Raw genomic sequence first — 72,089 nt, 5'->3', positions numbered from 1 at the left:
TGAGAACATCAGCAGTGGATGACAGGTGTGAGGAATATTAGGAGTTGTAAAAAACCTATTCTTGATTTTTGGTATAACTCACTCCCAACTGTCTCTCAGTTACTAAAGGATCAGGCAGTATTCATTAATCTAATCCTTCATTTTCTGTACTCAATATTTTTTTCTGTTTTAATAATTTTGTCTTCATGCATCTTTTGATACATTTTAACTGCATGCCACCTTAAACTTTTACTGAAATGTTCTATTTTAAGCATCCGTCATCTGTAATAATAGTAGATCTAAATGGGATAAGTGCTTCCATTGAAATTCGGAGTCAATATGAAGAACTCATTCAGTGCACTAAAATATAATGGTTAAAATTACTGAAGGATCATTTCCAGACTCTTTCATCAGAAACCCAATGTGCTCTGCTCAAATATGTCATTTAAAATCAAAAACCACTTCCAATTGCAAAAATTATTCTGACAAGAATAGAACATGCAAGACACTAATGCAAGAGGATAGCAGATCATCACAGCAAACTTTAAGGTGCACTCATTATTTTTACTCCCAAAGAAATTAACAGTATGAAATTACCACTAACATGAGGGGATGACTTCATTTATTCCAGTAACCTTCTAAAAGCAGTTTTATTCTGCATGGAGAGGGTCCCCTCTTGGGGGCTGCCATGTTAAGGTCACATGATCATCCAAATACTATTCAATTCATCTCAGTAAGCACACTGTTGTTGGACAATTTTACTCAGATTAATCATGGCTGTAAAAAATGCATTTCTACAATGGTATCTGTAACTGAAAACTACAATGTTTGATAGGCCTGGGTATAAATGCAGATTTCCCAACTGCCTTTGAAATTAAATTGAGAGCTTGTGAACTGGAATCTATATAGATTCATAGGGGTACAACTCTTTTACAATGTTCATTTTGCTTGCATATAAAATACATTTAAAATAATAAATAAATTAAATAATGATTTTTACAAATTATATTTTATCACTAGTTTTTCAGCAAATTGGTCAAATTTTAGCTTTTGAAAAAATTTCAAATGTCTATTCTAGTAATTAATGTCTTAAAATTGCATCTATGCTGCATATATATTTTTGTAAAAATAATACCATTTACAATGATATGTAAAACACAAGCTTAATTGGTACTGTCTCTTTAAGAAAAGCGGCAGCAGTCAGTTTGCACATATAACGAGAGATGTGTGTATGTTTTTTTTTTTTAATCAACAATTGACTGTAATAAACAGAAAGGGTATTAAGAGACATTATTCAATGAAATATGGATCCATGGATCTCTTTGGACACAGAACGAATTAAACCAAAATTGTACTCTCAACACACTCTGTGCTAATAAATTCTCCACTATACTCAACATTTACTAGCCAGTAACCAGTGGCTAATCATAGACATTTTTAGTGACATAGCACAAGATTTGGTCACACATGCATGATATTTACTTGCATTACAGAGGGTTGCCACATAGAAAGATAGATCTTGGTATTCAATATAGAGATCATGAAGCATAGGAAATCCATATTTTTGCCCAGCACTAGTTTAAATAATTCATGCCCCTATGTGTCAGTGTAAGTACAAAACAAGTCATTTTTGAAATTAAGTACATCTTTAAGACAGAGACATAACTTGATATATTCTACTTATACTGATAGTTTGAGAAATCCAAAAAAAAAAAAGTGTCCATCATGGCAGAATGGCACAAAGACATTGTTTTAAACACTATGATATCTGCAAATATCTGAAACTGCCACTTATGCTTTCTTGTAAACTCAAAGAATAGCTTATCGTTCAGTCCAAATGCACAATGGGATTCATGGCTTGGCTGGTGTAATTATTTAAATAAAACATTTTAAGAACCATTTTTTGCCCTAGCAAAGGGTCATCTGCATTGTTACAGTCTGCTACGGTTTATTTAGTGTACCAAACCATGGTCATAATAAGATTCTACTGGAATTGAATGTGTTTGCCTTAATACTTGACATATCTCATCCATAATAATAAGTGTAAACTTACAGATTTTTAACTTTAGGTTTCCCATTTCCAAGCAGCATTTCCAACTGTGAATACTGCCATAACACGATCATGTATAATTTAATCTGCACACGACTATCAGTGTTGGTTAGTTTTCAAGCCAAACTCAGGTTCACAAAGGTTACAGAAGAAAATTATCAAGAGACTGCAGCATCTCTCCAGCAGAACCATTTTACAGGTGTATGTATGTGTAATATATATAAACACTATCAGCCTGAGCTAGTTGTTTCAGGACAGTCACAAATCATTTAGTGATTTCTTGTTCTTTTATTACATTTGAGGGTTATGTACATGCCTCTGTAGGTTTCATTACAGTACTGTGTGCAAAAAAAAAAAAATCAACACTTTTAAATTAGGCAGAGTTAATGTTTAAAATTCAAGCCATGAAAAAACATCTTCTCCCAACCTAAAATAAAAGAGGGAGAAATACTGAGTCATAAAGTCAACAGGCAGTTCAAAAGGCCTTGAGAAAAAGCCAATGTTGATTACTTTAAATCATGACCATCTTACCTGGTACTTCCCCAATCACCAGCCATGTCATAAGCAACACTACGTAATAGCCAGAATGTTCTCAGCACTTTTGTTCCATTAGGTAAAATAAAGCACTGACCAACCCAAGCAGAACATGAGCCTGCAGACAAATAAAAAAAATATATACGCATGTCAGATTACCCTAATAGTGCTTTCTCAAGCATGACTTTTTTTTTTTTTTGTGGTCCCATGTTAAATCACGGTTTCTGCCAAAATACCACACTAACTATTTAATCGAAATACCATAATATCTACAACAAGTGAATGGTGACCAGTAATCCTTAAGACTCCTGTGGTTAAATCCATATCTTAAGAATTGATATGATGAGTGTGTGAGAATCAGGTCAACATTAAGTCCTTTAATATAAATTCTCCCCCTGAAGGTGGTGGCGAAATGCACATAGAATGTGAATCGGCAAAATCGAAAGAAAAAATGTGTAAGTGAAATGGTAAAAAAGGACTAATTTATCCATTTCTCACCCACGCCTATTAGATCACTTCACAAACACCACTGGTGTTTTATGGATTACATTTATGCTGCCTCCATGTGATTTTTTAAGCTTAAAATGTCTGGTCACCATTCACTTGCAATGCAAGGACCTAAAGAGCTGAAATATTCTCCTAAATCTTGGTGTTCAGCAGAACAAACAGTCATACACATCTGGGATGGCATGAGGGTGAGTAAATGGTCAGAATTACTGGGTGAACTAACCCTTTAAAAAGGTAATAGACCTTATTCACTGCAGTGGTAACGACAATGAGGATGTGAGGGATAGACGTACACGGTCTTCAATGGGCTGTACTGTTGTATAAAGGGTTTTTTGATCATTCTGCTGATGAAACATTGAAAAAATATCTTACCAAGAAATTTCAATTGAATAAAAGTAATCCAGTGGAAAATTAGATGTAGTCTAGAAGCTTTTTGAAAGCTAAATACAGTACTTGTCATTGAAGAGACAGTAAGCCTATTCCTCAAATAATATACATTTATAAAATGTATTTATTGGAGGAATTGCATATCACTTAGCAATTTTATTTAAGACAATTTGATTAACATAAAAAAAAATCTTATTTAAAATGATATTTTTAAAAGTTTAACATTTAAAAAATATATGTGGCTTTCTATGGGTTTCGTTTACATTCAAGTTAATTCAGCCATTTAGTGAGTGAGAGCATCTGCAAAATAAAGAATAACCTATATTGTTCGGTGTAGCTCTAGATCCCTAGCTTAACGGGATATGTAACCAACACCTTGTGAAGCAGAAATTGTCCTCATTCTGTGAATGAATTAATACTTCTATGGTAAATTCAGAAAATGCTTATGAATGTTTGATAAAATGACAGATTGACATAATGAATTTCACATGGTCTTTCACATTCGCCGTTCTTGACGAATTTACCTTTCTCCCACATCACGACGAATGATATTGTAGGCTGAGGCCCTCCACCAACTATCCCGAGTATTTTTGCTTTGCGTTCAGCACCCGCGGAGCCACGTGCGCTCTCCACTGACGTATGATAAACACCTCTGACCTCTGAACCATCCGCCTTCATCCGCAACGTGGAGCCCAGCTCGTTGCGCCATACACCAGTAATGTTACATGAATTTACCTGCAGTGGTTAAACAATACACTGTTTTTTATATAGAGTTGACAGAGACTAACTTCTCACGATGTGTACAATTTAAACGTAAATACCTTCGTGTTGGATTTAGAGGGTATTTCACTCCCAGAAACTACTTGGAAGGTTAACAAAACCGCAAAAAGTGCGCACCGCATCATAAACAGCATCTTGGTACGAATTATGAAATGCGTTGGAGCACGTGATATATTTCAAAGCTCACCCAAACCACGTCCATCTGGAGTAAATTAATTAGCATATGCAGGCAATAATATCGTTGGCTGCAATCGTGTTTTGAAATTACCAACTAAAATGACCAGAGAGAGGCAATGTTGTCTAAAAATAATAATGTTGGGTGCAAGGGTGATTAACCCATGTGTTGTGATGAGGCATACTGATTTCGAAAAAAATATTTCCAGTATAATCCATATATCTCCATGTGTTGCACATAAGGATTATTAAGTATTATATAATATAAACATTCACACATTTCCTGGGGAAATATGAATTACATATATATTAGCGGTCCTACACATCTGCAAAATTGCAAGTCATCGTACTGTGATTAGGCCTATCCACCCTATTGTATTAGTAAACGTGAGCATGTGTTCACAAAAATTGTGCATGCTCAAAAATTCAGTTTGCTCCCATACTCCCATAGTAATTATCAGATGATGCCACTGACCTTTTCAAATCCCGGTTTATCTGGTAGTTTAATGTGAGCATGCTTTAGTACATTTTAAAGTATGTGGTTCAGCTGCAGTGAGTCATAAGGCCCCTTATAACTCACTCAGAATGTAAACATGTGAGTAATGACAGGTTACTTTCGGCTGTTCCATGTCCCTGTGTGACATTAATGATTTCTTCACTTAACAGCTACAGAGATGAAATAGAAGGCTACTTATATGGCATCACACAGTTGTATGCTTGAGACACTAATGCTGTTTCTTATGTTTTCCATTTTCCCTTTCCATAATGTGTAGATGTTCTATGGTATAAAGTTTAAATAGCACTGAACCTGGATTCATAAAGGGAAATATGCATATATGAAAAGGGTCCCTGTTTGTTAAGCACCATATGAGTAACAGTCAGTGGTCCTCTGGGTTTTATCTTAAAGGGAAAATTCACCCAAAAGTTAAAATTCTCTCCTCATTTACACACCCTCATGACATCCCACATGTGTATGACTTTATTTCTTCTGCAGAACACACACACACACACACACAAAAAAAGAATCTCAGCTCTGTAGGTCCATAAAATATAAGTGAATAGTGGCAAGAACCTTGAATCTTCACAAATCATGTAAAGGCAGCATAAAAGTAATCAACACAAGTCCAGTGGTTAAATCCATGTCTTCAGAAGCGATATGATAGGTGTGTGTGAGAAACTGATCAATATTTAAGTCCTATTTTTGTATCAATCTCCACTTTCGTACAGCCCCAACCAGTAGGTTGTGATATGCATACACATCTGCGATGTCATGAGGGTGAGTAAATGATATGAATCTTTTAATTTTTGGGTGAACTATCCATCCACTATCCATATCTGACTGAGGTTCTGTTCTATTCTGGTGATATTACTGCCTACAGTATACATATGTATTTATACACAATATATAAATAATTATTTCTGTATTTAAATATTTACAAATGCATTAAATTACAAATGAGTCATTTTTAGGAATCTACTTTGTTGCAACATTTGTGCTTGATCTATGTAAATATACATATTCTTCATAAGATCATTTTTTATGTATAATTCCATAAGGATCGAAGAAGAAAATAAACATATTAATGGATATGACATTGCAGCTTGTGCACTGAGTGATCTGAATTGTTCCCTCCAAATCCTTTTGGAAGAACAGGTGTGTTTTAATCTGTAACTCTGCTTTCTCTCTTTCTTCTCTGAAAGGATGATCATGTCACTTGGGTGATGGCTGCATCAGTAAGCCCTGTCCCTTTGGACAACATTGTTAGCCAACATTGTTGGACGACCTGTCATGTTAACCATAGAACTTCAAATTAGCTTTACAAAGTAATTAAAATTTTAAATACTGTTTTTCATTCAGGAGAGACTTTACACAAAACAAAAAGAAACATTGATAGACAACTTAATAGACATTAATCAGCAGTGACGGTTCTGGCTTACTTGGTGCCCTAGGCAAGATCCAAAATGGCGCCCCCCTTAATAGCAACAACAGCAACATGAGAAACAGATCAATATTTAAGTCCTTTTTATACTCTAAATCTCCACTTTCACATCTGAAGGTCACATTTGATGCCTGTTTAGTTTCACTTTCACGTCTGAAATTGTAAGTGTAATATTAGAGTAAAAAGGGACTTAAATATTTATCTGTTTCTCACCCACATCTATCATGTCATTTCTGAAGAAATGGATTCAACCACTGGAGTCTTATGGATTACTTTTATGCTGCCTTTATGTGTTTTTTGGAGTTTCAAAGTTCTGGCCAACATTCACTTGCATTTTATGGACCTACAGAGCTGAAATATTCTTCTAAAAATATTCATTAGTATTCTGCAAAAGAAAGAAAGCCATGTTTCTGAAATGGCATGAGGGTGAGTAAATGATGAGAGAATTTTCATTTTTGAATATAGAAATGAAGTAACTATAAATATATATATATATATATATATATATATATATATATATATATATATATATATATATATATATATTGTGTGTGTGTGTGTGTGTGTACTGTATATACACATATACATGTATAATATAATATATAAATCATACATACAATAAATAAATAATATACACTGGTATCCAAAAGTTTGAAATAATGTACAGCTTTTGCTGTTTTGGAAGGAAATTGGTACTTTAATTCACCAAAGTGGCATTCAACTGATCACAAAGTACAGTCAGGTCATTACTGATGTAAAGAATAGACCCATCACTATTTGAAAAAAGTATTTTTTGATCAAATCTAGACAAATCTTATCCTTGAGTAATCATGCTAAAATCCCTTGCCATTATATCAAACACAGTTGAAAGCTATTTGGTTTGTTAAATGAAGCTTAACATTGTGTCTGTTTTTAAGTTGCCAGAGTATGCAATAGACTGGCATGTCTTAAGGTTAATATTAGGTAAAAAATGGCCATCAAGAAAAAGCTTTCTCTAGAAACTCATCAGTCAATCATTGTTTTGAGGAATTAAGGCTATACAATGCTTGAAATTACCAAAAAACTGAAGATTTCATACACAGGTGTACACTACAGTCTTCAAATACAAAGGACAACTGACTCTAATAAGGACAGAAACAGATGTGGCCTAGATGTACACCTAAACAAGAGGATAAGTACATCAGAGTCTCTAGTTTGAGAAATAGACACCTCACATGTCCTCAGCTGACAGCTTCATTGAATTCTAACCGCTCAACACCAGTTTAATGTACAACAATAAAGAGAAGACTCAGGGGTGCAGCCTTATGGGAACAATTGCAAAGAAAAAGCAAATTTTGAAACAGAAAAACAAAAAGAAAAGGTTTAGAGTGGTCAAAGAAACACAGATATTGGACAACAGATAATTGGAAAAGAGTGTTATGGATCTTAACACCATTGAGCTTTTGTGGGATAAGCTAGACTGTAAGGTGTGAGAGAAGTTCCTGACAAGACAGCCACATCTACGGCAAGTGTTACAGGAAGTGTGGGGTGAAATGTCACCTGAGTATCTGGACAAACTGACAGCTAGAATGCCAAGGATCTGTAAAGCGAGAACTCTTTGAAGTAGTTTAAGTAGTAGTAAAAATATTTTTTTTTCAAATTGTAATTGTAATTTTTCATGTTATTAATGTCCTAACAATACATTGTGATCAGCTGAATGCCACGTTGGTGAATAAAAGTACTAATTTCTCTCTCTCTCTCTCTCTCTCTCTCTCTCTCTCTCTCTCTCTCTCCCTCTCCTCTCTCTCTCTCTCTCTCTCTCTCTCTATATATATATATATTATGATTATATTATGTTTGTTCAGAATGTAATAATACATTATGAACATTCACAATCTTAACCATATAGTGCCTTTAAGGCTGAGTAGCCTGTCAGGAACATCTCGGGGCATCTTTCCCCGATCTTCCGGGGACAAGGTGGCATGATTTGTGGTACCTTTCTTACATGCAATCTTCTGGGGCATGATTTGAGGCACCTTTCTCCGATCGCGAGCCGGGGGCGAGGCGGCACAGTTCGGGGCACCATTTCCCCATCGTGATCTTGCAAGCTCCGTGGGTGGGCGACCGATCAGGTACCCTGTGCCTCCCCAGAGACCGTTGCCACCCTAGGTGGCTGCCTATATCGCTTATGCCACCATCCGCTACTGTTAATGAGAGTGGAGTGTGCAATGTTTTCATTTGTGCAGCTGTGTCTCTTTTAATTAAAAGTCACTCCTGCTCACTGGTTGCTATGAAAAAATCTGCTAAAACAATTATGGCCCAAAGGATTTATGGATTCTGTATGGCTGCTAATATCATCTGGATGTATAGTAACCATTTATTTCAGACCTAAAAACATGTGTAATCTCTTTCAGTTATGCCCTTACTGTTTGTGAATGTGAGTGATCAATTGATTCAAATCTGTGTTTACACCAGTCTGTGTAAATCCAGTCATGTGCATAAGATGTAGATAGCGTTAAATCTATCAGCAACATGATTACAGCTGCATCACCTTCTTTTCCTGAGAGACATAATGGTAGTTCCATTATGGACGCATGCCAGAATAACCTTGATTCACCTCGTCTTACCGATTTTTTTCGTTGCAAATTCTCTTGCCTGATTGACACCTCTATTTCCCCAATGGCAGGGACATCTCTTAGAGATACTGTCTTAGTACTGCACAAAATACCTGTGGTATAGTCATTAGCAAACTCATCCACTCAAAACAGGCTATTGCCTGCATTCTGAGATTATATGATGTTAACACATGATTTGACAGTGTGATATAGTATTTATTTTAAAATACCATCCTTAAGACATTGTATTTTACTGTACTAATTACCATTGTTTTATTTGTTTTAGCTTATTTTGTTTTTGTCCTTTTTGAGAATAAGGGAATATACATATAGCAGACAGGAGAATTATTAGAATCATTACAACTTTACCTTTGAATTCTGAGCACATAAAATTACTGTAAGTTTCCGACTGAGTCATATGAGATGACATGGGCCAGACCTCAGAGAAAGACCTCTGGGCATAAGCCTTTGATCAGCATCAAAGCACCTTAACAGGTGATCTACTGCAGTCAATACAGAAGCTGCTCTGCATGTATGGAAGGGTTTCAAATCTGAAATAACCTGTCTGCAGATTGGAGTTGACATTCAAATGTAATAGCCTTGACCTTACCAATATTAAAACAAATATGAAACTGAAATGTATTCAGATTTTGAGACTGCATTGTAATAGCTAGATTAGTAGTGAATATTTCTCAGGGTGGGATTGTTTTTGAAAGTCAGTTTCTGTATAGATACACACAAGCTATTGAATAACATCTTTATTGCCCTTGCAAAAAAAAAAAAAAAAAAGTTAAGATTCATTGAACACATGTTCAGATCACTATGAAAATCTTCTGTTTATTAATGCTGATTATATATTTATATTTATGCATTTGGCAGACACTTTTATTCAATTTACAGTGCACTTAATACAGGGACAATCCCCCAGAGCAATGTGCCTTGCTCAAGGACACAATGGTGGTGGCTGTGGGGATTAAACTGGCAACTTTCTGCTTACCAGTTCTGTGCTTTAGCCCACTACACCACTACCACTCTTGATAAAGCAGAAAGACGTATTCCACAGCATATCTGTATTTAAACTATAAATCTATAAATAAAATGTAAATAATCAATTTAATTCGTTTCTGCATAATGTAAACAGTACAAAAAACTAATAAATTAATGAAACAGCAAAAAAAAATACAAACAATAATTCTAATTAAAGAATTTGTATAGAAAGCATAAGTGACAGCTTGCCCCAACCTGATATTTAGGAAAAATACCCTTATCCAAAGAGGACACAGTTTAACATTTTTAGGGGCAAAAAAGAAAGAAAAACTAACTTCACAAAACACCTTCCAGCGTGCTTGTATTGCTTTGCTTATTCAAGAGATATATTACAAAGAATTTTAGTTTGAAAGATAGAATTTACAATAAATAAATATATAAATAAAAATATTTATTGAAATATTTTTTTTATAATACAAATATATATAATTTATGTATTATATGTAATACTTTATAATACTAGTATTACATATTATCAATTGATATTTATTTATCAATAAAATAATAAATCAAAAATATGAATTGATACAAAAAAACAGTGCTAAAACCCCAATTCCAAAATCAGATGATTGCAACACGCTCCAAAAATGTTGGGACTGTTGAGTGTTTACCACTTTGAAACATCACCATTTCTTCTAATAACACTTAGTAAGGATTTGGGCATTGAAGACACAAGTTTGTTAATGCTTTGCATAGTAAAGTCTTAACTTGCATCTGTGGATGCAGCGGTGAGTGGTGTAGACTAACAAAGCTTTACTCATGTTATCCCAAGCCCATGTTCATGATATCCATTACAGATGAAGTTTTTAAGACAGTGATGTCTGAGGGATCAGAGATCACGCACATAACAGAGATTTGACCAGATTCCTTGAATCTTTTGAATCTTTTTATTGTGCCTTGTAGAGGGTGAAATGCCCAAAATCCTTCCAATTTGTCTTTGTGGAACAATGTGCTGGATTATTTCCTGAAGCATCTATTGGCAAATTGACAAGTCTAGAACGGTCCTTGTTCTTTAAGGACTAGGCTGTTTTTTGGAGGCCCTTTATACAGTATACAGTACTCTGACACAATTGCCTCACCTGTTTAACATCTCCTTTTTCACGTCGCCTTGTTATTTCAAATCGTCAAATTGTTATTAGTCTTAAATTGCCCCTGTCTCAACTTTTTTGGAGCATGTTGCAATCATCTGATTTAAAATGACTGTATATAAAATAAAAAATAAAAACATTCACAAGGTAGAATTTTCAGGATTTTAGCCTTGTCCAATGGTGTTTTCTGTCTGTGTCTCCCCCTGTGTGTTTGTGAGTTGGTCTGTTCCAGTGGCGTGGCAGCTCATCCCTGCCGATTACATCTCACCTGCCTCTCATTATCTCATCACCAGTCTGCTATATTTAAATTCTGGGTTTTAGTCATTCTTCACCAGATTGTCAGTCTTTTTGAGAGGTACTAACGCCAAGGTTGTCTAGTTGCTCTGCAAGTCTCTCAGTATTTGTTCTTGTAGTCATTTGTTTTCTCTGGTGCTTCAGGTCTACTATTCATCCAGCCAAACTGTACTCTACCGGTCACCTCATCGGTTATCCACTGCTCCCAATCTAGCCTGCCGCTCAGCTCTGCCATTAACCTCTTCAGCCATAATCCTTGCACTTTGTCACTTACCTCCTGCTTGCCCAGCCTTCAGCCACCAGCAGCAGTGCACCCATTCATCTTTTATCCATTAATTATATTACCGTTCTTTTTTTAATCATTTCATTTAACTCCCTCTCCCAGAGTCATTGTTCAGCTTTTGGGTTCTAACAAGAGTTTGGTAGTAACGTGTTACATTTACTCTGTTACATTTACTTGAGTAATGTTTAAAAGTGGGTACTTTTTACTCTTACTCAAGGAAATTGCAAATTATTTTTTTTTACTTTTATTTCTTTACAATGTGTGCCGTTACATTACTGGGTTTAATTTGAATGAATGTGTAATTAATTGAGAGATTACTGAATGGGACATTTACAAGAGCGGAAGTTCACAGCTGTGCAGCAGCATCAAACTCTTCAAAGTGAAACATTTCCTTTGCTCCACACAGTGAAAAAAATAATAGTTTTGTCATGCAATACCTTCATTTAACACCAAGACAAGCTGATATTTCAAGATTAAAATCTCAGCTCCAACTTCAGGCAGCACGCTGAGGTAATTTTGGCTCTAATTGTAACGCAGGATTTTCTGTGTAATGAGAGGGTCATTTTCAGGGTGATATTGTATCTGAGCTCTTATGATATCAGTTTTTAAGTGTACATTTTTAAATTAGTTCAGCAATATATCAGTGTGCTTTGTCCCGCATATCATAAGCAGTATTTATGCGTTTACTTGGTGCCCACGCGGGGGTACTGGAAACTATCGCAGCTACTTCAGGCGGATTAACTGTATAAATCCATGTAAACATCCAAGTTAATCGCTGCCATTCGCGTGATGGACAACTGGGGCATGAACAAACAGCATTTCTCTCCATGCACAGCGAGGTGCACGGGGCGCGCATGTGAGATGTGCGGGCGTGAGGCAATCATGGCGAAGAGTGTGGCTTTGTCCACAATCATTCACTCATTCACTATTTCCTATATAGTGAATGGCAGTTAGTGCACTATATGTCAGCAGTAAGTGAACGAAATTAGTGAATTTGGACATGAGTGTCGGAGCTCTGGGGCTGGTGCAGAAACGTAACATATTCATTTTTAAAATACTTGGGCCTTACATGTTATTCTTATTAAATAATATATTAACACAATAAATCTTCATTCTGTTTGTCATTTTTAATACTGTGTGTTAATATTAAGAGTAAACACATTTGATCAAATAAAGAGTACATTTTAAAATGTATCTGTATGTTTTGTCTCTCTATATGTTATTTAAATCAAGAAAGTATTTGTCAAAAAGTAATTTACTACATTTAGAATAAAATAAAACATTTCATGAGTGAAGGAAGCAGTAAACTCCTAGCTCGGACGTCTTCCCCATGGTGGATTGGGGGAAATTAACTGTCATTGAGTGTACTTGAAATGTACACTTGAAATATGAGTGCATTGTGGGTAAGAATGAGTGAACAAAAGTAGGGAATGAGTGGCTCACTCAGAATTCAGACACTCCTACAAAATAGCGAAAACTCGAAATAGTGCACTATATAGTGGATAGGGGCGGTTTCAGACACACCGAGTGTTGCACGACCGGAGTTGGTGCCCTACCTAGGTTGTGTACTCTGCATTTAGAGAGCGGCAGTACTGCTGTACAGAACTAATGATCTAAGTACTTACGACAATAAAAACTATAACTACACAGAAATAAGAATCCACACAGAACTTTAAAAGCTATGAGTTTGCCATTCTATCATATAGTTTAACAAATGTACTTTCCTCCTGATCAGAAATCTGTAGGTCCTCCAATAAATATTTAATCAGAAAAGTCCTCCTCAAATCTTCTGATCCAACTCTTCAGAAGTTTTAAAAGACCTTTTAATCTCACACACCTTAAAAACAAATGTTCTAAATCTTCTTCTTCCTTACAAAATCGACATCCCCCACTCACTGCTGTGTTCAGGTGTGCCACATGTCTATCTGTAGCTATGACCCCATGAATAATTCTCTACTGCATATCAGCTGTTCACTTCTCTACAGGAAGTTTACACAGGGTCCTCCACCTGTCCCTCACAAGGAAGTCTGGGTTAAATAACCTTGGCCACCTCATGGCTTTTATTGTTCTGAGTGAGTCCTGATGCAACACTTTTATTGTGGTAATACATATTGCCTTTTTGATGTTGAATAAAAATAAATTTAGTTGAGGGACTTCAAAAGACAGGATTCAAAAAGACACCACATTCTCCTGATCCTCATCTATATCAGGGACATTCTTGATCTTAGGAAAATCTTGCTGGTCCAGGATCTGTCCTCTTGCAATGAACTCCCTGTAACTACTTTGTATAACAATAAAAAAAACTCCTCCACCAGCTTTGAAGTATTACATGATGACTTTAAGCCTGTCTCCTCTTTAAGAACATTCACCATACCTGTCCAAGATGTGCCCCAGCTTTACAACACCATTCTTCTGTAAACATGTATGCACACTCACAGAGGATAGAAATCTCGTCTGAATCATGGGGTTCAAAAATAGTGGTTCTTCAGGAGCCCAGTGTCCAATTCCATCAAGATCTCACTCCACTCTAAAGACAGTCTTCCATGTTTGCAACACAGACCTGTAAACAGGTGTGGTCACTGAAAAATGCACCTCAACCAGATTTATTACAAATAAATGTCAGGGATTTGCGTGGCACCATGCAAGGTTCGGACGTGTGAACGGTGATACTTTTTGAGTCATAAATCAGTGAGATTCGATACACCCTGTTCCATAATAGTTGTATGAAGACAATATGTTAAAGAATTCTAAACACTTACATGCTCAAGCAGAAGCCCCTGATTAACAGGCCTCGGACCAGGGACTCAATTTGGATGGTGCGGTGAAAGAGATTCTGGTTCTGCCATATAAGGAGAAAAATAAATCATATAGTGGGTGCTTTAATGTATCCCTTTTGCAAAATCCTGAATTCCAACAAATGTTAAAGGCTGAAATCAATGTTTATATGGAGACCAACTGGTCCTTGGTATACTCTGTGGGCGTGGCTTGGGAGGCATTTAAGGCGGTTCTTATGGGTTGGATCGTACATTATGCCTCTTTCATCAAAAAATCCAAAGCACAAGAAGGAGAACCAGATGGCTTTGCCTCTGAGTTTTTAAATCTTATGCTACAGAATTGGCTCCATTTATGCTAGATGTTTATATGGAATCATTAAAGAATGGAAAGCTTCTGCCAACCATGATGCAAGCCTGGATCAGACTGATTCTTAAGAAGGGCAAAGATCCAAGCGAGTGAAAGAGTAGAGTTTATTGGATGGATTAAGTTACTTTATAGAAACCCAGTAGCGGTGGTACAAACAAATGGATTCATTTCACATTATTTTACTCTGGATAGGGGCATCCGGTAGGCATAGGCGGAAATGGCTGGGTGCCTAAAACTAATTTTAGAAGTTAAGTTACACCCCGTTATCTCACATTTGCACTTGGTATGGACAAAAGTGTCCAGTGTGTTTAATTCAGACATTTATTTAAATGTTGCCTCGAGTATATGGCAGAACCTAAAATAATGTATTTATTAATAAGTCCCCTTTCTGCTGGTCAGAGTGGATTGAGAGGGAGGTTATTACGCTTGGTGATCTATATGAGAGTGGAGTGTTGAGATAATTTATCAAATTGGTTCAACATTTTGGGATTCCCAGATATTAGTTTTATAAGTATTTACAGCTGCGCCACCTGCTCTGTACTATATTTTGGAGTAGCATACACCCCCCTAAAGCAGCAGATACTCTGGGAATGGTGATTACTGCTTTTGGAAATGGTATTGAGGCATCAGTGTATTACTCCCTGCTAATTCAGAGTCTGGGGGACGGAGCTTTAATTTTTATCAAGAGATTATGGGAGAAAGATTTCAACTTGGTATTGGAGCAGGGAGTGTGGGCTAGGATTCTAAAAAGCATCTAGAGATGTTGTACTGGCTTGGTCTTAAAGACACTTCCACTTGCTGGCAATGCCAATCGAAGGATGGAAAAACAGCCCATGTTTTTTGGTGGTGTGTTGAGATACAGGAATTCTGGCTGAAGGTTCAGAGTTTTGTGTTGTGACGTGTTGGGTTCTCAGGTTTAATTTTGCCCCAGACTCTTTGTTTTGGGTTATGAGGCGGTCATAGATGTGGGGAATAGACACATGGAGAGTTGGGTTCTGACCATTGTGATGATCGCTAGGCAGATTCTTTTGAGGGGTTGGAGGTCAGCTGAAGTGCCTTCATTTCGGGAGTGATGCATGGAGATGGGGAGGGTGGTGGCTTTTGAGAAGGTGTCAATTGGAAGATGGGTTAACTTGGATAATTTTGTTGTGAAATAGGGCGACTATTTGGAATTTTTGGAGGGCTCTCGGTGCGGGGCGGTGGAGAGAGTAGTATAGTTTTAAATGTGTATGATTAATACATACAGTATATATTCAATGTGTTTTGTTTGTTTGGGGTCAGGGCAGGGTTGGGGATTGGGAGGCGTGGTTGTGGAGTTTAAATGTTGATTCTATGTATATATGTTTTGCTTTTCTTTATTTATTGTGAGAATCAAAAACAAAACGTTGATTACAAAAAAAATGTCTGTCCAAACCAAGTCCACCTGCTCTCTGTAAAATCATTCTTGCAGTTTGGGCCCACAGTCTTGATGATATTTTTTGATGACTCTTGAAGAGTCTTTGTGCAGCTTGTATCCTAAAAGCACATACATGACTCTGCACATCCACCAGGCCTGCACATCCACACCTTCTCCAGAATTCCTTCCCAGTTTTTCATTTGAAACAGTTTGTTCCCTAGATAAATACCTAAAACTTTCAGCCTCTCCCTTCCCCATTTCATTCCACCTGGGAGTTGTGGGGGTCCCATTCCCTACCACTGGCCAACAATAAAACCCTAAATTTTACCCCTGTTAACACTAGCTGAGAATGCCCTTTCATACTGTTCAATGTTTTTTGTTGAAGCTATAACATCATCCTGCCCTGAAATGCCATTGCGGATGACCCTCTAGCCATTGGGAGAACCGAGCTGTCGGTGGGTCATCCGCAAAACTTGCCTAGTGGGCCACGATAAGCTCAAATATGCCCCGCTCAACAACTTTCTGATCAAATACCACCCACGCCCAACCCACGAACAACAAGTTTTGGGCCAGTTGCCATGTAAAATCCTGGGCCAATTTCTCTTCCCAGTCCAGCCCTGGGTGCACTTAATCTATCTCCAGCTTTAACAAAGACAAAAACATTGGAATAGAGCAGCCTTATGTAAGATATAAAAATATCACCAAATCCAAAACTTTAAAACATTAAACTCATTATATGCATGTTCAACTTTGTCAAATGCTTTCTCTTGGTCTAATGAGAGAATTCCAAGTTCAAGATTACTAAATAAATTAACATCAATAACATCCCAAAAGATTGTCCATGACTGAACTGTCAGGAATGCAATATGTCTGGCCATTCTTAACCAGAATCTTTAAATAACACTTGAGTCTGTTCGCCAGGCACTTTTTTATAGTCAAGACACAATAATGACACTAGTCGCCAATTTTAAGAAGTCCCAAGTCCTCTTTTTTTACTTTACTTTACTTTATTGTCCAGTCTGTTTTCACAGAGCGGAAATTTTTCTTTGACACTGTAACATAAGACACATCACATATCAACAACACAAATACAAAAAATAATATAGTTAAACACTGTAAAAAAGAAAAATTTAAAAATATTAGCAGTCGCTCTATTGTTTCAATTAAAACACTGTACGATTTAAGATAATCACTGCCATAGGAAGAAACGATCTTTTGTAGAGATTTTTTCTAGCCAAGGGTATTTTTTAGTCTACGTCCAGATGGGAGCAATTCAAAAGCAGAGTGAAGAGGGTGAGTGTTATCTTTAAAAATTGCAATTGCCATTTTTCCCATAAAATGATCGAACAAGCTCTGTAGTGGCTGTTGTTTTTGTCCAGTAATCTTATTTGCTTGATTGTTTATTTGTGAGAGTTTGTTCTTTTGTTTCAGTGTTAGATTGCTGTACCATAAAATAATGTTATATGTGAGAATACTCTCAATCATTGATTTTTGGCAGCAAGGAAAGAACTGCTCATCGATAGCCTATAGGGAGTATCTTGTTCTTTAAACATTCAAACAGTACTTTAAGAAAATCCTCTCCTAAAGTCTCCCAAAATTTCTAATAAAACTCAGCAGGTAGCCCATCAGCTCTTGGCTCTTGGAATGTGATTGTCATCCAGAGCCTTTCTTTGCTCATCTCCCAACTGTGGTAAATCACTGACGATTTCAGAGTCACAGTTTTCAGCTTTATGTAATTGTGAATACAAATATTTTGCCAGCGTCCTTGTTTCCACAGGGTCTGATGTCACAGTACCATCAGGGCAACGAAGATGATACGTTTGTTTCTGTTGAAAATGTATCTTCTCTAGGTTGAGAAAGTATGTGCTGGGAGCATCCATGTCCTTAACAGAACAGTATCTTGCCCTTATCGCTAGAATTGTAGAGTTTACTTGAGCTCCATTTTTTTCTGGTTAAAAACATCATCATGTACAGTTCAATGATTATTCATAAGTTCTCTTTCTAAAATGTCAATGTCTTTTTATAGTCTCCTTATCAATGTAGAATGAGAGGTATAATTCTAACAAAAAAAGTCTTATAGATTGTGTACCCATATTCTACCACTGGCTAGGATTTTCAAATGTGTCTTTTGTAACAACTTAACATTAAATGCCAATTATAATTCGGTTTTGATGTATTTCTCATATTAAAATAAAAGGTGAGCATGTGATGGCCTGAAAAAGTATTAGGTAAAATAGAAGCATTCATCACCCTATTGCTCCATATTTTACCCAAATAAAATCTATTTAATCTTGCACCACTGATTCAATCATCAGACATATTAAGCCAAGTATATTGTCTCCAGAGGGGTGTCCGGGGTGGCACTGGACCCCCCTGACATCTGATTGGCCACCCTGGGTGCCACCCCAAATTTTTATTCGCTACTGGCAGTTGCTGATGCTGATTGACATCTCATTTAACCTCTTGTCAAAATAAGAGGTTTTCTTTTTTTTTTTACATTCGCATGCAGCGCGCGCAGTTTTCAAACGGACGACGAGCCGAGGACGAGAGAGTATAGTTGCAAGATACAGAAGAATAAGAAAACGTCATATTTGAAGTAAGTTAAGGTTTAGCATCATGTTTGTTTGCTGAATACATTTTATGAGACACTGTGTGAGTTAATAAGGCTCCAATAGGCTACAGGTTAATCAGATTAGAGAGATCGTTTCACAATTTAGCATAACAATCCTTACGATTACATCTGCGCTAGTAATACATGCATATATCGTGCAGTATGGAAGTTACAGTATACAAATGTTTAGCTAATATGGGGAAGTAGGATACAGCTTCAGCGAGTAAACATTTAGCAGTTTGAAGGCGATTAGCTAGTTCAGTTACTTCAGTTCAGAGGAGGGCTAGCAATAATCAAACTGGTAACTTAGACTGGTAGTTGATTTTAATGTACAGTTATGAAAATGAGGATTTGTAATTAAGATAAAAATGTTGGTAGTTGGATGATTAGATGTAACCATAGGCTGGCATATTTTTTGCACAGGATCAATTAAACATGAAAAGAATGGGAGAGATATATTTTTAAAGGGAGAGTTCTTTTTAAAGAAGCACAAACTGGCAGATCAGGTACAAACAGACCCCAGCCCTTGCATCACCACTGGACCCCAGAGCAGCTCCCTAGCTGAGGCTAGTCAGAATCAGTGTGGTCAAACTTCAGGACCACCAGCAGGTCAGAGCATCTACCAGACACAGGCAGTCAGTCACATGCCAAGTTCAGGATTTTACGTTGAGATGATTTTGTCAGATTAAAAGGATAGTTCACCCAAAAATAATATAATAATCATATACTCACCCTCATGCCATTCCAAACCTGTTTGACCTTCTTCTGCAGAACACAAAAGAAGATATTTTGAAGCATGTTGGTAACCAAATAGTTTTGGGTTCCCGTCGACATCCATTGTATTTTTTTTTTTCTATACTATGGAAGTGATTGGAAACCAAAACTGTTTGGTTACCAGCATGCTTCAAAATATAATATTGCAGTGGCCACCCCAAATATAAAACTGTGGTTCCGCCACTGATATTCTCACTCCTGTATTAAAATTCCTCCACAAATCTATTAGATTTAATTCATTCATTACTTTCATTAATACCATACTTGACTGACTATGGGGCTCTTCTTCATTTTGATAAATTATAAAATCTGTGGTACAATTCCAATCAACCCCTATAATAACACACACACTATCATCAATAGTCTTATCATCTTATCTGCATAAAAATCCCCACCCACTCAGATCCATTATTTGAGGCATAAACATTATCAATATCAACTATTAATTTGATTTCTCTAAACTCTTCATGAGTTAACAAGATCCAACCTTTTATAATCTCATCCACAGATGAATTTCTACTCCTGCACTTTTGTTTGTCCCATATTTAAGGCAAATTTCCTCCCTACCACATAATCCACTCATTATCATGACTAGTGTCCATCTATCCATCCGTCAACCGCTTATCCTGTGTACAGGGTCGCGGGGGGCTGGAGCCTATCCCAGCTAACATTGGGCGAAAGGCGGGGGACACCCTGGACAGGTCGCCAGTCCATCGCAGGGCCACACATAGACAGACATACACTCACACTCACCTCCACATCCACATCCACATCCACATCCACATCCACATCCACGGCAATTTTTTGGAGACACCAATTAACCTAGCCTGTATGTCTTTTGGATGGTGGGAGGAAGCCAGAGTACCCAGAGAGAACCCACGCAGACACGGGGAGAACATGCAAACTCCACACAGAAAGGCCGGGGCAACCAGGGTTTGAACCCACGACCTTCTTGCTGTGAGGCGACAGTGCTAACCACTGCACCACCATGATCTCAATCGGTCACCCTCTCCCGATGAGATCCCTCACACACACCCAAACGCTCCCAGCATGCATTGAGAGGGAGAGGGAGAGGGAAAGAGAGAGGGAGAGGGAAAGAGAGAGAGGGAGAGAGAGAGGGAGAGAGAGAGAGAGAGAAAGAGAGAGGAGAGAAAGACCAATTTTATCCACCTTGTTGATGTGCAAGTGGACTGTTATTGGCTGCCAGACAGCTAAACAGTACTTTGATGATAACACTGTATCCCAGAAGTTGGGGTGGGTGGATGATGATAAAAAGAAGAGGGGGAGAAAGACAAACAGAGGAGAAAAGGTCTTATTTTCAGAGTGTCACACTTGTTGCAGAACAAGGTATAACTCTTGTGGACCGGGGCTCTCTCTGGTAAAATGCTGAATGAGAGAGACCATATCGAAATGCTCGCAAAGGAGCGGTTTATCATATCTCATGCCGCATTTTGCACCATCCCACTTGGGCTATCAACGGGGGATGCTGCTGTCACCTCAACGGCTGTTGCCTCAATGGTGACCAGCCGACCGCGGCGTACATCAGCGGGAGACACATCCGACACTCTCCCCACCGATGTATTCACTTACAGTGACAGAAACACCTTCTCCCATCTTGGCCAACCCTTAAGAAATCTGCTAGAGAGTCAAGGGGACTCGGACCGGCAAAACTACTCAACCAAGCCAGAGTTATTAGATCTTCATGAAGTTGAGGTGTCTAAACAGGTAGAGAACTACGATGCATTTGGACATCACACGCACCGGTTATGTGACAGTGATGATGACCTGGATTATCACATGCACCATCACTGGCATCCCCATGAAAGCAACCTACACTATTCGTAAGTATTCATCATCACAATCTTGTGCACTGCACAAAATTGGAAGAGCAGAAAAGTTTTGATTGACTAAAAAGACAAGTTAGTTTTACATCATTGGATCTGTTTAATGTTAAAAGGCCATGTGTTTCCCATGTTGTAGTAGAAAAAAGAACACACGTTCTTATTGGCTTTCTCATAATTAACATTACAGGTTTTAGATTGACACACTTCTCACAGGCCTAACTGAAACATAAATTAGTCAGTCTCAACAGCTATTGACATACATATGCAAACTAACAATTCTTTGTCCAAAGTGCACTCAAAAAGCTTTTTGATTGTGTATGAATTTAATGTAAAATTAGTTCACAAATGCAATCAAAATGATTTGTTCAGATTTCCATAACAACACATTAGGAGAAAACTAAGGAAAACACACACACAAACATGGAAAAGAACAAAAATGGTACAAAAAGTCATCAGTTAAGGGATGATGAACACATATTGGCCTTTTTTCCAGCTTTTGATATTGCAAACATAATGCTTCATTTCTTTCACAAAAGCTCTTAAATAACACTTGTGATTAGTACATTTGCATGTGGAAATATAATGTAAAAATAATTACATTTATATAACGAAGCATGTGTATTGTTTAGAATGCTCACATAGTAACTAAATATAGAATGGTTAAATATCTTGTAAAACATTACTACTGTAACTACTGTAAATATAAAGATATTATTATTTCTTTCCTTAGACTTAGAAGAGTAATGCAGAGACACAGATTAAACTCAGTCGACAGTATTTGTGTCTTAATGTTGATTTTCTATTAAAAAAATAAGCAAAAATCGAGGTTACAGTGAGGCACTGGGGCCAATTTTTGGAGAGTTTAAATGCAAATGTGAACTTTATAATTTTATAAAAGCAATTCTTCAGTTCAAACGCATGTTATTTGAGCTGTAATATAGTTTAAATCATAATTTGATTGTGGTCGTTTTTGCATTTTAGTGTTTATGGGTTTATAAAATTAACTAAAATCACATTAACACAATTGTTTTTTGTCTTGTGGCTTTCCCTTTGAAATAGTGAGTATTTTAACTTCACTTCCATTGTAAGTGATTCGCTGGATTTAAAAAAAAAATAGATTTGATTTTTTTAAGAAAAGCAGGGACGAGATGGAACAACATACCATTGGTACACTATGGGAATTAGACTATATCATGTTTGATATCTTGTTTTTCAAGGCAAGAAACTAAATTAATGTTTTTGCACAGAATTTTATTCAAAGTGACATCCACAGTTCTGATGTGTTCCCAGTCTAATTACACTGAGGCTCTTGCAAAATCAAATATAATTAGAGTTCATCCTTGTATACCTGGTATGTGTTTGAAAATAACTTGCTTATTTCAGCATCTTTGTAGCCTTTTATGTTCAAGGGAAAATGACACTACAAAGAACCTTTGGTTAATTGAATAAAGTCAGTTAATTAAGTCCTAAGGTGAAGATCACACATATAAAATGACATTAAGAGCATCTGTCTCAGAGGTGGTGGTATTTTCCTTTCATGACAGGAAGTTCTATTAAAAGTCCATCTGCATTGGTCTCATTGACCACAGGTGCAATTTATTATATGTACTGTATTATGTACTGTAATGCAGTGTGTGGTACACACCTAAACCAATGTTTTATATGAATGGATGTCCTGGATCAATTTCTTCCAGCCTTTGCTGGTCCAGCCAGGTCTATTGTAGTCCAGTCTACAATGCAGGTCAGTTTAGACCAGAATAAATTTCCATTCTGGTTCAGCTGGATAATGCTACATTGGTGCTGGTCTAACTAGTGGACTGGCATACCAAAAACTTGTGGTGGTCAAGGTGAGTCAACAGCATGATCTTAATGGGGAAAACAGAGCAATGCTTGTCTTTTCAGTTTGATAGTTTCACCAAATCCTATATTCTAGCAAAGCATCTATTATTCAGGTTTGAGGCAATGCAACGTAGACACACCACCCTGAGAGAGAAATGCCGCAGGCAGGCTGTCCGTGGCCCGGCGTATATGTTCAGCGAGAGAGGCACTAGCCTTACTGCTGAGGAGGAGAGCTTCCTGGATGCTGCAGAGTATGGAAACATTCCTGTTGTCCGTAAGATGCTGGAAGAGTCCAAGACGTTGAATGTGAACTGTGTGGACTACATGGGCCAGAATGCATTGCAGCTTTCTGTAGGGAATGAACACCTAGAGGTCACAGAACTGTTGCTAAAGAAGGAGGGCCTGGCACGAGTGGGTGATGCCCTGCTTTTGGCCATCAGCAAGGGCTACGTGCGGATAGTTGAGGCCATCCTGGTCCACCCAGCATTTGAGGGTGGACTGCGACTTACACTGAGTCCCCTAGAGCAAGTGCTACGTGATGATGACTTCTATGATTACGATGAGGACGGTACCCGCTTCTCCCAGGACATCACGCCTATGATCCTGTCAGCCCACTGCAAGGAATACGAGATTGTGCATATTTTGTTACTAAAGGGGGCTCGCATCGAGAAACCACATGACTATTTCTGCAAGTGTGGCGAATGTGCAGAGAAACAGAAGCAGGTTTCTTTCAGTCACTCACGATCAAGGATGAATGCCTATAAAGGGCTCGCCAGCGCTGCCTACCTGTCTCTCTCCAGCGAGGACCCTGTGCTCACAGCTCTGGAACTCTGTAATGAGTTGGCACAACTAGCCAACATTGAAACTGAATTTAAGGTGAGGAGATGCACAGAAACATATTCCAACTTCAATTCACTTACATTCCTGGCTATGCCAATGAGCAGAGTTTGTTTTCAAACTTTCCAATGTCGAGAACCCCCGAAAATTAGGATCCCCTCTCAAGAGACCCCCTTCCTAAAATATAAAGGCATGTATATATTTTCAGATATACAGATCCATTATACTGTCATTGTACTAATGCCAAATCAAATATATCCTTTGTTTTAATTTGACTAAACACAACAGTGTTGGGCAAGCTACTTTGAAAGTTGAGTGAGGTTTACTTAAAAAAAAACCTAGTAAATAATTTTCTCACAGAAATTGTACATTTAACAGATCATATTTTTAAGTAAAGGCTACACACAAGTGTTGGTGGCTTTAATTAGAACTTCTCAAGTAGAGTTTACTTTGCAATAATCTGTTTCAAGTTAATTTTACTCACTTTTTTTTTCCAGCTTCCCAAGCTACACATAACTTAAAGTAGTTAAACTACAGTCAAGCTAATATTAATGTTAAAAATGTAGCTACACTACAAGCTTCTAACACAAATAGCTAAACTATAAACTACATTGAAGCTATTCAAAGTTTTTTTTTTTTTTTGTTTTATATATATATATAACAATAAGATGATTGCAGAATTCAATAATAATATATCTCCTGATAGTTTAAATTAGATATATTTAATATATTTAATTCCCTATATTTATATCAGTGGTGTAACCTTTTTATTCAAGACTGGGCTGCCGCAATGGGGCCCAGCGTATAAGGGGGCATTACCTTAAAATATGAAATAATCTGCACAGTTTTACTGATTATACCTTCATCAACATGTAATGCATGCAATTACAAAATTTATTAATTTGGAACAGCTTTGTATTTAGCTGGACAACACACTATGTATCTCATCCATTTTTTAATCTAAAAACTTCTAAATTATAGTTTATTAGTAACATCACATCTTACTCTAACACTAATTCGAATATTTTATGCGATGATCCAACTATTCTCTGCATTTTTTGTTCGACATCTGTTTTTCTTCGACATCTAATGTAATATTTAGTAACAAATCTTCACCAACCATTGATTTCCTGTGCGTGTACATGAGACAGACTCCATGCGAGCTTTAAAGCTTCCTGCACAAGAGCAACAATAGCTACTGCACGCGCGAGAGGGGGCGTTCAAGCAAAAACTCATATAGTTTCGCTTCAACAGGACCACCAGCGATATTAACAAAAGAAAACACAACATAACTGAACACAAACCAGAGAATAGAACTTACAAAACATGTCTGAAAAGTTTTTAGTTGAAAAAAATATTTGCATTTCTATGACCAGAACCGGAGAGAAAGGTGAAGGGAGCGGGAATGTCTGTCACCTCTTCTCCATTCTAAACCACGTGTGTGTGTGTGTGTGTGTGTGTGTGTGTGTGTGTGTGTGTGTGTGTGTGTGTGTGTGTGTGTGTGTGTGTGTGTGTGTGTGTGTGTGTGTGTGTGTGTGTGTGTGTGTGTGTGTGTGTGTGTGTGTGTGTGTGTGTGTGTGTGTGTGTGTGTGTGTGTGTGTGTGTGTGTGTGTGTGTGTGTGTGTGGGTGTGGGTGTGTGACAGACTTCTGCCTAAAGAGACCTCTGTGAAAAGAGTTGGTAGGTGTAGCATTCTTGGTTAACTCAAGTCGTTTTAATTGGCAAGAGAGATGCAGGCTTCAATATAATGTTATCAGCATGATTTTGGACCAGTGCCTTTCATAGCCGATGGGGTTACCTGCGACCAGAGGCGGCGGCAGCCGATTTTGCCGGGGCTTCAGCCCCGAATGTTTTGAGTGTAGCCCCGAATGAATTTTGAAAAGTTGACTGACAAATATGAAACCGGACAAAAGCCTATGTAAACCTCCGAAATCACAAGTTGCCTTATTTCATTGTGCTTTGGCGTTGCACATACTGCATACAGACTGTAAAAATAGACATAGGCATAATCTAGCCTATAGAATAAGTTGCTTTGCTGTCGGTAGCCTATGGGCGACTCCGTTTCTTCTTCTCTGTTGAATATGCAGCAGGTAGGGGAGGAGCTGACATCAACTTACGTTACTTAGTGGCGAGTTAACAGCAGTTAGCAGGAAAGACAGCAAAAATGAAGCAAATGAGGCTTCTAAAATTTCCGAAAGAAGTCAGTGGGTAAGAATTCACATTTGTTTTTGTCCTTAAAGTCGAAAGATCATCATCTGACTAACTTTCACCCACAGTAGGCTAAACCTCAAGACATCCACTACTGACTGCTAGTACATGTTGTTGCCTCTAGCCTCGTGGTTAGCGTATCCACCTCTCTCACCGGTGACGTCAGTTCAAGTCCTGGTCGGAGTATTATTTTCTTGTTTATCACGTGTTGTTTTCTCTAAGGATAACCAATAAGCATTAGCATAAAATGTATGTGTGACTTATTTTGTGATATTAGTTTGTAGTAAATATACACTTTGATTTGATTAAATGGTTTTGTAGAGTGTAGCACAGATGTGCCAGAATCAGGCATGGAAACTGGTTACAATTAATCAGTCACTTTAATTTAGAGAAAGTTAAAAGTGAAACATTGTTTATCCCAATGATCCTAATGAAAGGATTTTGACAGATGAACATGGAAAATTATATACAGTTCGATGCCATGGTGTGTCAATGAACTTAGACTAAAGTCATTCATGTATTGCTTTAACTTAGGATCTTATACATCATTTTGACTAACATCTACATATACATCTAGTTGTCTAAATGTTAATGTACATGACAATTCAAGAATCATGATAGATCTAAGGGCAATCCCACTGATCTGCTCTTCCCAATACATTTTCTTCAATGGTATTGGTCTACAATTTGACATATGTAGCACTTGATGAATTAGTTGTTTGAAGCTGATTTGCAATAAGTTATTTGCTGTATCTGTTCTTTTACATCGACACACCACCGCAGATGATTCAGGGAGGAGAGGATGAGTTAGTTGAGGATAGAACTAGAGTGGAAGATTTAGGAACTGTAGAAACAGGCCCAGCAAGAGCAAAACTCAAAGAATACCCTCTCACCAGCTTTGGACTACAGAGAAGTGGTTGCTAGTGTGAAAATAAAATGGTCTGGGCTAAGCCCCGGATGTCCTTCAATGCTGGAAACGCCTCTGCCTGCGACGGTAATTATAGAAGCTATATGTTGTAGCTATGTTGTGTTTTCTGTTGTTAACATCACTGATGGTCCTGTTGAAGCAAAACTAAACATGTTTTTCCATCTCGCGCATGCACTAACTGCTGTTGCTCTCGTGCAGGGAGCTCTAAAGCTCGCATGCAGTCTGTCTCATGTACACGCACAGGAGATCAACGGTTGGTGATGATTTTTTACTAAATAATATATTAGATTTCTGTTTGTTTCTCACCAAACCTCGTCGTATTCCTTGAGAACAAGACGTGAGTCACATACAATGATTTATTAGACCACTGAATTATAATTTTGTGTCCTTTTGAAGCTTGAAGAGGTGGTCACAGTTAAATCTAATTTTTATGAAATCACTGAGCTTTTCAAGAATTGTGAATTTTTTTTTACAAAAATCACAATTTCTCCCTTTGTGTTAAGAAAAAGAAAGTCATATGGGCTTATAACAATGTAAACAATGACTGAATTAAAATTTTAGTTTTTCCCAGCACTACATGAGAGATGACATAGTTCAAGTGATCGCGTTTTTTTACTACCTCAGCTCTATTAATGCGTTTACAGTGATACATTTAGCTGACGCTACAGCGCTACTTGTCGGAAAATTATGCTTGTTACTGGAAAAACTACTCTGTTTTGAAAATAGCTGAAGTAATGTCTCGCTACTGAAAATTTTGGAAAAGTTAGTAGCGTCGCTACTTTTATTTGACTACCTTCACTGAAACACAATACATAATATAGGCTATATTAACAATAAATAATTTTTTCAAAGAGAATTGTGCGTTACAGAACATCTCCCATTGAGCACGCTAAATCAACACAGTGTTGAGGAGAAACTATGGCTGTCAATAGAATAAAATAATCGTGAATCTTGATTTCCAGGTTTTAGATTTATGTCAAACTTCAGAAAAAATCATGAATTTTGGAGTGTGTTCATGACCCCGTAATAAGCCATGCCTATAGCTAAAAGAAGTGTATTTTCTCATTTGAGCTCACAGACCAACAAAATATTCCACATGAAAACCAAATCCCCTACCTTCGTTATAAATTAAAGGCTTTTCAATGACAGTTTCTGGTTCAGTATAATCTCTGTACACTGAATTTTTCTGAAAGAAATTGTTGCTCCAGAGAACTCGGTGCGCTTCAGCGATGTGTGTTGTTTTATATTTAAATGTGTTGTGGAGAAGTTCTTCACTGAAAGTCACTCTGGGGAAATATCTAGTCAAGACTTCTCAAATCCATACCATTTTCCCCCTTATTGTGCTTAGTGAGCTATTAATTGAGAATGCTCCATAGAGAGCTTCCTGTAATCACCCTGTTATTATTCTCTCATCATCATTTTTCTCCAAAGACTATCACTTTCGACAGTTGTAATTGCGTGTCAATGATTCTGTGTCTGTAATTCGACATAAAATGTTTTATCTCATAAAACACTGTGATGCTATAATTAGTGAGGCAGACTTCACTTGGGTGCCCTCCATTAGGTACATTTCTGTTTGAGATGATCAGATGCAAACATCAATCAGTCTTCCATTTAGAGGTGCAAGTTGGGATTTTTGTGAATTCTCAGGACTTCTTCACATCCATGTCTTTCATTGCTGGATGTGCCCCTGTCATTTACTGTTTGTCATTTACTGTTGGGGCCTCTGTTGTAGTAAGTTATACGCTATGTTGTATAGCTTCTCTGTTTTGTCTTAGAATGATTACAGGAAGCTCTCAATGCAATGTAAGGACTTTGTGGTTGGAGTTCTGGATCTCTGCAGAAACACAGAGGAAGTGGAGGCCATTCTGAATGGAGACGTGGATCAGACCCCACCAAGTGAACACCACAGGCCCTGCCTCAGCCGGGTCAAACTGGCCATTAAGTATGAAGTCAAAAAGGTGCTGAGAAATGTAGTCTATATCTAAATTATGGTTTATTACCCAAAGCAGAATCATTTCCAATTAATTTTTCCTTTCTTTGCAGTTTGTGGCTCACCCTAACTGCCAGCAGCAGTTACTTACGCTGTGGTATGAGAATCTATCAGGCCTCAGGCAACAGTCAATATATGTGAAATGTTGGACAGTACTGGGAGTGATGGTCGGTCTGCCAGTTCTTGCCATTGCATACTGGATTATGCCCCGCAGCAAGGTACACCATTGTTGCCAGCATCAATTCATCTAATAACAATGGGCAGGCCTTCCTTTTTCATCCACTGTACAAAATAGCAAGGGGAACCTTAGACCATAAACTTGCTTTACGCAAGTGCTCGTATGCAATTATTCCTGATTTATAAAAATTAAATACATTACCTACAAATATAAACATATAATTTAATTAAATATAATATATGTAATTGTATTTATATATAAACTATATATACTGTTATATATATATATATATATATATATATATATATATATATATTATAATATAATATTTTAACATTTTAATATTTTTGGTTTCTCTATTAAAATTACATAAAAATTCTAATCAACTTTTAAAAGGGACTAGAAAATGCTTCCCATATACTGTGTGTCCAATCAAACTCTAAGGTATTTTGGAGCAAATTAATCTGGCTAACATGGACAGGTTGTGATCAACAATTTTGGTACTGTGTTGGGTCACCACTTGATGTCCAATTTAATTGGGCCTGAAGCAAACTCAGTTGAGAACCACTGGTGTAGGCTACAAGCCACTGTTGTGATATTCTGTAAAAAGAAAGCTTTTATTGACATTTTGGATGTTTTGAATTTCATCTTTTTTTACCAGGTGGGACAGGTACTCCGCAGTCCTTTTATGAAGTTTGTAGCTCACGCTGTCTCATTCACCCTCTTCTTGGGGCTTCTGGTTTTCAATGCCTCGGACCGATTCTCAGGAGTCAAAACCCTTCCTAATGAAACCATCACTGATCATCCACGTCAGATCTTTCGCATCAAAACCACGCAGTTCTCTTGGACAGAGTTGTTGATTATGAAATGGGTACTAGGTGAGTATAAGTAAATCCTGAACAACAGATAGTTTGTAGGTGTAGTTAAAGATGTTGTAATTAATGTTTATCATGGAAAGTTATGGAAAAAATCGTCCCATTCCCTGAAAGATATTAATGAAATAAGAGTGTTCAGATATCTCACCGGTCTCTGTAACAACTCTAAACTTGCTGTAAACAGCAAACAAAAATGTGTCCGCGGTCTGTGGACAATGACGTGTTCTGCCTGTAAATCATTTTGTGCATTCTCATAGTATTCTAGTTGCAGCAAATTATTAAGGCATAATGCATTTTTATGCCATGCTGTTCATAACAGTTGTCAGTTGAGGGCGCTATTTTGCTGCTGTTGTTTTTTACAACCACTTTTGCACAGTGTATGTCACAATAAAGCTGTCACAAACACTTTCGAGAGCACCTCCGCGGTCGGCCACCGGAGATCCGACTCACCTGAGTTCTAATTACCCACATACCGGGCTTTATCAATCCACAGCTGATCCCCATTTCATCTCCCTCTATTTAAGCTACGCGCAGTCACACACTCAGGGCGAAGTCTTGTTTGTTCCGGCTACACTACTGAGCGTTCTACTACCATTCCTGTTTGCTTATCTGCCTACCGACCTTGCTTTCCCTGTTGTCTACGATTGATTACTGCCTGCCTACCTGAACCTTGCCTGTCTCTTCGTGATTGCCCTTGCTGCCTGCCCTGACATCCTGCTTCCCTCACAACGCTCCTGCTCTGCCTACGTTTGCCCTGATTCCCCATTGCCTGACCATTGCCTGCATATATCTGTGAGTTTCAATAAAACACTGCTTATGGATCCCAGCCTACCTGAGTCTTTGTTACAAAAGCTCATTTGGTATCTTTGGAGTTTGGGGTTTTGGAAAGAGGGGCATGGCTAATCCAATGGCTCAGTGACATGGAAGTAGAACGACTGCAATTGCTTACAGAAACTTTAATAACAAGTTGTGATCTTGAAATGCGGGGAAGTTGTATTTTGGCTATACGCAATGCATAATTTTTATTAATTTAAACCAACTGATCTCAGTTCAGGAGAATCTGTGCTGTCAGTAAAGGGTTAAACTTTTGACATACAGAGTCAAATGACAAAACAACATGGCCGACTAGAGCGGAGTTTGTCTTTGGGAGAAACTCAAAAAAAAAAAAAACTTCTGGTAAGAAACCTAATTACATTTTTACATTGAAACCTGTTTGAGTCTCTAGTTTAATCTGATATGCCATTTTTCAAATCTAAGCAATTTATCGGGAAACGCAATGCTGTTTTTCCTGTGACATATATATATATATATATATATATATATATATATATATATATATATATATATATGTGACAATGTGCACTAATGTGTACTTCAGCAGTTTTTCATTAGAAATCCTATATTTACTGTGCATTATAACATTGAGAATCAATGGATTCATACAAAAGCTGAACAATTATGCTGAATTCTGAGGTTTTATATGGAGTTAGGATGGGGAAAAAAGGTGCCCTTGAACTCTTCTGAGAACAGTGCAGACAGACAGCACACTGGAGATTAAGTCATTCACTAAATAGGGAGCAAGATAGCATCCTATAATTGTGCTATTCAGCTAAGTGCATTCACTTCTAAAAATCCAGTCAAAAGTTCAGTTTCAGGCTGTAGATTATGTTTGGACCAGTCAACATGTTGGCAGAAATGGGACAATGATAATCAGCACATACATGTAGATTCAGAATTGGATAATGCTGGCCATTACTTTCAATCAGAATCATTTCTGCAATTTTTTTATGTAATGTCTCTAACGTCTCAAAAATATGAATAACCACTCCTGGAAACATTATAAAAATAATCCATCTTCAACTGCTTATCCGAAGTTGGGTCGCGGGGGCAGCAGCTCCAGCAGAGGGCCCCAAACTTTCCTATCCCGAGCCACATTAACCAGCTATGACTGGGGGACCCTGAGACGTTCCCAGGCCAGTGTGGATATGTAATCTCTCCACCTAGTCCTGGGTCTTCCCCGAGGCCTCCTCCCAGCTGGACGTGCCTGAAACACCTCCCTAGGAAAGGGTCCGTCGCTCCACAGCCAGGATGGATCCCGCATTGTTCCTTTTCAATCCGAGGTTCGACAATTGGCCGAACCCTCCTCTCCAGCACCTTGGAGTAAACTTTACCAGGGAGGCAGAGAAGTGTGATACCCCTGTAGTTGGCACACACTCTCTGATCCCCCTTTTTGAAGAGGGGAACCACCACCCCATTTTGCCACTCCTTAGGCACTGTCCCAGACTTCCACACGATGTTGAAGAGGCGTGTCATCCATGACACCCCCTCCACATCCAAAGCTTTCAGCATTTCTGGTCTGATCTCATCAATCCCTGGGGCTTTGCCACTGCAAAGTTGTTTGACTACCTCAGTGACCTCCCCCAGGGAAATAGAATCTGATCCCCCATCAGCCTCCGGCTCTGCCTCTAGCATAGAGGGCGTGTTGGGATTTAGGAGTTCTTCAAAGTGTTCCTTCCACCGCCCAATAACCTCCTCGGTTGAGGTCAACAGTGTCCCATCTTTGCTGTATACAGCTTGGATGGTTCCCCGTTTACCCCTCCTAAGGTGGCGGATGGTTTTCCAGAAGCACTTTGGTGTGGACCGAAAGTCCTTCTCCATGGTTTCTCTGAACTTTTCCCACACCCACTGCTTTGCCTGCCTCACGGCAGAGGCCGCAGCCCTTCGGGCCAGTCGGTACCTTACAACTATCTCCAGAGACCTCCGGGACAACAAATCTCGGAAGGCCTCTTTCTTCTGTCGGACGGCATCCCTGACAACCAGTGTCCACCATAGTGTTCAAGGGTTACCACCCCTTGCGGCACCTAAAACCATGAGGCCGCAGCTCTCCACCGCGGCTTCGGCAATGGAAGCTTTTAACATTGCCCACTCCAGTTCAATGTCCCCAACCTCCGCAGGGATGCCTGAAAAGCTCAGCCGGAGGTGTGAGTTGAAGATCTTGTGGACAGGGGCCTCCTCCAAACGTTCCCAGTTCACCCGCACTACTCGCTTGGGCTTCCCAGGTCTTACCCCCTGACCCAACTCACCTCCAGATGGTGATCGGTTGACAGCTCCACCCCTCTCTTCACCCGAGTGTCCAAAATATATGGCCTCAGATCCGACAAATTGATTACAAAATCGATTATCGACCTTCGGCCTAGGGTGCACTGGTACCACGTACACTTATGAGCATCCTTATGTTCGAACATGGTGTGCATATGCACAGATTACTGTCAGAGTTTCCCCCCCACAACCCGTAGGCGTAGGGATGCGACCCTCTCGTCCACCGGGGTAAACTCCAACATAGCGGCGCTCACCCGGGGACTCGTGAGTATCCCCACACCTGCCCATTGCCTCACACCCTGGGAAACTCCAGAGAAGAATAGAGTCCATCCCCTATCCAGGAATATGGATCCAGAGCCAAAACTGTGCGTCGAAGAAAGCCCCACCAGATCCAACTGGTAGCGCTCCACCTCCCTCACCAGTACCGGCTCCTTCCCTCCCAGCGAGGTGACGTTCCACGTCCCTAGAGCTAGCTTTTGCCGCCCGGGTCTGGTCCCGCAGCACACCCGACTCCTGCGGTTTCCCCGACGAGGCCTGGCTTCAGACGGGGGCCCCGGGCTTCGTCCGGGCATGGTAACTCCTCCTCTTGACATTTTTTCCATGGAGTCTTTGTGTGTCTCTTAGTCTGGCCCCCTCTCCTGAGACCACTTTGCCTTCGGAGATCCTATCAGGAGCACCTGGCTCCAGACAACTCAGCCCTCATCATAAGGGCACACAAACCTCTCCACCACAATAAGGTGCTGGTTCCCGGAGAGGTATTAAAAAAGATATTTGTAAAAAATCTGACTGTCTATAGTTTGGTATTACCCAACTTAGTCTGTTGTTTTTTTTTTTACTCACCTTCATGTTGTTCCAAACCTGTATGACTTTCTTTCTTCTGTGGAACACAAAAGGAGTTGTTTGGCATAATTTTTCTCTTATTCAACTTTCGCTTTCATTGTATGAAAAAACAAAGATGCAATGGAAGTGAATAGTGACTAAGACTAACATTCTGCCTGACATCTTTCATATTCCAAGGGAGAATAAAAAAATAATTCTTCTTACATACCACAACATGAGGGTAACATAATAATTTAGATTTTTGGGTGAACTATCCTTTTAAGATTTTTTGTTTGGTATTGTGTTCATGAAGTCCCCTCATAATGCTTGCATCAGACCAAAAAAACTTGTAAAGATGAGTATGATTAAATACTCTTTAATTTTTAATTCTTTGTTTTTATTCCTTTGGTCAGGAATGATCTGGTTGGAATGTAAGGAGGTTTGGGCTGACGGGCCACGTGAGTACATCATGCATTTGTGGAATGTTTTAGACTTCGGCATGCTGTCGGTCTTCGTAGCGTCCTTCACTGCACGGCTCATGGCTTTTCTTCAAGCTTCTAGTGCTCAGCTATATGTGGACTTGCATGTGACCAGTGCAGACCTGAGTAATGCCTCATTACCAGCAGATGTAGCCTACTACACTTATGGTAGGTTGCGTGCTGTCATGCTCTGTTTGAGACCAACTAGTTCTTTGAGACATTTGTGTTTTCTTTAATTTTATTATTGAAGTAAAGAATGTGTGTCTGTTTCTTTTTACTACAATATGCTAATAAATGTAGCTCAGACTTGCCTGTTGTCCTCTGTGGTAAAACAAAATGCTGCCATCAAGTGGTGATACCAAAAATGATTTCTGTCTTTCAGCCAGGAACAAGTGGCTTCCCTCTGATCCACAACTTATCTCTGAGGGGTTATATTCTATTGCTGTGGTGCTGAGTTTCTCTCGTATTGCCTATGTTCTGCCAGCCAATGAGAGTTTCGGACCCTTACAAATATCACTCGGCCGCACTGTTAAAGATATTTTTAAATTCATGGTCATCTTCATCATGGTCTTCCTTGCCTTCATGATTGGCATGTTCAATTTGTATTCCTACTATTTAGGAGCCAAATACAACCCCGCTTTTACTACGTAAGTCTGGGAAATGTACAATGAAAATAATTTGATAAAGGACTTACTTTTTAAAGGAATGTTCCAGGTTCAATACAATCTAAGCACAATTGACAGAATTTGTGGCATTATTCTGAATACCACAAAACATAATTTAGACTTGTCCCTTCTTTTAAAAAAAAACATACTATGGAAGTGAATGGGGCCAGTCAATAAACACTAAAATAAACACAGTTTCAAAAGCATAGCTACAAGAAATAAACATAATAAATGTAAACATGATTTTGGTGTAATAAAGTTGCTTACTAACTTTATCTGTGTAAAGTTATATGCAATACCGGAATTACAGGGTTTCGTTGTTGTGGCAACAAAGTTATAATATTGGATATAACTTAACACCGATAAGGTAAGTGAGAGATTGTATCACATTAAAATCATGTTAACACTTATAATGTTTATGTCTAGCAGCTATGAAAAAGTTTGTATTTTAGCATTTATTCACTTCCATTGTAAGTGCCTTACTGAAACCGCAATTTGTGATAAATGAGTGAATGAAATATGAGTCAGCATAATGTTTTGTGGAAATCAAAATCTTGCCACAAATGGTGTTAATTACGCTTAACTTGTATTGAACCCGAAACATTTCTTTAAACTCTGTCGACAACATTTGGGGCATGCTGTTTATTACAACCGAAAATAATTTTGACTCGTCCCTCAGTTTGTAAGTCCCTTAGCTTCATCCCAGTTAAACATTACAAAAACACACTAATTTGAAAGTATAAGACTACATTATATGTGTTAACATGAGATTAGTGTTATAAATTCGATTACTAACCTTGTCTGTGCAAAGTTTTATCCAATCTATCAAATCCTGTTATGACTATTCAAAGACAGTAAACCTTGGAATGTTGAATTATGTCCGTCTGCAAAAAGGATTACTTAGACAGCTTTACTGCACAGATAACATACATTTTTTTATGGATGGACTAACCTTTTTGCATGGGAGTTTATATTGTACTGACGGAACCCCCAGCATGGAGCAGGGGCGTAGCGGTCATTATTAAATTGGGGGGAGGGCACAGCTGTTAGTAGGTGGCCCGCACAAACCCAACACTTGCAGTGCAGTATTAATATTTTACAGTATAAATTAATATATAAATATGATATAAGTATTTTATTAATATATTATATACTTGTATTTGTAGTATTTTAAAGATTCAAGTATTGCAAATGAATCTCAAAATGTAGCAAAAATTAGCTGCAAAAGTAAAGGGCATCTTGTGGAGCACTTGCTTCTGTTTCACACATGACAATAAAAGACTGAGCACAAGCTGGTCCTTAATAAGTTGTTTAATCAATAGCAATAATGACAATTGTGCATGTGTACAATTTAATTTTTTACTCTGTGCTTGTGCATTGAGTGATTTAAATGTATCCAAGTGGCTCGAGTGTTTTGACTATGTTCACCAAAATGTGTTCAGATCAATATGATTTGATCATTGGCCATTTCTGGTGACGCCAGAAGGTGGTGACAAATTAGTGTCTTGTGTGAAATGAGAGCGAAATGTTTTTTATTAATTTGTCTACAGACCTACAAAGAGACTTTAGTAGAGGTTTTAAGTATTATATGAACAAGGCAAATCTATCTTTTTCCTACAGTTTGTCGACTGCACAATAATATAGAGGTAAAAAACAGGAGCTGATATTAAAAATAGCTTAACATATTTAACACGGATAGTAATCTGTTTAAATTGGCAAAAAGAACTGTTCAAACTTTTAGCTCACAAACATAATGTAAAAAGAATAACTTGATGAAGGTGCTGACATAAACTCCAATTACAATGTGTGACTGTCCTTTATTTATCTGCAGTGCATATCAATCAAGAATGATATGTCGATAAATAACTATTGTTTGTGTGTTCCTCGCTTCAAGATTATTCATTTAGATCAACATCAATGGCGATTAAAAACATGGATAAATGAGCATTGTTGAAAGCAACTTAAATGAACAGAGTCGCATTGTTTAGACTTTGTGACTGATGGCCTATTACGTAAGGGTTGTTTTGTCTCATAAAACTCACCTGTGATTGGATGGATGGTTGCTCAATCAACCCAAAGTAACAAAACGCAAAGAATATTGTATACAAATCCACCATTTGGACTCGGTATGGGTTTAACTTTAAAAAGTTAACTTTTTAAAGAGTGCGGGGGACTTGTCCCCCACGTCCCCTGCGGGCAGTGGCTGCTAAGCCCATGCACTGGAGGACAGATTATATAGCAGCAGGTACACTGAAGGTCAGCTTATATATTACCAAACATCATATTGAGACCATCATATTGTTTACATATGAGAGTTCGTCATAGAAGCATAGAAGGTTCTAAAATACTTTGCCAGCACCGGAATTGGTTAGAGTAAGGGATGGATGGAATGGGAGAAGGCTCGAGTGGACTGACTAGTTTGTATATTTTTTGTTTGATGTCAGAAAACATGGCCACATCACTGCATCAAAACAGTGCGCTTCAGCAGTAACAGCTTTAAACTTATATTTGGTTATTGTTTGAATGTTAGTACCATATAAAATTAAAGATATTGTGATGTTGAAAAGATTATTTGAGCTGCTGGTTCATCATGACAACCGTTTCAGTCCCTTTTTGCTGGTAAACAGCAGCAAGAATATGCAGATCGCACCGATTTGATTGTACGCTTCTGAGTGTGATCACACCAGTTTGATCATACGTGTGAAATGGTTAATATAATTGCTTTAACATAAATATGAGCAGCACATTTCTGGTTTTAAACCCTCCTCAATGCCTTTCCCCATTGACTTCCATAGTAAGTAAGTGTGTCACTGTACATGCCATTTGGTTTGTTTTTACAAACTGATGGCAAGTCAAAATTATTTTCTTTGGTAATTGACAGCATGTCACGGATACTGACAATGGATCTAAACTTGTTTTTATCCTGGAATAGTCCTTTAAGAGTTTATTTTCTATTGTTTGTGTTTATATATATATATATATATATATATATATATATATATATATATATATATATATATATATATATATCTGTTACAGGGTTGAAGAAAGTTTTAAGACACTGTTCTGGTCAATCTTTGGTTTGTCTGAGGTGATCTCTGTGGTCTTGAAGTATGACCATAAGTTTACTGAGAACATTGGTTATGTGCTCTATGGGGTCTACAATGTCACAGTGGTGGTGGTATTGCTCAACATGCTGATAGCCATGATTAACCATTCATACCAGGAAATTGAGGTAAGATCAATGTACTTTTCTTTCCAAAAAAAAACTACTTTTTGTTAACAGACTTGCACATTGTTGAAAAATCATGTACTTCTCTGATCATTTGTTATAGTGTGTGTGTGTGTGTGTGTGTGTGTGTGTGTGTGAGAACAGGAGGATGCTGATGTAGAATGGAAGTTTGCTCGTGCAAAGCTGTGGCTCTCCTATTTTGATGAAGGCAGCACTCTTCCACCCCCTTTTAATTTAATACCCAGCCCCAAATCCTTCTATTACATGACTCAATGCACCAAAGCATGCCTAGTGAGTTTATGCAAGGCCAAACTCTGTACTCAAAGCAGCCAGCAAGATGGGGGATTGGCCAATCCGCAGTCCAAGGTCAGAGTTCAGGCAAGGTTTTCCATATTGCTACTTCTCTCACATTGTTTTTCAAGTTTAGAAAAAACAAAATTTTGATTTATTATTTGACTTATTGATTTATTTTTCAGCTTCATCGGTTTCGACCTTACCATGTACAAGAGGAATTCACAGTTAGAAATCCCATCAAACACCCAACAAGATATCAAGTACTTATATACTCTTTCATTTATAAGAATTGCAGGCACGGTCAACATATTACTTTCTTAATCTTGCCTATTTCAAAGCGAAAAAGGATCTTCAAAAGGATAAATAATGTAAGACGGTACTTGATTTGATCCTTTGGGAGTTGATAAGACCAGGAAAAGTAGCCGTTCCATAGCACAATGGAGACAGGTGAATGGAGGGGAAGGGTTGGAAAAGGGAAAGTAATTTTAGAAGCGGATAAAGCTATTACATATTGATAAAAGATTATGATAAAGAAACTTGTATTTTACTTGGAACAATGTGCACAAATGCATCGTGCCCCCTGAGACACGCAATGCGCATCAAGAAAGTAAACACGGTCAATTTTGATTTCGTATTGACTTCAACTCTCTTGATCTCATAGAAACTCATGAAACGTCTCATCAAGCGGTATGTTCTAAAGGCCCAAATTGACAGCGAAAGTGATGAGATCAATGAAGGTACGATTAACCTGTTTTATGGTCTTAACTAGACTCCTAAATAGACTAATTTGTTTCTCTGTGATCTATGCCCTAAAACCCATCCCTGTAATTATCCTGTTATAGCCTACATCCATTATATAATATGTGTGAAAAATTGCTATAACTGCATGTTTCCTGTGATTTTTCAAACAGATATTACTTGAAACCGATCAAAAACATATTTTGTGTGTTACTTTTTGTCTCAGGTGAGTTGAAGGAGATCAAGCAGGATATTTCCAGTCTCCGCTATGAGCTTCTTGAGGAAAAGTCACAGGCCACTGAAGAACTTGCTGAACTCATCCAACAGCTTGGAGACAACCTCAGCAAAGGAACCAAGAGACCATGAAAAGTGGACCTTTAACAATGTATCTGTGTCCTGGGATTGGTTAATGAAAAGGCAACCCTTCTACAGCTCATGAAATACAGAGCTGCTCAAGTTTAGTTAAGAGACTAAATTTCAAGGCTCATTATGCTCTCACTATCTTTATTCATTGGTTTGTGAAATTCTTAAGGTTGCCTTTCTGGGCTGTAGGTTGCACGTTAAAGCAATTAAATTAAGTGATCCTTACACTAACTCCGGAGAGATTCAATGCTATAGTATAAAATAAAAATACAGTTAGATGAATATATTACCACAGTACTTATATTAATTACAAATAAATTACAGAGCTATGTGTTTTGAACATTATGACATTTGAGCATTTTCAATATAAAATAAAATATATTAATGTTTTTGGTTGTACTTTAATTTGTGTGCCAATGCCATTTTCTTCTGATCATGTATGTAAAAAGGGATTATAAAAATAGCAAAATTGTTTTTAATTTGTACTGACCTGAAGACGCTATTTCACATAACAGATACTCACATATTGTATATTCCACAAGACAAAATAGAAACTGAATTTACACAAATTATTCTATTCAAAAGTTTACATTCCCTTGGTTCTTAATATGATGTGTTGCTTTCTCGATGATCAATGGCTAAATGATATAGACATCCAGCTTTTTACACGAGATGAATTCATACACAATTATTTTACAAAAGGTGCAAACATTCATTGATGCTCAACACACAACCTAAGAGATACAAACAGAATATTGAACAGGATGACTTGTGTATATTAGAATTAATGTTGTGTTATGTAGCTTATTAAGGACAGAGCTACACTGGCGATCAAAAGATTGGAATAATGTACAGATTTTGCTGTTTTGGAATGAAATTGGTACTTTAATTCAACAACGTGGCATTCAACTGATCACAAAATATAGTCAGGACATTACTGATGTTAAAAACAGCACCATCACTATTTGAAAAAAGTCATTTTTGATCAAATGTAGACAGGCCCCATTTCCAGCAGCCATCGCTCCGACACCTTATCCTTGAGTAATCATGCTAAATTGCTCATTTGGTACTAGAAAATCACTTGCCATTATATCAAACACAGTTGAAAGCTATTTGGTTCATTAAATGAAGCTTTACATTGTCTTTGTGTTTGTTTTTGAGTTGCCACAATATGCAAAACTGGCATGTCTTAAGGTCAATATTAGGTCAAAAACTGCAAAAAAGAAACTGCTTTCCATGGAAACTCGTCAGCCAATCATTGTTTTGAGGAATGAAGACTATCCAATGCTTGAAATTGCCAAAAAACTGAAGATTTCATACAAAGGTGAACACTACAGTCTTCAAAGACAAAGGACAATTGGCTCTAACAAGGACAGAAAGAGATGTGGAAGGCCAGATGTACAACTAAACAGAGTCGGAGTCTCTAGTTTGAGAAATAGACACCTCACATGTCCTCAGATGACAGTTTCGTTGAATTCTACCCACTCAACACCAGTTTCATGTACAACAGTAAAGAGAAGACTCCGGTGTGCAGGCCTTATGGGAAGAATTGCAAAGAAAAAGCCACTTTTGAAACAAATCAAAACCAAAAAAACGGTTAGAGTGGTCAAAGAGACAGACATTTTTCTGTGAACTCAAAGATTCCCGGCTCGGAGATCTGCTGAGTGAGACAGGCTCCGATCAATTCGGGCCAAATTTCTGAGATCATCTGATAAAGATCTTGTTTTGCGTGAGCGAGGAGCAAAGGAAAGCTTTCTTGGAAGAATCACAACATTTTCTTGTTCTCAGACTTTGAAAATTCGAGAGAATTGTGATCGATTCAAGGAATGCAAGAAACTATTGCATCAACGGAAGGTCGCTTTTGCACTATGTCCCCAGCCAAACTTAGAATAGATACTAAAGATGGCCGCAAGATATATACATGCCCACAGAAAGCATTGTCTTTTATAGAAACAATGGGTGAGTAAACCATTTGGTGATTTTGATGTGGCCCCCAAGTGAATTGACTCACTGTACAATTCTTGACTGTCTAAGGAAGCTGGGCACCTTTTTGTTACTTTTTGAATTGGTTTCGCCTAGCAGCTGGAGTTTGTTTTGTGGAGTAACACTCCTTCAAGAAACTTTTTGGGTCTGACTCCGGCCCGCCTGGGGAGAAGCGGCTGTCGTCCGCCTGAGAGGGTGGAGGAGTGATCGAGGACCATACGATGGTGTATCAGAGAACTGGCGAGTACTTTTTTTTTTTCCATCTCTCTCTCCTCTGTCCCTCTTACTGATGCTCAGCATTGGCCTTTTCCCTCTCTTTTAAATTTTACAGTGTTTTTTGGGGGGGTACTACGATGTTACTATTTTAATTATTTCTGTTTCCCTCCCCTTGTCCCCTTCCTCATCCAGGTAGATGGGGATGACCTGCCGGCAGACGGGGCAGAAGGCACGCCCCTCCCCAGGGAAAGGGGGGGGGGGTGTACGTCATGCCGGGGCCTCCCCAGCCTGAGAGAACGAGGGAGGAATGTGGCAGGGCGGAGGGTGGGTGGTGATTCTACACACCCGGTCCTTTATCAGGCTAATCAAGCCTCCGAGAGGGATAAAGGCCAACTGCAGAAGATGGTGCAGGAGAGAGAGATTGTTTACGGGCATGTCCGTCATGTGTGTTTGTGTCTTTTGTTTAAGTTTAACATTAAAATATTATTTATATTATCAAGCCGGTTCTCGCCTCTTACTTGCCAGTCTAATCCCCTTTACAATATGATATAGTGTTTCTTCAAGAAACTGCAGGAAGCTGAACAATTTGGGAAGATATGGGGTTTTTGTATTCTTTAGTGCTGGCTCAAGTAAGTGCAGGGCAGTCATTATATTGATAAGTAAACATCTACAATTCAAATGTTTTAAACAGATTAATTATATATTTGGAGGAGACTTTAATCTTTTGATGGACTCAGTCCTTGATCATAGTGAAGCAAAAGAGTGTAAGCCCCTAGAGCAACATTGACACTTCACAGGATGTGTAAAAATCTTGGTCTTACAGATATTTGGAGACTTTTGAACACAACTGGTAGGGACTATACATTTTTTTCATCAGTCCATACGGTTTATTCTAGAATAGATTTTTTTTGGTATCCAAGTCCCTCATTTCATCTGTTGTTGATTGCTCAATTGGAAACATTTTAGTCTCAAATAATGCCCTGGTGCCACATATGTAGAAAAATAAATCATACAGCTGGCGCTTTAATGTATCCTTAAGGATTTGACGAATATGTTTAACAAATGTTAAAGGCTGAACTTGTGAAGTTGGAAGGGAATATTAAAAGTGCTGAGGCAGAGCTGAAGCTCCGAATGTCATCTGATGGCCTCCGGGAATTGACCCGATTGAAATACAGATTTAATTATATTTTGTCGCACAAGGTGGAGTTTTGGCTATTTAGGGCAAGACAGTCATTCTTTACTTTGGGGACAAAGCAGGAAAGCTTATGGCTAGATATGTAAAGCAGAGAGAGTCTTTTTCTACCATTTTCTCAGTGAAATCTGCTGGTGGTGAAATGTTTACCTCTGCCACTGATATTAATATTGCTTTTAAAGAATTGTATTTTGATCTCTACAGTTCCACGTCTTCATCTACTGATGAAGATATTAGAAACGTTGTGGAACCATTAAAACTCCCTAAAATGACGACTGTGCAAAATAAAATTATCTTTATTCAGAGATAACCTTGGAGGAGCTTGACGAGGTAATAAAGGCCTTACCACTTGGGCTTCGTTTTGCCCCTGACTCTGTATTTTGAGAGGCGGTAATCAATGTGGAGAATAAACGTGTGGAAGATTTGGTCCTAACCAGTGTTATGGTCGCCAGACAGGTGATTTTGAGGGGTTGGACTCAGCTTTTTGTCACGGCCCCTAACCACATCCTCCACATTTTTAGCAATAAATATGTTGAGTTAATATGCATTATTAATAAAAAAAAATATATCCTTTCTTATATGCTAAAATTAGAACTTTCCTGACCTATGACTTGAAAAAAACAAACAAACAAAAAAAAAAACAATTTATATGTTAAAATATATTTATTTTAATTTTTTCAATTATTTGTCTTCTTTATGTAGCCTATACATTTGAATGGTTAATACATATTTTTTTCTAATGTTTATTTATTTTATTTGTTTATTTTTGTCCTTCACTTGTACTTGTCTTTATGATTGTATGCATACATTGTTTGATCTTATTGAAAATGTATATAGAAAAAACTCCACAGTTTTACGACCATTTGTGGACATTTCACCACCATTTGTGGACATTTCAGACGGTCTCTTACCCACCGTTGGCAAATTTTCCAACTTATAGCAATGTTGAATTGGCGATCTGGAACGATTTCACCGTGAGGCCATCTGATCAGCTTACATACGGGCTTGAACCCCTTAACGTAACATAGCAAAATAAATTTAATAAAAGTCTTACAAATAGGCTTCATTTAAAATAAAATTAAAATTATCTATCTATCTATCTATCTATGAAAAAAGGAAATAATATTTTTTTTTGTGACATTGGACCAATCACGGGCTTCATCTAATTTAAAAACACTATACAATTATGTTTCACTTGCACAGAGCCGAGGTAATGTCAACTAAACCCTGCTTAAAGCTATTTTGCATAGAGTTAAGAATGTTTATGACTGATTAATTTTACCAGTAACAAAAAAAAATCACTTATTTAAAAAAAAAAACCTTTATATAAAAGTACATTTATAAACAAAAATAATTTGTATATCTTTCTTCTTCAGGCGAAAAATAGAGCTCTCTTTGTTCAGTTTACTGTTTGCAGAATATTGTATTGTATTTCCATCGTTTGTCACTGTTTTTGCGCACAAAAAAACGGCATTGTTCCATCCTTTTTGATTGACAGTACAATCACCCAATTACATAGCTCCAACTACACCTCCGTGCGTCGCGTTTTCCGGAAGTGATACTAAATGGAATTTCTGCCTTTTCCCCACGTGAGCCTCCATCGAAGCACCACGCGCAGCAAGAATAACCCGGCTGCTTACGAGAGCTGTATCAGGTCACTGTGAGAAACAGCAGCAAACCCGCTCTGGACCATTAAGTAATTGCCGTAAGGACACGGCGGAGCGGATCACAGTAGCCTGTAAGTATCGTACAGTCACCGCTTTCAGTAAAATGCGTTTGAAGATTCTAGCAATGTTGATTAAATCAATATATAATAAGGGCTATTTTAATGGTTATCTCCCGCGAGCGGCGCGTGACACGTTGTTCACGGACGAGAGAGGAGAGAGGCCCGCGAGCTGGGTGGCGTTAGCGCATCAAACTTTAGTCACACTTCTCTTTCTTACCCACAACAAGCATCCCTTAAACTGTTCAACTATCCATTCTATCATAGAGGCAACCAATGCACTTTCAGACTTTATTATGAATGACTGGTCTTTAAAATCGCAGATAATTCAAGTTATCCGCGTTAGCCAGCTAAAGTAGAATTCTCTTTTTTTTCAGCAGGTCCAGACGGCGCGAGGAAGATGGCGGACGACCCCAGCGCAGCGGATAGAAACGTGGAAATTTGGAAGATTAAGAAGTTGATCAAAAGCCTCGAGGCGGCTAGAGGGTGAGGGCTCAACTCTGTCTCATCCTCTTTATTTGTATTACAGGCGTTGAATGACAAACAGCAACACATCTGATGTGTGATTTGATTCGTTCTTGGGGGAGACCACATGCTAACCAGTTTGCTAACAGCTGTTGAAGAGAGAGCAGCATGGTGGACGGAGAATAAGATAAAAAAAAATATTAATGATTAAAAATGTTGGTTTCACGATGAATAACGAGAGCTTTGGATATGTGAAGGCCACTTGGGATGATGCCTGAGCATTTGGATGGTGAACGTGACATTTAGGTTGGGCCATGTATAAAAGGCTAAATGTTTTGTTTCCCCAAAACATAAATTGCAATTATATGACTTGTTATTTTAAATTAATAGTCTACATTGTGATAGCATTATGATTGTTGTTGAAATGCTGTTTTAACGTATCAAGGCACACCTTGACAAGTACAGTCATAAACTTAAAATGTTGTTATAAGGTATCTTTCAAGTTCATTTTATTTAAATGAATGCCACTAATTTGTATTGAGGCTCTGAAGATGAAAATGTTTAACAAATCCTGCTCCGTTGCATCCTCTCTTAAGTAATACCTTGGATATTGTGTTTCTCGCTAAACTTCTCTATGAAACTTTGTCCTCAGAAATGGCACCAGTATGATTTCCCTCATCATCCCTCATAAGGATCAGATCTCACGTGTGGCGAAGATGTTGGCCGATGAGTTTGGCACTGCCTCGAACATCAAGAGCAGAGTCAACAGACTGTCTGTGTTGGGAGCCATTACCTCAGTACAGCAGAGACTCAAACTGTACAACAAAGGTGAGTGTGGGGCTTTAGTTGGAACCAAGATGTTTTGGAAGTATTTATATAACCGTTTCCATATCAGTTCAGTGAATTTTACTGTTGATCACCTTAACTTTTCTCATTGGTGGTCTTGTTTAAACATTAAGCTGGCAGTTCAAACGGATATGCTGTGCATGTAAAGGTTAAATGGAGTGTATATGGTTTGCATGTTTGTATGGCAGCTGATTTAATCTTTTCTTGGGTGTGGTCTCTCTTGATCCCCCTGTAAGTTTGCTCTCTATCTTGCAGTGCCTCCCAATGGCCTGGTGGTGTATTGTGGCACCATAGTGACAGAGGAAGGCAAAGAGAAGAAAGTCAACATTGATTTTGAGCCTTTTAAACCAATCAACACATCCTTGTATTTATGTGACAACAAGTTTCACACTGAGGTGAGAGCATGTGAGCACCAGGGAATAGTTAATGAACCAATTGTTTTTTTCTTATTCATAATTAAAGTTATCATGTTTTTTGTCATAAATGTGCCTGCACACTACAGTTTATGCTACAAATTCATTGATTTCAATGGCAATAGTGCGTCAGAATGTTGTAGTGGAAAATTGCAAGTGTTTATGACCAAAAGTGATCAAATCCTGCTTGGTTATTCAGCCTCAACCGAGCTTACGCATTCCTACCTGTCATATGCCTTCTTGTATTTTTGTAGTGTAAAGTTACCAGTGTGTGATAAAAATTCTCTCAGTACATGTACATTTTTACAAAAAAATATATATTTTCCTAAAACACATTTTTGGAAACAACCCCCTTACCCTGAGTATACTATGGCATGTAACTTGCCCTGCACCGTTTGTGCTTTGACATGAATGATACCTCAAATCATGCATCTTGTCGAGGAGTGGTCTGCTATTATTTAAAGGGTTTGTTCACCCAAAAATTAAAATTTACTCACCCTCATGCCATCCCATATGTGTTTGACTTTCTTCTGCTGAACACAAAGATTTTTAGAAGAATATCTCCACTCCATAGGCCCATACAATGGAAGTGAATGGGATCCTTTGAAGCTCATAACAGCAGCATAAAAGTAATCCATATGACTCCAGTGATTAAAGTGATGTAAGCGATTTCAGCTGTTGGATTAGCCACGCCCACTCTTTTAAAATCCCCGAACTCTGAAGATACCAAAATGAGCTTCGATGAGAGCAGAAACAGTTGTTAAAAAAAGCTGCAGAATAACACTCTCAACTGACAACTGCTATGAACAACACTGCATAAATTGCATTATTCATCAATTTGCTGCAACTACAATACTATGTGAACGCTCAAAAATATTGACAGGCAGAAAGCCTCATTGTCCATGATCCGTGAACACATTTTTGTTAGCTGTTTACTAGGGATGTCACAATGTGAATTTTTCATAGTATGATTATTGTCTGATAAAACAAAATCACGATTTTTATGATTATCTTCAAATTTACCTATTATGCAACGTTAAAAACCTCCACAAACATATCACAACTTACGTTTTATTGCAGCATTTCTTAGGACATGCAGTAAACGGGTATATTCCTACTTTTAATGGATAACAAGTAGGTAAAGTATTTTTGTATGCCATTTTGTCTATCTGCCCTCTGACACAAAACGTACTGTACCTTTTCTATGAAAATGTATACCCTTTCAATAAATAAAAATATAAATAAATAAAAAAAACTATAACTTTAAACCATATGTTTAAAATAAAACAATGTCAGGTTAGGGGGGAACCTTTCTTTATTCAGTAATCTTAACGATCAGCCGGATAATCACAGCACTTTTATGCTCGCTGAAATATTATTCAAGTAGGAAAAACTATTTGGAGGCATCGCATTCACAATATAAAGCCCTCCTCTTTAAACTTAAAATAAACAACTCTTCGGATATACACCGTTTCAATTCAGTGTTTGACTTTACCAAAAGGTAAGTATTACACTACATATAAATATTTACTGTGTTTGTAAAATTATTACCTTCATCTTGGCATGAATCTCTGGATGGTGATCCTCAGGTGCTGGAACATATTAGATGTTTTCACCATTTTTGCTGGCACTTTTCGTCTGCATGTTTTGCATACTGCATACCTGTCTTCAACAACTCCTGAGTCATTTTTTAGATGACAAAATGCTCCTAAATGGCAAATTTAATTAGCTTCTTTAGCAGATACAATTCAGGGAGATCGCGTTCCGCCATGTTTTCATTTTGAGAGTTTCACGTGCGCTGAAAGTTCACGTTCTGCACGCGCCCCACCTTACCTACACAATCACCTTGTGAACTCTTGTTACCATAGTAACAGCCTCACAGACCAGCCAGGTAGAGGGCAGGACACACACGTGTGGTGCAGATTTTGTTTTTAAATGGACAGCATGGTTTTTTCCAGATTTTAGCCGTAGTTTCTTATGGTTTAAAAACGTGACCATTTAAATCGTGATTAATTGTGAAATCGGGTAATGTATACACGTTCGAGATCGCTCAACAGTCTTTGTGACCGTACTAAACACTTATTTCATTAATATCTTTCAGGGAGTAGGAACCTTTTATCCATACCTTTCCATAATAAAAAAAATCGCTTACAGCAACTTTTATATCCATATCTTCTGAAGTGGTCCAATTGGTTTTGGATGAGATCAGACCAAAATAGAACTCCAATTTCACTTTATATCTTGACATCTGCAGTCTCCATGGTGATAATGATTTCAAGCTTGATTACACTTCTAATAGTGCTCTGTGCATGCATTAAGTGCTAGGGAATGTAATCAAGCTTGAAATCATGATCGTGCCTAGAGACTGTAATGGCAAGATGTACAGTAAAAATAAGTAAAATTTTGGTCTGTTGTCATCCAAAATCTATTGGATCGCTTCAGAAGACATGATTTAAACCACTGGAGTTTGAAACTTTTGGTCACCATTCACTTGCATTGTATGGACCTACAGAGCTGAAATACTCTTCCAAAAAAATCTTTGTTTGTGTTCTGGAGAAGAAAGTCATACAAATCTGGGATGGCATGAGGGCGAGTAAATTATGAATTTTAACTTTTGTGTGGACAAGTAATTTTACCATTTATATGTCTGCAGGCTCTTACAGCACTGCTGTCAGATGACAGTAAGTTTGGCTTCATTGTAATTGATGGTAGCGGCGCCCTTTTTGGGACTTTACAAGGCAACACGAGGGAGGTGCTGCACAAGTTTACCGTGGACCTGCCCAAAAAGCACGGTAAAAATGTCTTCAAATCGCTTGTTGTGCCTCTTTCCTAATTTAATTGTTATAAAATGTACTGACTTCTATCTTTACTACCAGGTAGAGGAGGTCAGTCGGCTCTTCGATTTGCTCGTTTAAGAATGGAGAAAAGACATAACTATGTGCGTAAAGTTGCAGAAACGGCTGTGCAACTGTTTGTGTCCAATGATAAGGTCAATGTGGCAGGACTGGTGCTCGCCGGATCAGCCGACTTCAAGACGGAGCTCAGCCAGTCAGATATGTTTGATCCGGTGTGTTATTTAATTTAATAATCTTTCAACATTCAAAATTCAGCACTAGGCCTTTGCTGACTTTATGCTCCTCTCTCTGGGAACATGCAGAGATTACAAGCGAAGGTTCTGAAGTTGGTTGACATATCGTACGGAGGAGAGAATGGATTCAACCAGGCCATTGAGCTCTCAGCAGAAGTGCTGTCCAATGTTAAATTCATCCAAGAAAAGAAACTAATAGGTAACGATAATTTCCAGAGTGATGGACAACCACGCACATTTCATACTGATTTAAATGTTTCTAAAATGACATTTAATTAAGCATAATAAAAGCCATGGCTTTCTTTTTTTTTTTAATCTCCTTTTCTCCCAATTTGGAATGCCCAATTCCCACTACTTAGTAGGTCCTCTTGGTGGCGCGGTTACTCGCCTCAATCCAGGTGGTGGAGGACAAGTATCAGTTGCCTTCGCTTCTTATACCGTCAATCCGCTCATCTTATCACGTGGCTCGCTGTGCATGACACCGTGGATACTCCGCATGTGGAGCCTCATGCTACCTTCCGCTATCCACGTACAACTTACCACGTGCCCCATTGAGAGTGAGAACCAACAATTGGGACCACCAGGAGGTTACCCCATGTGACTCTACCCTCCCTAGCAACCGGGCCAATTTGGTTACTTAGGATTCAAACTTGCGACTCCAGGGGTAGTATTCAAAGTCAATACTCGCTGAGCTACCCAGGCCCTCCAAAAGCCATGGCTTTAAAAATAATACATTTGTAGTAAATTTATGAATGATTGTTTGCCTGTTTGAATTTTTATGATGTTCTTGATTGTGTAGTGACTAATTTGTTTGATTTCAGGCCGATATTTTGATGAGATCAGTCAGGATACAGGGAAGTACTGTTTCGGGGTTGAAGACACACTCAAAGCGCTGGAGATGGGAGCAGTGGAGATTCTTATAGTTTATGAGAACCTGGACACCATGCGTTATGTTCTACGTTGTCATGGAGAAAACATTACACCGGAAAATGGTAAACACACATTCACTCTCATAATCAGTACGTTTAAATGCACTTTTAAAAGTTTGATTTCAGTCTAACAAAAAAAAAAATATATATTTTGGTCTATAAATGCTGATTCAATCGTTTAAGTCTGACTACCAGACCTAAATAATGCAATTGTAGCCCAGCATGAATACACATTAAGCAGACCACAATTGGCCTGAGCAATGTGTGCATGCTCGGAAAAAGAGGTTACGTGTGGAAAGTAGCAATGTTCATTTTTGGATGAGTGACGCCTTTACTTCGAATATATGATTACGCAGTGTCACGTATGCTTGGACAGACAGAAGAATACTATAGCTTGACTAAACAAAATCCTGCTCTAGCTCGATTATAACTTTGCATATAAATGTACTGAATGTATTCAAAATATAAAAAAATTATTTCTCGTTTTTAATTTCAATAATTTTTTATTAGATGAAAAGACACTCTACTTGACACCAGAACAGGAGAAGGACAAGTCTCATTTCACTGACAAAGAGGTAAGTGAAGAGATGCCACAAAATGCATCTTATGTATGATTTGACAGATTTGAATGAAAGTAGCTTAAAGTGCACTGTTTGCTGGAACACTTCCCCCAGAGCATCCCTCTTGTGAGATTTAAGTGCTATTCTCAATGGCCCAGTGACGATCTCTGTAATTAAAGTTGTACTCTGACCTAACATCAGATTGTCAGCCTTTGAGTTAAAACACCTGATCGTTAATGATGAGGATATCATTGTAGTCCTGTTTTGATGTTTTAGGATATACAGTGGGATCCAGAAATTTGAGAAATTGCACATTCAAATCTAGGATTCAAAATTGAATTTAAACCTGGAAATAAAGTTTGAGGATTGTTAAAATTTTTAAAGGAAGAAACCTTATGAAGTATATAAGATTCTGCACTATTTCTAGGTCACTAATCAAATAAGCAAATTTATGACATTGACAAATGTAAGCTCCTTTCTGGCTTCCATTGAAGAACACAAGATGCCCTTTGGAACATCAGGTTTTACACAAAAGTGTGGAGTCCATGCCAGCTTTCACACACTGTCCCTAAAGCAAAAGGAAGAAATTCCAAATAAAGAAACTGCCCCAAAATAGGTGTGCCCAGCTTGAAGCATCATACACAAAAAGACTTGAGGCTGTAAATGTGCTAAAGGTGCATCAACAAAGTGCTCAAAAAGGCTGAATACTTACGTACGTGTTTTTTTTTTTTTTTTTTTATACATTTGCAAAGATTTCAAACAAACTTCTTTCATGTTGTCATGATGGGGTATTGTTTGTATAATTTTGAGGAAAATAATGTATTAACCAATTTTTGAATAAAGCAGTAACACAACAAAATTTGGAAAAAGTGAAGCACTGTGAATACTTTCCGGATGCACTGTATAACATGTATGTGTTTCCAGTTTGAGGTTGACCGATAGTGGATTTTGCCGATACCTATAACTTAGGTGGTGGAAAAGGCAGAAAACTGATTAATCAACTAGAGATGCACCGATCGACTGGCCAGGGACCGGAATTAGCTGTTTTTCTGCATGCTCGGCCGGATCGGTCAGCCTCATGTCTGTTTGTTGCCTGCGGCGCAGGCAATAACGTCACAGCCGCACATAAACTTCTCATTGGCGTGGAAGATCTACACTGTGACTGAAGAATACATAAAGTTTGAAATGTGTAATAATTGTAAGGCCAAAGTAAAACATGGGAGAACCACCACAATAACTTTCAGAACAACAAAACGAAATGATTAGATGCGTTTCATTCAAGATCTGGCAACTGGACCACCTTGGAATAATGATGTGATTATTCATATAACGTGGTTTGGGCCATACAAATGATTTGGGAGAAATAAAACGGGAGTGTTGACAGATATGGTTACAAGCCGTTCCTGAAGCAGTGCTCAGATTTACAACTGATATTTGGACATCTAACGTTAATTAAGCGTATTGGACACTTCAGTTTTTCAGATCTTTGGAATTGTTTTGGTAGACGACTAATAAAGAGGAAAAGGTCAATTTGTAAAAATAGTGGAACATGACATTTGTTATATAAAGCAACTAATTTGCAGTTTGTTATTTCTACCTCTTTCCAGTCACAGGGCACTTTATTTTCAGAGTTAAGTGAGAGAAGATCCTGTAACTTAGTGCAGTTTGGGGGAAATTGTAATGTTTAATTTGTTTTATTATGAAAATAAAATGTTGCATTGAAGAAAGGTAGATTTTGTTTGTATATGTGGTCAATAATAGTTCTTAGAAAGGACAGGAAAAAATCTGTATCGGCTGGTCACACTTGCCAAAAGTCGGCCAAGAAAATTGCAGTCAGTGCATCTCTATAATCAACCAATAGTTTTAATTATTTATAGTTTATAGAATATTCAACCATTTTTAAGTCTTTCCTTAATATGATGGGCACAGACATTGAGGCTTCAAGTGTCCAAAATGGAAAAAAAAATCCCTGCAGTTTATTGTGCAACCAAAATCCCAATAATAACCAGAAAAAAATAATATTTGGTGCATAATGCTGGACTTTAAACAAGCCCGAAATACACTCAATTGTTTTGAAATTATGAAGACTTTGCTCCATTACAATCCTCTATATTTAAGTATTTACCAAATTAAGGTTTTTATAGCCTACATTCACTAGATTAAAACTATCAGCGAGAGTTCCGAAAATCAACTATAGGCACAGATTAATCAGTAAAACCGATCTACCTCTAGTTCTAATATGAGATGTAATGTGAACTGTACCATATGTGCTTGTTTTAGACTGGTCAGGAGCACGAGCTGATCGAGAGCATGCCGCTGCTTGAGTGGTTTGCCAATAATTACAAGAGATTTGGGGCCACTCTGGAAATTGTTACAGACAAGAGCCAGGAGGGATCACAGTTTGTGAAAGGCTTTGGAGGCATTGGTGGTGAGTATTCTTCCTAATTATTATTTGAGAAATATCTGAATAGATATCAAGGGCCATTTTTTCACCTCTTGTTCTTTTCAGGAATTTTGCGGTACCGGGTGGATTTCCAAGGCATGGAGTACCAGGGAGGAGATGATGAATTCTTTGATTTAGATGACTACTAGGTAGTCGAGACTAACACAAAAGAAATTTCAAAATAAGACCCCCCCCCCCCCCCCACCTACCCCGCAAACGGCAGGGGAGCGAAGGAGATCGAATCAGCGAAAGGGAGAATAAGAATTTGAAAAGATGGCAGGTGTTTCCCTGGCTTTAGAAATGCAATGATCTCTGAACTGGAAGAGACTGAGTTTTCTTCTCTCCACTGCTTACCGGGTCATCACAACAACATGGCCTTGGCCTGTTTGCCTGTTCTGCCTCAGCTCTTCACAACACCTACTTTTTCTTCCCCCCTAATCTCACTCCTTTCTTCCTTTTTAACTCTACTTTTATAATGGCATCTGCTGCTGTTGTATTTTATTCCAAATGTATTATATTTTCTCTTATTCAGTATATGAAGAAAGCAGTAGCAAACTATTAGGTCTGTGCTGCTTGCATCGCCACCTAAAGCCCATTGCTAGGCCTGCATTTTAATTTCCTAGTCAGCCCAGACATAATTTGTTGCCTTGTTTCTGCTGTAAACCAGTGGTGGTGGTGATGCACTCTGAGCCAGTGGTACACCCTGATCCTCACATTGCATTGTTCCCACATTGAAGTGGTTTCTTGCCCTCAAATGGACCATTATAGTAACTGGACCCATACCCCTGTGCTACAGAACTTCCGCCATGAAGACCGAGAACTGTCTTTCTCCGTACATTTCCCTCGCTAGTTTTCCTCAGCCCACAGGAGATGCAAATTCTCAAAATAAACTACATATGAGTGCCTGAATTTTGCTGTTTGTGAGAGATGACAACACAGTGTACCAGCATCTGAACCCCAACTTCAGCCTGCTGCTGTTTCAGAACATAAAGTCTTAGCTTGAGCCTTCAGCTCTCATTGGCGGCTTCTTTGTCAGAAGAACACATGCATGGAAATGTCCGTTTGGACTGATTAAGGGGTGTGGGTTACTGTGATAACTGATGTGAGTATGCCAGTTCGGCCGTTTAAGTCCCGTTTAGAGGTCATATCCCCTGAGCCTGTGATCAACCACACAAAGCTCTAATTTCTTTCCATTTTGCCCAGTCACATTGTAACAAGAGATTGGTTTTAGAAAAAGATAGCTAATGCAGGTAAATGACATTTTTGGACCTTGAATAATTGTGGGATGGATGGTGTTCTAGCACCTGCTAAAATTAACTGGAAATAGACAAACTAATAATGTAAAAGGAGAAAAAAAATGATCAAAGACCCACAGTATTTTAACATATGTTGTATATTTTCTTTGATGCATCACTATTTTGTATAAATCATTTGTTACATCTGGACAGACATTAAACGTTCTCATTGTTTGCAAATTGCACTTTAAACTTGTTTGTTTTGCCAAGTTAATCTATTTTGGGGACAAATTAAAGGGATGGTTCGCCCAAAAATTTTAATTTTCTCAGCATTTACTCGACCTCATGCCACCCCAGATGTGGATGATTGTATTTCTTCTTCTGAACACAAAGATTTTTTAAAATAATATTATTGCTCTGTTTGTCCATACAATGTAAGTTGATGGTGGCCAGAACTTTGAAGGTCCAAAAAGAACAAGACAGCATAAAAGTAATCCATTTAACCATCCAGTGGTTAAATCCATATCTTCAGATCCGATATGAAAAATGTAAGTCATTGTTTTACTATAAATCTTCACTTTCACATCTAAAAGTGAATGTAGCAATTTATTGTAAGAAAGGACTTAATATTGATCTGTTTCTTACCCACACCTGTAACTCTTCTGAAGATATAGCTATAACCACTGGAGTCTTCTGTATTACTTTTACGCTGCTTTTTTGCGTCTTCAGATTTCTGGTCACATTCACTTGTATGGACCGTGAGAGCTGAGATATTCTAAAAAAAAAAAAAAAAAATTTAAAAAATCCTCTGTTCTGCAGAAGAAAGACACATCTGTAATGGCATGAGGGTGAGTAAATGCGACCATTTTCACTTTTGGGTGGACTATCCCTTCATTAAAACGGGTTTTATATTCGATTGTATTGTTATTTTCCTTGCTGAGGTAACTCTTAGGCGTTGCAGGAGTTTTTTTTTTTAGGCATTTTAACAGAATAGTAAAGCTTCTGGGGGAATTTATTTTCCCAAATAAATTACATAATTCAAAGAAGTAAGATTGGAAAATTGAAAATATTGTCCTGCAAGCAAATTTTATCAGTCATTCTCAACTATATTTGAATAATCGGGGATAACCCCATTCTTTACCCTAGCACCAGAACGCAGCCAATAGCAATTTGTTTTACAAAACCGTTTTGTAATTCGGCGACAAATCACGAGTCTTGTTTCACAGATTATACCCCCCTTCGATCATGACCGGTGTGTCTGTACCCGCTCTGTACCTTAGCAGCAGAAATTAGCCAATCACGACGTGGACAACGCCCATTTTGTGTGTTTGACAGCCAATCGTATGTTTCATTTTAAGGATTCTCTCCACGCCTCCGTTTATGACGCGTTTGTGTCGCAGGGCGGGGTTTCCATTTTCACTGCGAGTTTCGGGGAACAGACATGGAACCGGAGATGGAGGACAAAACCTTGGAGCTGATGGTGAGTATTCGTTTCTGCTTTGACAAGATTCTTTAGACTTTTTCCCCAAGGTTTTATTGATAGATAGATAGATATCCGTTTGCGAGGACGGTCATTGTGAATATAACCAGCGTGTGGAATGTGTAAGGATCGATTGAGTTGGTGTGGGGGAAGGAGGGGTGAGGAAAGAGAGAGAGAGAGAAATGGCTGGCTCGGCTGACAGGGAAGGGCCCTGCTCTGGATCGCCGGCGCTTTGGATCTCTTGATCGTTCTCTTGCCCTCTACTGTCTGTCTTTTCGTTGTTAAAACAGCTGAGACGTTAATAAACGAGCTGAGTTATTGTATATGGTGATGGATGATGATATTTACTGAACTTAGTGGCGGAGGTGGAGCGAAGAAAGCTGCCGCGGCGTCGTGGTGAGTCGTAGTCTCATCGACTTCAGCCGCCGACTCAAGCTACACTGCGGCGCCTCTGCGCCACTCAATTCCGCGTAGAATTTGGCTACAGCGCAGAACTGTGTTTTATATAGATTCTTAGTGCTCTTAACAGTGTGTATAGTGTCCATACGTATTATTTCTGACTTCTAAACATTCCTCGTTTCCACATCACGACGTATTTTAAGTGGCGTTTAAAGCTGCGTAATAGGAAGTAACCGCTCGTGCTGTCAATTTCTGGTGATGCTTTTAAACCAGAAGATGATTACACGTAAAATATATATATATATGAAGTTTACGAGAACAGTGTTTGAATAAGTTAATATCTATATTTTAAGTGAACACAAACCTTTTTTCAGTTAAATGTATTTCCCATTGTTGTGAAATACACAATGCTAGCAAGCAGCTAGGTGGCTAAGCAAATCCAATCATTAGCCTACTTGAACTCATTTATTTCGGTTTTAAAGAACAAATTTGTCATGTCAGTTATGTTTTTTTTTCCAAGTGTTAGAAGGTTGTAATGAAAATGGATTAAAAAGACAATACAAATAAAGTTTTAAATTGTCCTGCTTACTGATTAAAGGTGTAGGTTTTTTTAATCATTATCTTTTTTTAGTTTACGTCTGTGTAGTCTTATCAAGTTTAATGTAATATTTTTTCAAAAGAGTCTTATTGTGTAATGTATTTTATATTTCTATATTATGTTAAATTCAACAATATATATAGATAGATAGATACGGTATTATTTAGGATACCTATGAATCAATACCTGAATTCAGTAACATAGAATCAGATGGCAGAGTGGATTTGCTTCTTGTTTCCATGGATACAGTGAAAATGATAGGAGTGAATACTCTTGAGTTTGTTCACTTACAGTTGAAGTCAGAAGTTTACATACACCTTAGCCAAATACATTTAAACTCATTTTTTTGCCATTCCTGTCATTTAATCATTTAGTCAGTTAGGATCACTACTTTGTTTTAAGAATGTGTAATGTCAGAATAGTAGTGAATTATTTATTTCAGCTTTTATTTCTTTCATCACATTCCCAGTGGGTCAGAAGTGTACATGCACTTTGTTAGTATTTGGTTGCATTGTCTTCAAATTGTTTAACTTGTGTCAAACATTTTGGGTAACCCTCCACAAGCTTCTCACAATAAGTTGCTGGAATTTTGGCCCATTCCTCCAGACAGAACTGGTGTAACTGAGTCAAGTTTGTAGGCCTCCTTGCTTGCTCATGCTTTTTCAGTTCTTCCCACAAATTTGAATTCAGATTGAGGTCAGGGCTTTGTGATGGCCACTCCAATACCTTGACTTTGTTGTCCTTAAGCCATTTTGCCACAACTTTGGAGGTATGCGTGGGGTCATTGTCCATTTGGAAGAGCCATTTGTGACCGAGCTTTAACTCCTGGCTGATGTCTTGAGAGCTTGCTTCAATGAATCCGCATTTGTTTTGTGCTTTTCGCGCCAAACTGCGTTCATCTCTAGGAGACAGAATGGGTCTCTTTCCTGAGTGGTATAATGGCTGTGTGGTCCCAAGGTGTTTATAGTTGCATACTATTGTTTGTACAGATGAATGTGGTAACTTCAGGTTTTTGGAAATTGCTCCCAATGATGAACCAGACTTAACTTACTGAATGTAAACATCTGACCACTGGATTTGTGATAGTCAATTAAACATGAAACAATCTGTCTGTAAACAATTGTTTGAAAAATAACTCTTGTCATGCACAATGTAGATGTATTGCCAAAACTTTAGTTTGCTAATATTAAATCTGAGGACTGGTTAAATTATTTTTAAATCTTCAACCTAAGTGTATGTAAACTTCTGACTTCAACTGTATACATGTATTGTGTAAGCTTGAGGGAGATGGATAAATGCTTTTTGCTTAAAGATGGCAAGCCATGTGTGTAGGCTTTAATAGTTGAACCCTCACAATGAAAAGTGCTCTTCCTGCTCTGTGGACCTACAAGGATAAATAGAAATGAAACCTTTACATTGTCATCACTTGTGTCATTGTCTAGCTTTTATGTCACTTCACTTTTTGTCCTGAGGGCTTTTGTCTGAGTATGTAAAGAGTTTGGCTGATTTTCATAGTACAAATTATAGGTTACAAATTAAAGCAGGTGCTGAATCATGGATATGAAGAGCGACTATATGGATGGCATAATCTTTGTTCTTGTATTTGGGATGTAAGCAAATCCTTGTTATGGCTTTGGCTAGGGGACAGTTGTTGACATGTTACCCAAACGCCTACACACCCTGTCCGGTCTCCCATCTATACCACACGCTGATGGGGGAATATGTCAAGTTATTAAGCACACACAAATCATAGACAGTTGGACTGCTTACCAGCATACATTGCATTTCAAGATCATGATGATAGAAGCATCACCACACAACATTGTTTTAAGCTGTGTTTTTTTTTTTTTTTTTTTGCAATTCAATTGATGTGTTTTTCATTTTATATTTAATCTTGGTTGTAGTATTAATTTATTTTTCAATTGAAATCACACATCAGTTTATTTTTTAGTTCTGAGAACATTGAACAAAATAATGGTGTGATTTCTTCTGCAGAACACCTCTGTCATGGATTCGCAGACTGCAGACCGCTCCCCAAAGATCACCACAGTGTTTAAGGTGAGGTGGTTGCGCTGTACGTCAAAGTGTTGAAATAATAAAAAGTAGAGATGCACCGATTGCAATTTTCTTGGCCGATTTCGATTTCCGATTTTTTGCAAGTGTGACCTGCCGATACCAATTTTTCCTGATTTTCTTTCTAAGAAACATACAAACAAAATCTACCTTTCTCCAATGCTAAATTTTATTTTCATAATAAAATAAATTATTAAACATTACAATTTGCAAACTGCACTAAGTTACAGGATCTTCTCTCACTTAAACAACTCTCAAAATAAAGTGCTCTGTGACTAGAAAGAGGTAGAAATAACAATTCACTGCAAATTAGTTGCTTTATATAACAAATGTCATTTTCCACTATTTTTATAAATGGACCTTTTTCCTCTTTATTAGTCATCTAACAAAACGATTCCAAAGATCTGAAAAACTGAAGTGTCCAATACGCTCAACTTGCGTTAGATGTACAAATATCAGTTGTAAAACTGAGCACTGCTTTGGGAACGGCTTGCATACCTGTCAACACTCCTGGGAGTCTCCCAAAAAAAACTCCCGTAATTTGTATGGCCTAAACCACGTTATATGAATAATCAAATCAATATATTATTCCAAGGTGGTCCAGTTGCCAGATCTTGAATGAAACGCATCCTACTCACACAATCGACACATCATACACATTACAAATCATTTAGTGGCAAGAAGAGTGGAATTTGTGCAAGAACAATAAGTTGTATGTAATTCATCCGGAAATTTCAAACAGAATTTTTATCAATTTTAAAACTAGATATGATCAAGTGGTCTACACCAGATGCCGTATAGGTCACACAAATCTGACCCATGCCTTTTTGCTTAAAGGTGAAGACCCAACCCTATGTGTGTTCTGTAATATTCCCTTATCTGTCAAACATATTTTACTAGATTGTCCTGGTCTTAACGCAAGTAGAATGCTCTTTTATGAAGTTACCTCGTTAAAAGACTTATTTAATGAGATTGTGCCTGAAAAGGTTTTGGATTTCTTGTCATATGCTAATATTAAAATATTGTATAATATGACTTGCTATTTATATTTGTTTTGTTTTTATTGTATTTATATGATATCTGTATTTTTGTAATTGAATTCTTGCCATGAAAATAGCTTTGATTGCTGACATGGCATTAAACAAAACCTACTACTACTACAAATCATTTATGACCACAATCTGGCAACCTACAACCCATTTGCACTGATATCTGCGCAGGCAGTAGATGCGGGATGTTAAATCAAGCATCACTGGTAGAGGGGAGGAGAAGACTAAGCTGGTGCTCCGGTGGAAAAAAAAAATATATATATATATATACATGTACATTTAACAACAGCTGGATGGAAGAATTGAATTTTATATTCTGAATCCATATCGACAATACCCACGTCTTTTGCAATGTGTGTTGCACTGATTTTAATATCGGACACGGTGGGAATAATTACGTTAAATCACAACGGCACAATTTGGATGTATTTGGCCTGCCTCTGCCATCCACCACCCCCTTCCGCTCTCCCGGATTTGTGTACACAAATGTTGACAGATAACAGGCTGCGTGTGTTACATGACAGGAGATTAAACAACTCGGGCAACGCGACTTCGGAAAGTACCTCATACTCTGTATCGAGGAAATTTATGAGATTTCTGATCCCTCTGTCCTCAACTATGGAGAACAGCTGGTCATCCAGGACCATGAATTCCATAATTTTCCTCGTAACTGCTTTGGTCTTTTCGCTGCTCATTCCAAGGGATGATCGGAGAGGCTGCTGACTTGTGGCTGGCTCTGAGCTCTGGCTAGCTTTAGCCGCTTTCATGTTTTAGCTTCTTTTTTAAAATGGGCATTTTCAGCTGGGTGATGTTGTTATAAATGTCTAATTAGGTTTGTTGATCCGAAAGTTATTGTGGTGGTTCCCCCACGGTTTACTTTGGCCTTACAATTATTACACATTTCGAACTTTATGTATTTTTCACTCACACAGTGAAGATCTCCCACGCCAATGACATGTTTACATGCGGCTGTGACGTTATTGCCTGCACCGCTGGCAACAAAACGGACCGGCTTGGAATCGGTAAGACGTGAGGCTGACCGGCCGGTTACCGGTCTGGGCCGAGCATGCGGAAAATCAGCTAATTCCGGTCCCTGGCCGGTCGATCGGTGCATCTCTAATAAAAAGATAAATCTATAGCTATCCATTGACTAGCCTCTCCCTGGACTTGGTGAACCACTGTTGACAGTGGAGTTTGTTATAGGGCATGGCCTAATCTGTGCCTGAAATACCTTTGTGTCATTTTCCACAGGCCTTTATGATATTGTATTCAGGATCTATAGTTTCTTTTTTGCAATTTTGAAATGTTCCTCAAACAATAGATGTGGGCACCTTAGCTCTGTTCCAAAATTTGTTGTCAACCACCTACATAAGCAGCATATTTACTGAAAAGGAGCCTCATGAGTGACTGATAATTTAAAGTGAACAAATTTTATCAGTATTTTTGGTGTAATTGTAATCCACATTTTTCTGGACTTGTCTGCCTCTTGAGTGAGTTTTTTCACATTCTCTGCTAAGCATACATGTGATGCTGCGTTAGAATGTGTCCAAAATGTGAGATCTTATAAGGTATAATGTTGCTGCGTATTTCTAAATTTTTTTTAAATGGCCTTTGCTTCAGGAGCCGGAGTGTGACTATGATGCCATAAATTGTTTGCTGTGTTTTGGAGCAGATTATCTCTCCAATTCACCTGGTTATTCAGGAACTGCAAGGAGAGGTGCACTTTGCTGAGCAAACAATACCTGAATACAAAGTTTAATTTTAACTTTGCTAGATTCATACCTAATCCATCCTTTCAAAGGCCTCGTTTACTCCTGGTATTAAAACTGAAGTGTGTAACTTTTTTTGCTGTTTTTTTTTTTTTTTTGTCCTTTAGCTTAATATGCAGTGACAACTGTAAATTAGCCATTTTTGTAGGTCAATTTCTCAAACTGCGATTTAAGCCACACAACAACATTGGCTCAACCAATGGCGTGAGTTTGGGGCAGGACTATATTTTTTCTTGGATCAATAGCAGGCGGTGGTGTATTTGGAAGGCTGTCTGAAAAATTATTTTTTATTTTGCTATTCCATTCAGTGGCACAGAAATTACACATTTCAGCTTTAAGATGCATTATGGGCAGTCCATTGGAAACATGATAATTCTAATGACGGGTATAAATTGGGTGCAATATATTTTGAGATTTGTCAACTTCAACCACATTCAGAGGTAGTTGAATGTGGTTTAAAATGCATATGACCATATTGGTTTGTAGTGTAAATGCTCATCTGTTTAAACCTCAGCAAAGCATCACACACTCAGCTTTCGATCCCTCCGCTGAAATAAGTGTGTGATTTTGAAAAGGAATAACCATCCGATTGGGAATTTTGAATAAAATAAAATCACACATTCACCTTATGCACATGAGAAACTAGTGCATGGCCATCTTGAAAATGTTGTCTTTGAACTTCTGGTCTAGTGTTTTCTATATAAATATCTATGGTGTTGGCGTTGATGTGTAATTAGCTAGAAAAGTGGAATTACAGGTTATATAGTTGCCAAAAGTGATCATGAGTATTTTAAAGTGTTCAGGGGTTGTTTTAACAACTGGAAGCAGAGCAGGGCAATTTGAAAACAAGAGTACTTGGTTCATAAATACACAAGATCCCACCTTCATGCAGTGGATGTACTGATATTCTTCTGTGCTCTTGAAACTCCAAGAGCAACAAAGAGTCATTAAAAATATCTCTGTACGACACCTGACCATCTTCTCGTGTCATCCATCGCGTTATAGTTAACAGCCTTCCCGTGGATCCTTAAGTCTTAAAATGTCTTAAATTCAGTTTTCCATAATTGAAGGTAATGCAAAGTATGAAATATCGTAAATGATGCAACAAAAATCTGAATTATCTTTTAAGGATTTCTTGCATTTGGGGGCGGAAAGACAGGAATCATGATATAACCTATTGTGATTATCAAACTTCTAAAGAATACGATTTAATTAAACAGCTGCATGTGCTGCATCCTTCAAAGTGAAATCTCCAAGCACATGGGGGCTTGTGAGTGTTTCCAGCTGTTGCAGAGCAATTTGAAATCATTGTTATATTGGAAATGTATGACAAGTTATCACTAATGATCAACTCTTGATTATTATGATGTTGATGAAATATGACAACGGTTACTTTTAATTGTTTATATTGTAATACACTGTAGATCATTGTAGGAGGTTTTATTTTCCTAATCCGTTTGAATGCGCAGCTGGAAGCAGTGAAGTGCATACATTTCAAAATAAGAGTCCTAGGTGTATTTCAGCCATTAAAGTTAAAAGTTCGCGCTATGAATCACATCTTTTTTCGCAACTACTTCAGTATGCCTGAAAGATCAACATGCAGTGACAGATGAGAAGCCCACACACACCCCTAGCTCAGTTAATACAGGTACTGTAATAAAATAGTTAAGAATTCTGTTAGAATTTTCACATTTGTGCTTCGATTAAATGCATATTAGAAGATTAATTGGACAAATGCTGTTTTTGATTTGTGTGTGCGTGCTTTTTGTTTTAATTTTTTGCACTTTATCATAATGCAGTAATGCTCTGATCTATTGATTGATGTATGTCATCACAAAATCATTGACCCTCCCCTTGAAATCCAAACACAAGTGGTCAAAAGAGACTCTTATTACGACCAGATGTAAACAGTGTCTTGTCTGGGGGACATCACATCTTTAATACTTGATGTAAACGGGGCCAAAGAAAAAGAAACCTGGACAGGTGGATTTTGTCTCACAAGGCCTAATATATCAATTTCTTTTGTTTTTCTCATACAATTCTTCCAGCCTACCTATCTCTGTCCTCAGGTTAGTAATGGACTGCTAACGGGCTCCAGGAAGCGGCCATCTGAAGGAAATTATGAGAAGGAGAAGGACGTGTGCATCCAGCTTTTTGATCAGTGGTCTGAGTCCGATCAGGTGGAGTTTGTGGAACACCTGATCTCACGCATGTGCCATTACCAACACGGCCACATAAACTCCTACCTCAAACCAATGCTCCAAAGGGACTTCATTACAGCACTGCCAGGTAACAAATACAAATCCTTGTTCAGATTTATACAAAATTTAACACTTGATTTAATTACACCCATATGCATGTTCATTGTTCTTGGCTAAAATTTAGGTGTAAGATTTAGTCTTTAGATTTGATATAAAACTCATGCATTGCTTGGTCTTTTTTTTGGGGTATTAAGGATGACGTGAAATCAAAATTGACACTGCTTTCTTAATACATGTTCTTGGTTTTGCTGGGCCTGATTCTTTAGTGCACGTTATTCCAGAGAAATAGTTTTCTTCAAACTACCTGACTCCATTCTGCTAGTTAATGCCCACTTTTCACAAGCCAATCAAGTTTCCTTTTCGCAAGCCAATCAAGTTTCCTTTGAAAATCCCCTTTCAGTCGGATATGCATACGTTTACGGAAGTAAAATGGGTTCTGAAAGTTGCTTTTTGTTGAATTATGTCTTGCTTTTATGGCTTTAAAACTCTTACATCCTGGTATTTTAAGCACATCTCTCTTTGTGTTTCAGCTCAGGGTCTGGATCATATAGCGGAAAACATCCTGTCTTTCCTAGACGCACGCTCGCTGTGTTCGGCAGAGCTGGTGTGTAAGGAATGGCAGCGCGTGATTTCTGAGGGGATGTTGTGGAAGAAGCTGATCGAGCGGATGGTTCGGACAGATCCGCTTTGGAAAGGCCTTTCAGAGAGACACCAGTGGTGAGTCACAGTGCTGATATCACTGTTTACATCCACCCAACCCCCTCATTTATACATGAGGGTTTAACAACAAACTCGTCATTATCTCTTTACAGTGTAATTCTCTACCAGACATGCTTAAAGCTTCCTTTAATGCTGTCTTTTACATCTTTTGTTGGTTTTGAATTATTTGACTTGTGTAGATGTCAGTTAATATAAGATTTTTAATGCTGCTTCTTTCACAGGGAAAAATACCTTTTCAAGAACCGCACAACAGAGGTTCCTCCGAACTCATACTATCGCTCACTTTATCCAAAAATCATTCAAGACATTGAGGTAGGAAAGGCAGTCAATATCTCATTCTGTCTTTTTCTTTGACCATTATTTTATATATATATATATATATATATATATGTATAGCCAACTGTTTCAAGACAAGGGAGTTGGTAAATGAACAAATATTGCTATTTGAACTGCGATAATGATTTGAAATGTAAACGTTTAAAAAAAATATATGAAAAGTGTTTCCTTTTGACCAAAATTGATTCATGGGTAAACAAGCTCTACTGCCAATAGAAAATACTGTTCAATACTGATATGCTATTACAACTGAATTGAACAAAGAGAAGACTGAAGCCATTTCACTATTATAGAAAACATTGTCAATTTCTTTAAGAAACGTTTTATAAAATTGCACAAAAAGAATGCAGACAATTCCTTTTTGTTCTCCATTAATTAACACAAATAATAGAACAAGAATCAATAATTTCACAACTTCTATAGTTTAAAGTTTTATATATATATTTGTATATTAAAACTAAAATGAATGTCACAATTTAATGGAGTGAATTAACTGATGTAGATGCTTATTCTGATTTTGTAATCACTCTTTAATCCAAAGGTGGGAACAAATTATGTGTTTTGAGTGAGCCATTAAACAAGTCTAATGATGATCTGATTTTCATCTGTAACATTAAAATAAGATTTTCGTTTATGCCAGTGCAGTAATATTTTTTTGTATGCTTTAATGAAAAAACACAATTTCTGATATATAGTGAGATAAATTATTTGTACTTTTGTTTCCTCTCTCTGTTGCCGTTTCCAGACCATCGAGGCAAACTGGAGGTGTGGCCGACATAACCTGCAAAGGATTCAGTGTAGATCGGAGAACAGCAAAGGTGTTTACTGCCTCCAGTACGACGATGAAAAGATCATCAGTGGTCTACGAGATAACTCCATCAAGGTGCCATTGCACATTCTGTGTGTCTGTTTTCTTGTGAATTTTGTGGTTTTCACTCCGTTTAGATTCTGAACCCACATGATCTGATTCCATTCCTACGCAGGTGTCTTTTCTGTTGAATTAAGTTAACCACATCTGACAATAACAGTTCTCATTAAAGATGTGCACTGATGACGTTTGTAAGCACTTTTTGCAAGTGTATGATTTTGGTTCTAGTGCATTATTGGATGAGTTCTCCAATCAAAACGGTTCAGAATATCCATTTTTTTGTTGGAGGGATGCTTTTAAAACTCTGTAAACCGAAACACCCACATGCCTTGAGTTTTGACTTTACATATTTAAAATCATCCCTTTATGTAATGGAATACTGAAACTACTGAGAGTGTATTGAAACAGGCAAGGAAATCAAAACCACAAGCATTAAATTCAGGATGTGATGTAAATTGTGTTTACAGTCTGCTGAAGGTATAGTTGGTTGCTTGAAAGGATTGTCCCATTAAAAATCAATCCAGCTGATTTATTTATATTTATTGTATTCACACCTTGTTGTAGAAGTGAATGTCAGCATATGTATCTTGGCTAGAAAATACACAATTTATTGGTGACATATTGGTATTGGCCAAACTTTTTTCCACCCTCATCACCTTAGCTTCATGGTGGTGAGTTTTGCATTTACAAGAACCACTTTAGTTTTCTTAAGAAAATGTGAAAATCTATTATTTTATTACTGTATTGGTTTGATTAGGCCACTGTTTGAAGCAGATGAATCTGCCATTTTTGTTTCACCCCAAATACATTTTTGAATACTAAACAGTTTTCATGTACATTGTGCTTTTAGTATATGCAAAAACTATTTCTGTGCGTATGCTACAAATGTGAGATTGCCTGAAAAATCCACATACAGAGATGATGTAATGCATGTGACTAACTTAGACAAGTTTCCATAGTTTTGCATGTGCATTGTCTGTTACCTGGTAATGAGTCAGATCCACTTGTAAAGAAGAATGTTCAGCAGTTGTGAAAAAAATGTGTATGTTTGCATTCAGATATGGGACAAACAAACTCTGGAGTGTTTGAAGATCCTGACGGGGCACACGGGCTCCGTGCTGTGTCTGCAATACGATGAGAGGGTCATTGTTACCGGCTCCTCAGATTCCACTGTCAGGTCAGATTTCTATCACACTCTAAAAGTCCTCTGTTCATTACTAAAAAAAAAAATCACCCCCCATCTGTTCTGCTGCAGTGAATGAGGGATTGATTATTTCAGTGCTGACTTGTCTTTCGATCTCATCCTCAGAGTGTGGGATGTGAACTCGGGAGAAGTTCTGAACACTTTGATCCATCACAATGAGGCTGTACTCCACCTGCGGTTCTGCAACGGGCTGATGGTGACCTGCTCGAAGGATCGCTCCATCGCCGTGTGGGACATGGCCTCTCCCACGGACATCAGCCTTCGCCGTGTCCTTGTTGGCCACAGGGCTGCCGTCAATGTGGTCGATTTTGACGACAAGTACATTGTCTCCGCCTCTGGGGATCGGACCATAAAGGTCAGCGCTCAGCTCTGACTGACTGTCATCTGCTGTCAATCAAACCACAAATCGATGCGTTGTAAGAAAATCTAAAGCAGCGTGAGAGGGTGGGGTGATTGTTGAGGTAGTTTTGCATAGGCGGACTTTTGACTCCAGGGTTCCTGTGGCTTTAAATCTGGAAATATCAGTGAATTTTTAAATTGTGTTGTCCAGGCATGGAAAAGTCATGGAAATTAATAAAATCTTAAAATCTCTAAAATATGGCATTGATTAAATATTGTTTTTGTGAAGAGAATTTTCACATCAAACATTGAGGTTTCATTTATGGGCGATCCATTTTTTGTTCTTCAGTAAATCCGGTAAGTTGATTCACGAATCAGTTGGAATGATTCATAATCCAATCGGTCTGAATTAGGTTTGTAAAAATCTTTAGGTCATGGAAAAGTCTGATTATATATATTTATTTTTTTGTGACTCTCAAATGCGTCTTTATCTCTTCATTTTGGCCTTTTGTCCATAATGAGACCGCATATTTGACAGCAAAAACTGAGCTTTTCGAAAACGCTCTCCCAAGTGGATAAATTTGAAAACGCTGTCTTCACGTTGTAGTGTGGACAGGGAAAAAGGAGATATCTGAAATCAATGACATATTTGTTGTGATGTGATGCAGTAATGTAATCAATTCAACACAAAACAATCAAGATGGCAGCTCTGTATAATATCTGCAAATATTAACCCTATAAAGCTGTGCATATTATATTTCATGCACTATTTATTAAAGCCTCTACATCATTAACATGATAAATACTTTGCTGAAACCCTGTTGTATGCAATGTATTAGATGTCTACTTTTTGAAATTTCTGTTCTTCTGGAAGTAGAAGACCATGTAATGTAATTTCTAAAATGTTTGCGTCTTTTTTTTAGGTTAAATCTTTGCGTATTTTGATAAAGTAAAAGTAACAATAATGTTTCCCCACAGCTACCGCCATTGTGTCCTTGAGCAAGACATGGCTTTTGTTGTAGCAGTGTTGTTGTCCATGATATTCACTTTTATAGCGCTGTTAAGGATAAATGTTACTTTGTACAACCTTTACAATGCATTCTCCCAAAGGCGATGCAAAGTTTACTCTGAATTGCTGTCTGTGACTGAACACAAGGACAATTGCATTTCAGACCGCAGATGGAACAACAATTTTTTGCATGCACAGTATTGGGATTTAAGAGATTTCGTGTGGACGAGCAACTTTTGGAATACGCTTGAAAACGGAAGTATGGATGGAGAGCATTTCGAAAATGAAAACGCAGTTTTCAAATGTATCTGGATTAATGTGTATTTAAACAGAGAGAAAACTCAGGGTTATTCAATCCCCTCTTATGCTCCAACCCTACTCCTTAACCCCTGTATTTTGTTTATTTATTTATTCATTCATTCATTTAAGCAATATTGAAGATCTTGGTTTGGTTGATCAGGTGTTTGATTATGTTTGGTGCCGAACTCTGCAAGATGCCAGCCCTTCTGTCTAACCCCAGTTTGCTTTTCATGTGTGACATTTTGTGAATCTACAATCTGTCTCAACTCTTGAAAGTTAATTTCTTACCTATATTGGCTAATCCAGTGATTTAGATCTTGTGAACATGACTTTTTTTTTTTTTTTCAGTGGACTGCACACATCCACACCCGCTCAGAAATTAAGTTTAAATTAAGCCTATGAGACGTGAATGTTGTGTAGGAATTGTGTCTGAGGCTAAGATTAATGTTCAGGATTTTCTTAGCTCTGGCATTTGCTCAAAGAAGCCAGCAGAGAGCAGCAGTGTACCAACAGCCTCAGAAGTCTCTTTAGACTGTTAGCTTGCTCCTCTCACCCAGAGATCTATTCGGCACTTGTATTGTCCAGCCCGTCTCTGCCAGATGCTGGGTTTGCGGCCAGTCGTGATTCCAGAAACAGACAGTCCTCAGCAAGCCCACCCATCATCCTGGGAGAGGTGCCAAGTGATTCTGCAGCCCCCACCCTCAAAACATTCCCCAAATAATGAAGCAGGGTAGTGATGGCTGGTGTGTTGAGGTGTTTTCACATGTGGATATGTTCTCGCACACTTGTTTCAGAGTGTTATGTACCAGTGCTTCTCCAAATATACCAGTAATTCATCTAAAAAAAAAAAAAAGATGCCACTGATTAGAAACTATACTTAAACCAGTTAGTTTGGCCTATGTTTTTTGTGTAAATATGGAGTTTGTGGGACATGTTTTTTCATGTAAACATGTGCTAGATGGAGGTCTTTGTCTGTTGCGCTGCATCACGCTGGTTTCTCAAGCTCGTGCAAGAGTGGCACATTTTGTAGATGCCATGTCAAGATGAAGAACTTTAGCTTTTAAAAACCCACCTCAAGACACCTGCATTCTGTTCATTGTGCTGCATCTAGCATTTTTATGTTTGGTCTGCAATATTGCATTCAGTTGGAAATGCCACTAATTTATTGATTTTTAATCCGAGATTGCTATGCCAACATAGGCCTAGTTGTTTGTAATACAACTGTCTCGGTGTGCTCATGAAAATAACAATAAGAGCAACAAGTACAGCATTGATGCCCATGTATGGATGTATCAATAATAGCAAAAAGAACAAACTTTGAGTACATGAACACTGTGACATGAGTCAGTTGTTTGTGAGTAGCTCAATGATTTAATGTTTATTAAGATTAAAAATGTCATGTTTAATCTTATGTTGCATGTAGAAGTCTAATCTAGAGGTTATTTTGTGTGTGTTCCGCAGGTGTGGAGTACAAGCACCTGTGAATTTGTTCGGACGCTGAACGGTCATAAGAGAGGAATTGCCTGCCTGCAGTACAGAGACAGACTTGTGGTCAGTGGCTCGTCGGACAACACCATCAGGTGTGTGCAAATAAACAATAAATACAATTAATAGATGTTTACGATGTAAGCAATTACCTTAGGCCATTTGGTGTATATGACATCAAAACCTTGTTTTTATTATTTATTTATTTTTTCTCTCAAAATATTGTAATCTTTCTCCAGGCTGTGGGATATTGAGTGTGGAGCATGTTTGCGGGTTTTGGAAGGGCACGAGGAGCTTGTTCGCTGCATTCGCTTTGATAACAAGCGGATTGTGAGTGGAGCGTACGACGGGTATGTTTGAGTCTGATTAATTCAACATCAAAGGGATGTTTAATGTAATTTAACAAATTGTGGGGAAAAAAATGAAATAGATTTTTTTTATGACTTTGTCTGTTTAACGACAGCACTTCATAACTGTGAGGGGAAGATCCTGTTAAAATTTGTAACCCCATATTTTGTCTTGGAAATTGGAGATTTATTCTGTCATTGATAATAAATAAATCTATCAGCAAACTCCTCTTAAACACTCTTTTTCTATCTGAAATGCTCTGCAGTCTGGGGATTAAATTTGTGCTGGTGTTTTTGTCTGGATTACAGCTGGTGTATTCCTGCCCTTAATGTGCGTAATCCCTTTATTCTCGCATCTTTAATTGCGGAGTTGCATTTGTCTGCTCCCTGTACTCTTGGCATAAATCTGATACTCGAGCAGTGCACAATACCCTCACAACCGAGGGAGCAGTCACATTTAATCCCAAAAAGATCACAATTGAATCTGAGATTATCTGTAGATTATGTGTGAAATGCAGCTCTAGAGAACAAAAGTGAGAGGGGTATTTTAGCCGATGCATTTTGGGTTTATGACATTTATATTCTGTTTTTTTATTTTTTGTGTGTGTATTGTGTAATGGGTTTTGATTGTGTGTGCAGTAAAATTAAAGTATGGGACCTGCAAGCTGCACTTGATCCACGAGCCCCAGCCAGCACTCTGTGTCTTCGAACACTTGTGGTGAGTTCCATTTGTCCCCAAACAAACCTGACCATCTCATTGCCCTTCCTCTTTAACAGGGAGGTGTTAAAG

General features: G+C 38.0%; 3 protein-coding genes across 4 annotated transcripts in view; all 3 read left to right on the top strand.

Annotated features, from left to right (window-relative positions):
* Positions 1 to 23,382: 23,382 nt before the first annotated feature.
* LOC127637013 (short transient receptor potential channel 7-like) lies at positions 23,383 to 39,972 on the top strand. Its single transcript, XM_052117854.1, has 11 exons — positions 23,383 to 24,138; positions 29,013 to 29,195; positions 29,281 to 29,445; positions 30,067 to 30,283; positions 34,612 to 34,845; positions 35,060 to 35,324; positions 38,382 to 38,577; positions 38,719 to 38,946; positions 39,051 to 39,128; positions 39,530 to 39,605; positions 39,833 to 39,972. Exons 1-11 carry the CDS (start codon positions 23,386 to 23,388, stop codon positions 39,970 to 39,972), a joined length of 2,535 nt encoding a protein of 844 aa, XP_051973814.1. The 5' UTR covers positions 23,383 to 23,385.
* A 4,965-nt stretch (positions 39,973 to 44,937) lies between these two features.
* Positions 44,938 to 55,302, top strand: LOC127637015 (eukaryotic peptide chain release factor subunit 1). Of its 2 annotated transcripts, none has more exons than XM_052117856.1 (11): positions 44,938 to 45,098; positions 45,464 to 45,569; positions 46,201 to 46,376; positions 46,650 to 46,789; positions 49,461 to 49,599; positions 49,684 to 49,874; positions 49,965 to 50,094; positions 50,717 to 50,887; positions 51,335 to 51,399; positions 53,665 to 53,812; positions 53,894 to 55,302. In XM_052117856.1, the coding sequence occupies exons 2-11, from the start codon at positions 45,484 to 45,486 to the stop codon at positions 53,974 to 53,976; spliced, it is 1,329 nt and encodes a 442-aa protein (XP_051973816.1). In that variant the 5' UTR covers positions 44,938 to 45,098; positions 45,464 to 45,483; the 3' UTR covers positions 53,977 to 55,302. The 2 variants fall into 2 exon arrangements, with proteins under 2 accessions (XP_051973816.1, XP_051973815.1); XM_052117855.1 differs by having other exon boundaries at positions 45,461 to 45,569.
* Positions 55,303 to 56,446: 1,144 nt separating this feature from the next.
* LOC127637048 (F-box and WD repeat domain-containing 11-B-like) overlaps positions 56,447 to 72,089 on the top strand; it is a 20,218-nt gene continuing 4,575 nt past the window's right edge. The window contains exons 1-11 of the mRNA XM_052117896.1: positions 56,447 to 56,542; positions 59,535 to 59,597; positions 64,479 to 64,719; positions 65,222 to 65,408; positions 65,633 to 65,723; positions 66,493 to 66,630; positions 67,674 to 67,792; positions 67,925 to 68,174; positions 70,929 to 71,047; positions 71,192 to 71,302; positions 71,939 to 72,017. Coding sequence (XP_051973856.1) covers positions 56,504 to 56,542; positions 59,535 to 59,597; positions 64,479 to 64,719; positions 65,222 to 65,408; positions 65,633 to 65,723; positions 66,493 to 66,630; positions 67,674 to 67,792; positions 67,925 to 68,174; positions 70,929 to 71,047; positions 71,192 to 71,302; positions 71,939 to 72,017 — 1,437 coding nt within the window. The 5' untranslated portion in view covers positions 56,447 to 56,503. The remainder of the gene's footprint in view (positions 56,543 to 59,534; positions 59,598 to 64,478; positions 64,720 to 65,221; positions 65,409 to 65,632; positions 65,724 to 66,492; positions 66,631 to 67,673; positions 67,793 to 67,924; positions 68,175 to 70,928; positions 71,048 to 71,191; positions 71,303 to 71,938; positions 72,018 to 72,089) is intronic.

Source organism: Xyrauchen texanus, chromosome 44 (assembly GCF_025860055.1).
Source record: "Xyrauchen texanus isolate HMW12.3.18 chromosome 44, RBS_HiC_50CHRs, whole genome shotgun sequence".
Taxonomy (NCBI): domain Eukaryota; kingdom Metazoa; phylum Chordata; class Actinopteri; order Cypriniformes; family Catostomidae; genus Xyrauchen; species Xyrauchen texanus.
This window is presented reverse-complemented; position numbering and strand designations above follow the sequence as displayed.

Excerpts from the sequence above, each read along its gene's own strand:
- LOC127637013 (XM_052117854.1), top strand. The coding sequence starts at position 23,386 with ATGCAACGTAGACACACCACCCTGAGAGAGAAATGCCGCAGGCAGGCT. Across the intron at positions 38,947-39,050 it reads ATCCGCAGTCCAAGGTCAGA|CTTCATCGGTTTCGACCTTA; the intron begins GTTCAGGCAAGG and ends TTTATTTTTCAG. Across the intron at positions 39,606-39,832 it reads AAGTGATGAGATCAATGAAG|GTGAGTTGAAGGAGATCAAG; the intron begins GTACGATTAACC and ends TTTTTGTCTCAG.
- LOC127637015 (XM_052117856.1), top strand. The coding sequence starts at position 45,484 with ATGGCGGACGACCCCAGCGCAGCGGATAGAAACGTGGAAATTTGGAAG. Across the intron at positions 45,570-46,200 it reads AGCCTCGAGGCGGCTAGAGG|AAATGGCACCAGTATGATTT; the intron begins GTGAGGGCTCAA and ends CTTTGTCCTCAG. Across the intron at positions 50,095-50,716 it reads CCAAGAAAAGAAACTAATAG|GCCGATATTTTGATGAGATC; the intron begins GTAACGATAATT and ends GTTTGATTTCAG.